This window comes from Ichthyophthirius multifiliis, assembly GCF_000220395.1.
Source record: "Ichthyophthirius multifiliis unplaced genomic scaffold scaff_1120509251351, whole genome shotgun sequence".
Taxonomy (NCBI): Eukaryota; Ciliophora; class Oligohymenophorea; order Hymenostomatida; genus Ichthyophthirius; species Ichthyophthirius multifiliis.
Window position 1 is genome coordinate 51,413 of NW_004085958.1, and position 69,777 is coordinate 121,189.

Here is a 69,777-nt window from a genome sequence, read left to right on the forward strand (position 1 = left end):
AAATGCTATAAATAATACGATTTAGATCTGTATATTTTCACAAAAAAAGAAAAATATTTTTTTTGAGAAAAACTATTTATAAAAACTTGAAAAGACTTTAAATTATATAAACTTTTTTTAATATAAAAATAGTAAAATTATCCTCAATTCTTAGTTTTTGGAAAATACTAAAAATATGTTTACCTTACTTAATACGTTTTTTGAAAAAAGCCCTCAAATAAATAATTTATATATACTTTTCTTATCTGTTATTGAAAATTTAATTTAAAAAAATTAATTAGCTTGTTTATAAATTTTATAAAGAATTAACTTTTAATAAAATCTTATATAGTTGTATAATAATAAGGACTTGTAAGCTGCTTTTTCTTTATTTTTTCTAATTAAAAATACTAATCTATAAAATAGTATTTTATATTAATCGTAAAATTATATAGAAGCATATTAATATTTTGAAAAGAACTCATCTTAAATTGAAATTATAAATCAAAATAATTTTATAATTAAAATTTCATTTCAAAAATTACCATATTTTGACTATATTTTTGAAAAGAAATTATATGCAATTTAAAAAGCTATTTTATCTTAAAAAGATATGAAATAAACACATTAAAAAATCTTAAAAATATCTAAAAATATTCAAAAACTTTATTTTTTTTAATAATTTTCAATTCTAAAACTTTAATAATTATAACTATTTAATTTATTCACTATATTTAATAAATATAAGTCTATTATAGCTTAATCTAACTTTTATTTGGCATTAATTTAGGTCATTTATTTATTAAATTTTAACTAAGAATTCTTTAATAATAATGCTTTAAATGATTAAGTTTAAATTACTTTATTATCTATTTAATTTTTTTTTACAATAATTTTATAAGCTTTACACTTATTTTTTGTAGAAGATATTATTTTATTAATTTTTTGTTTAAATAAATTTTAATTTTATTGAATTATGTTAGTATTCTTGGTTCTATTTTTTATAACTAATTTTTTATAAGCCTATAATTATGTCAAGTATTATTTGTTTTTGAAAGAAATTTTCTAATTTTGGAAGTCTTATGGAAATCTAAATATGATATATTTTAAATTTTATTGCTTTAGTTAGTTCTTATATGTTTCTTTTCTTTTGCAAATTTATTTTTAAATATATCATTTGAAAATTCTTGTTAAAATGAAACTTTCTTATTTTGCTTTTTATAAGTTTTATAATCTTTTTTATATTAATAAAATCTTTTTTAATGTATTATATATAATATAATATATTTAATAACTTATCAAGTGTTTTTGTTTTTTAAAAAAAAAAAGTTGATAATAAAGAATAATCCTAGATATTTATAAATATTACCTTTTATTTTTTCGTAATTTAGATTATATAGACATGGAGTTTTATATGTAAAATAAATATAAATAATATATTTATATTAATAAATAATAATAATATTAAGCTTTGTTTATAGAATAATTCAAAGAATTAAAAAAATAAAAATAAAAAGTTAATTATTATCTATAAAACTAATGCTTTATTTGTGGTATTACCAAAAATGAGCATAATCAAATTAATAATTATGATTTCGAATACCATATAAATGTAAAATTTAATTTCATATATATATTAAAAAAATATTATTTTAAAAAATAGAATCTACATAATTTAATAAATTATATTTAATACATTTAATATTTGCAAAATATTCCAGTTTAAAATTTAGCTAAAAATGATTTTGAAGTTTAAAATTGCATAAAATCTAAAAATACAAATTGGTTTCCAATTCACAAAAAATTATGAAAAATAAATTATATATTTTTTTTATTATTTCATATTTATTAAAAAAAAAAAAATCAAATTCAAAATTAGTTTAATTTTTCAATTTTATCATCTATATCTTACTAAAGATAGGATTTTGCATTTTCATAGGCTAAAAATCCGATTGCATTTGCATAAAAAGCTCTTGTTAAACAAGCACTAAATCCTCTCCAAAATCCAAAGAATCCTTCATTTTACCAAATTTATTTACCAACTCTTGAAAATCCTCCATCTAGTTCTTATATTTTCCCAGTTTCACATTATAAGGTTGTTTTTATAATATCTTATGGATAAGAAGCAACCCATCCCATAATCCCGCCAAATCCTCCCCCTATAAATGTTTACAAATGTGTAATATCTTTTCCTTCATTAATATATTTAATACAAATGCCTTTAAAGAATTCATAACTTGCAAATTAAGCACCATAACAAGGTATTTCTCTAAACTAAGTAGCAACTGTGCCTCTATAAATACCTTTTATTCCTTCTTTTTTATATATTTTATAAAACAATTCGAAGGGTCCTTTATGAATTTTCTAAATTTAATAAAAATAAAATAAATTAAAATAACATTAATAATTTAATTTAAATATATTTTTATAAAAAAAAATAATAAGATAAAAGGAGATTAGGGAATTTATGCGTTTATTTAAATATATAGATTTTTTAAAAAAATCGCATTACTATTTTAAACAAATAATAAATAAATATATTATATAACCTCATTTTTCTACATTTGTAAACGACATTTAGCCAATTCAATCGGACCAATTAAAATACAATTTGCAAACCCTGTGAAAAATCCAGCAAATAAGCCATTAAGAAAAGTAAATTTATCTTCATTTTCTACATGCATTAATTTCTTATATAATTCATAAGAACCAAAAACAAAAGCATTTACTAAAGGAACAGTAACTAAAGGTGACTCCATCCCTTTGTAATATGAAAATAATCCTTCTTATTTATACATACTGATAATACATTTTGAAAATGTTTAATTTTTTTCCATTTATAAACGCACTTTTATAGTATCAAAAGGATGTCCACTTAGACAAATTGCTAATCCTGCAACTGAACCTGCTGTTAAGTCTTTTATTATGGACATTACATGTGAATTCATTTGAAGTGAATCGTTTTGGAGGGAATTCTTTTGAAGTAAATCATTTTAAAATTAATCTTTTTAAAGCTAATCCATTTATTTTTTAATAATATATATAGAATATATTTATTTTTTTTAATATAGAAAATTTAATAATTGGCTTTAATTATAAAATTTTCCAATAATGATTATAATAATTGAGATATTTAATAAAAATTAATCATTGAAAATACAGAATTTTTATTTTAAAACAAAAAATTTTTAATATTTAAAAATAAATATTTTTAATAAATACTGACTATACTAAAACATTTTTTTTTTAATCTGTTTATTGTTTATTTTTGTTAGAAATTCATATTATGAAGTTGAATTTAGTTAATTATAAAATTATTTGTATTTAGAAAAAAAGAAAAGAAAAAAATATTAAATTTAAAATCAATTATAAAATTACATTTATAGATATTAGATTAATGTTTTGAAATTTTTAATAAAAAAATAAATTTTCTAATTTAAATTATATTTGATATTATTTTTATTAAAAAAAAAAAGACAAAACAAAAAGTTAATTTTTTTTTTTTTATTTTATAAAAAACAAAAATATTTTTTTAAATATCTATAACTAAATTTATTTCAACATTTTTTATTATAAATATACATAAAATATAAGAAATAAAAAATATTAATATATATATTTTATATATATTAATAAATTAATAACCTTAAACTAAAAAGTAAATAGTTTTTTAAATTAGTCATATTTCAAAAAATCTGCTTTGATTAAAACTATTTTCACTTTCATCTATAATATCTTAAAATGTACTTATTACAGATTCTCGTAATTAATTAATATTTCTTGGTTCAGTTTCATTAGAGTCGAATCTATTGTTTCTATAGGCTTAAACTATCGTCTATATTGCTCTTCTTTAAACTATATTTTATAGACCTCTCATACTTTCACTTAATTCATTATTTTCACTTCCGATACTATTGTTAGGACTTTAAATATTAGTTTAAATCTAAGATTCATTACCTTCTGGAAAATAAAATATTTCTTTATCAACTGCAAGTTAGTAAAGCTCATTTAAAATTTTAGTAAAGTCTTATAAATATTTATTATTTGAAACATATTTTAATTATTTCCTAATGTCAAGCAATAATATTTTATCTGGTCTGTTTTGTAATAGTATTATATCCAAAACCCTTATTAAATATTATTTCAAGGTTTATCTAATTTACAAAAAGTTAATTCTTTATTAATATATCTCCAATATATTTTTTTGTCTATCTTTTTAATTTAGCTTTTTTTCACTAAATTGTTTTTTTTTATCTTCTAATTATTATTTATCTAACGTTTTGTATCCCATTTTTTTTTTTTAATTTTTGTGAAAAGATAATAAAAAAAAATTATATAATAATATAAATAAAAAGTTGTGATAAAATAAATAATATACTATTAAATTCTAACTTAATGAAATTAATTTTTTTTTTTTTTTTTTTTGTAGTTTATTTATATTTCTTTATTTAAAGAATTAATTATAAAAATTAAAATTATTATATATAAATTAATAGAAATTAAAATAGTAAATTAATCACATAATCAAGCAAGAAGTTAATTCTATAGATTAAAATTAATTAATTTATTAATATATTATCTAGTTTATTCATAAACTATAAAAGTAATAGCATTTGCAGGTAATATTCTTAACATATCGACTTTTAAGCCTATATAAAATCCTTTCATTCCTTCATTTTAATATATTTTAGAAATAATATTATTAACTTTTAATCTGTTTGCAGTAAATTCTTTATAACTATCCCTATTATCCTACATTCTGGTTCTAATTACAATATGTGGATAAGTGATGCAACAAGCAATAGCTAATATATATATATATATATATATATATATATATATATATATATATGTATATATATATATATATATATAATTCTTTTATATATTAAAAAATATATTTACTTTTTGAACTAACAGAAGCTAAAAAAATATCAAAAAAATTCAACTATTAACAATTTTTTTATGTTTAAATTAACTATTTTATATATTCATATATAGGAAAGTAAACTGCAACGTGTGATAATCCAATTATGGAAGCTCCCAATCCTTTATATAATGCAAAAATACCTTCCTTTATTGATTATTTTAAACTTAAAAACAAAAATAATTAATAATACTTCATTTTTTATTTTAATTAGTGTATTTAATACTCCTTTATTATAATGATTTTGGTTTTAATGCATATATTGTACTTAAATTCTTGTTTTTACTACCTTTTTTATTTTTTTAATAAAAATATAGTTTTTTTAAATTTATATACCCATAACGGATTAGTAATTATATCGCATATCAATCCAGAAATAATTGAAGATACGAGATGTTATAAAGCTAAATTTTAATTGCCATAAATTTAATTAATCTATGATTTTAAATAATTATAGCTTGTAAAAAATAAAGAATGAAATAGTGGAACACTAACAATGGTGGCATTATAACCTATTTTAAAAAAAATTTTATTTATTTTTTTCTATTAAATTAATTATAAAGACCTTTAAAAAATCCTTTTAGTCCTTCTAATTTTTTTATTTTTTTAAATGCATCAATAAACCCTGTATACTTTATTTTTGAATTTTCTGAATTCTTTTTTTTTTATTTAAAAAATTATTATTATTTTATAAAATACCATCATGTTTAGTCTAGTCCTTATAATGTCTAAAGGAGCACATGCTGTTACTGATATAACACCACCGGTTAATCCTGAAAAAAAATCAATTATTATTTATTAAAATTCAATATTTTAATTATAATTCATTTTTGTTTCGTCTCTTTTGATAGTTTTTTTTATTTTTTATTAAAAAATTAATATTTTTATTGATTGAACGTTTATTTTAATTTATATAGCATCAAAAAATAAGTTAATATAATAAAGTATGGGATATATTTTAATAAACAACACTTTTTTGAAAAATTAACATTTAGTCTATTATTAAAATATATGAAATTTTAAAATTATATTTATATATATAATAATTTTAGTTTATATTTTGAATATAATTATAAATACTTTTTATTTATAAATATTTTTCATTAATCATCTTATGAATAATATTAAAATAAATCGCCTAAAGTTATAAGATTTTATATTTATTTTGTTTATTAATTTATAGAAATTAATCTATTTCCATAGGCTAAAAATAAATTTTCTACAATTCTTCTTACACAATCGTTTAAATTAAAAAATTCACTAACATTTAAGCTAGTCAATTTAATTTTTTCTTTTTCTTCTTTTAAAAATTAAAGGAATTAATAAATTGGTTTTCCAAGCTAAAATATAAATAATTATAATAATATTAAAATTTAAATATATTAATTATAATATGAATCTTCGAATAGATTTTTAAATATATATTAATAGTTATTATATATTATTTTTAAATATTTTTAGAAATTTTTTAATTTTGATTATTATAATTAAAACAAAATAAATTATATTTTAAAATTAATGATAAAAATTTAAAATTACACATGAAATCTATTCGAAGATTCATTAATTATATATAATATTTATTTTTAATTTATATAAATAATATATTAATTAATAATTATAAAATAAATAAATTACAATTTAAAAATTTTATGTTTTCCAAATAAAAATTATATCTCTTCTATGAATAAGCCCTATATAAGTTTTATTATTATCTACAATAGGTACAGATGATATTTTCCATTTATTCATCATTAAATCAAAACAATTATAAACTATATCATTTGAATTACATGTCAGAATATTTTATTAAATTTTAATTTAACTTAAAACGAATGAAATCGGAATATCATATTAATTGCTATCTAAACTATCTGTATTGAAATCCTGAGTTAAGTTACGTATTAAATACAATAAAATATCTTTATAGGTTAAAATTCCAATAACTAATTAACTTTCATCATCAATAACTATTATTCTATGAATTTTATTATTATTCATTTTATTACATGCAGTTTATAATTTCTCATTTATACTTACTACAATTAAATTCTTACTCTCAAACAACTAGATTTAATAAATATATATTTTATAAATAATTTATGAGGATAATTAAATACATATTAATTTAAAATCCTAAACCATCCTCTAACTGTTAAATTCTGCAAATCTTTCAAAAAATGTTTTTTTTATTATGCCTCAAATACATAATTTTCAGCACAAAATAGTTATTCATTAGTTTACTATTATTAAGAATTTATAAGCATATTCGCATCCATATTTTGTTACACTATAAATTAATCTTGTATTTACTAGTCATGAATTGAATTGCTTTTATTTTTGATTGGTAAAATATCATTCTCATCAATAATCTCTTAAAATAAAAAAGTAAATTAAAATTTAAATTAAAATAAATATACATTCTTCATCTTGGAAAATCTAAAATTCTTAAATTTTATTTAGTCCTTCGATTTTTGTTTGACTTTCGCTTACTATTATATAAATTTATATCAACAAAAATAATAAAAAATTTAAAATATATGTATTATAAATATTAAAATTATATATTATATATATATTTGAATAAAACTCTATCTAAATATATTTTTAGTTTAAAAGAATATTATATAATAATAATAATTTTCATTATTTAATATTCTTTAAAATTTTGATTAAATTTATCTTAATTTAATATTTTTAATATAAGAAATTTTATTAACATGGTATTTGATCTAAAGCAGCATTTTTATAGCTTTTTAGTATAATATTTACAATATCTGAGTATGTAATAATTCCATCAAATTATGCAGTGTCTTAATTCCATATTATGGCTTCCCCAAAATCATTTTTAATAATTAAATTTAAAGCTTCTGCACAAGAAAATTTTTTATCAATTACAACTACCTATTTTAATTTTTTTAATTTACGCATATTGTCTTAACTAAATTTTAATATAATTATTTAATGCAAATTTTATTTTATTTTTCTAATAATCAATTTTTTTTTAAATACTTATGAGTTTTTAGGCAGACAATCATATACTTTATTTTCAAATAAAAATGCATGAATCGAACTTTTATAATTTTCCTTTTGTATTTAAAATAAATCTTTTTATACATTTTATTATCATTTATATATAAAAAAATAATGTTTTTATTAATAAAGTTCATTATACATTATATATTTCTTCTCTGCTTTAAATTCTACGAAAATTCTTTTATTCCATATAAATTATAAAAAATAAATTAATATTTAAAAAAAAAAAAAATATAAAGGAAAAAAAAAAGTAAATTTAATGTCTTATAATAATATGTCAAAATTTAAATTAATTGATATATATAATATATATTATTATTTTTTAGATAAAATCTTATCTTTTAATATTGTTTAAACATATATATATATATATATATATATATATAAAAAATATTAACTTTACTTAAAATATTAATAAAAGACTTAGCTAAAAACTATATTAATCCTTATATATTCATTATTAAATTTTAGTGTAAAATTTTCTCATATATAGTTTAAAAAATAAATATATATATATTTTATTTTATTTTAATCTCTAATGATTTTATATTTTTTTAGGTTTATTTATTATAAAAAAATCTTTTTTATATAAATTTTTAAGACATTAAATATTATAATATAATTTATTAATAAACTAAATATTTTTTATTTTTCTAATCTTTAATTTCAGCATTTACAATATCTTAAATCATCTTCCTTTTCGTTATTATTTTTATTATTCTTTATTAATTTTAAATTTTCATCATTTATTTCATTTTAATAACTAACAAAATTTTTTTTCCCAATTTTTATTCCAATACTCTTATAGAAAATAAAAATTATATTTATAATATAAATAAATAAAACTTAGTTTGAAAAATCAAATGTTTCAATTTTTTCCAATATTTCTTATCCTATATATATAAATATTTCATTAATATTTTAACCATTTTTAGCCGAGCACTCCATATAATTACAATTTTATTATTAAGCGAATTCTTAAGCTTAATTAAAACTCACTTCTCTCCTATATAATTATTATAATATAAATTTAAAAATTTATAGTTATTTTAGTGTAATGTTTACTAGTTTTATCCTATATCAATTTTATTTCCTACTATAGTCAATATTGTATTTTATTGAGCTTATTCTTTTATATCTTTCAGCCATCTTCCTAAATTATCAAATGAAGATTTTTTATTTACATCAAAAACTAAAATAACTCCTATTGAACTTATTTTTGTTTAAATATATTTTTAATGTGATTTAAAAAAATAATATATATATATATAAAATATATGTATTAATTAAAACCCCTTATAATATGATTTAGTAATTGATCTAAACGATTCTTGTCCAGCCTTATTTTTATTCAAATAATAATATTATTATTTAAATGTTTAAAAGTACAAATTATAAATTTTTACTGTGTCCCAAATTTAGAATCTTATAGTTTACTTATTAATTTCTAGTGTTTTAGAACCAAATTCGACACCTATAGTTGCATCATGGTCAGAAACATATCTTTCTTCAGAAAATTTAAGTAAAATACATGATTTACCAACTCCTTTCAGAAAATATTTTATTTTTTATTATGACAATATATAATATATATTTTAAAGAAACATTAATAATATAATTTTTTGAATTAATTAAAAATAACCTGTATCTCCTACTAAAATAAACTTAAACAAATAATGATATGAATTCATATTACTGTAATTAATTATTTAATTTTATAATATTTTGGTTTTTTTTTTTAAATTAAAATAAATATTTATATTTTCTGGTGTTTTTTAATTTTTTACTGAATTTTTTTTGAAAAAAAATTCATAAAAACAAAAATAAAAGGCAGTTCTTCATTTTTTATAGTCAAGTTTTAAAGAAAAATAAAACAAAAAAAAGGAGAAGAGAGTATTAATATGAAATTATTTATTTATTTAAATATATAATAATAATAGTATTTGTTTTAATTTTTTTTATTAATAAAAGATATTAAAAATATGGAGTTGATAATAAAAAAATTAAAAAGATTATAAAAAATATTTTAATTTAAAAAAAAAAGAAGATATAGATTTTATTTAAAAATCTTTTATTTTTAGAAAGGATAATGTATTTCATATTTAAATATATACAATTCAATTTATTTAAAATTAAGAATTTAATATATAAAATTTAAATAAGATTTCAACAATTTTATTAAATTTAGAATAAAAAGGATTAATTTATAGATATAAATTATAAATAAATATATTCGATTCTAATTTAGCTTATTAGAATCATTAGGATATAAAATAGTTTCTTATGTAAATTAAGAATATTATTTATATATAATATAAAACAATTTTCCTTAAATTATTTTAAGTAGCAAATAAAGATTAAATTAAAGAAAACAAATATTTCAAATCAAACTTTTAAATTAATTAAAGATGAAAACTTGATTTCAGGTATTATTGAATATCACTTGTTCATATTTTTTTGTTATTTATTCTTTTTAAAAAACTCTATCAAAAAATAAAATGCTATTATCGATTTTTTTTCGACTTTTTATTTTGTTGATTGAACTTTAAAACTTAAAAATATATAAAAAATATATGTAAAAATATTATTTTTATTTAAAATTAAATATGAATTCGTTAAAATTATAAACACTTTTATTTATATAATTTTTTTTAGTTATTAAGTAAATAGATTGAATAATTATTATCATTTATTTTCCATTTATAATTCTTGAATGGTGAAAAGAGAAAAATTGAATATCTTATACTAATAAAACAATTCAAGGAGTTAATTTACTTATATATTTTATTAAATTATAGATAAGTCTATTTTTGACAAAAATATATTGCTAATAAAGTATTTAATAATATAGTAATTTAGAGGAAACAATTGATATAACTTCATTTAAACTATTAAATTAAAAAAATTATTAAGTATAATGATATATATTTTATTTAATATTATTAATTATAATTTTTTTTAAATAAATATAAAAATAAGCAAGTTATAGTTATTTTTTTATTAATATATAAAAAATAGAGACAGTCATAAATCAGTTTTCGATTTTACAATAATATAAGTTTTTTAAAAAGTATGTTTAATCCCTTTTTGAAATTTTATAGCTATATTATGATAAATTTTAAAAAGAATAAAATAAAAAAATTATTATTAGTATATATTAAAATAATAATTAATGTTTATATTAAATTGGTTTAAAAAATAACAAGATTGAAAATAACTTTTAGTAATATATACAAAAGAACTAAAATCATGTACATCCATATATAAATACAAAAAAATCTATTAATCATAATAAATAATTTACTAGTTAAAGTAAATTATAAAATAAAAAATTAGAACCAATTACCATTATAAAATAAAGAAAATTATTATTTTAACGAAAAAAGAATGCTTAAAAAGATAAATTTGTTGTAAAAATCATATTAAAAATTTTGTTTTAATCGCATTAACAAAAACTTTTAATTTAATTAGCAAAATATTTTAATTTTTAAATTTTAAATATAGTTTTTGAAAATCATTTAAAATTTTAAATTTCAACTAAATTCCGCAAAATTTTATTAAATTTCTTTCTCTTTCTAATATATAAAAAAAAATACATAAAAAACAATTACGTATAAGCAAAATATTTCTAAAAAATATAAAAAATTATTATTATTAAATATCCGATAAAAAAAGTAATTTAGATAATTATAAATATACTATGAATAACTTATAATTATTAAAAAAATATTGCTCCTATTATTAATTGCAAATAAATAATTAAAATATAAATAATATATTTCGGTATTTATAAAAGAGAAATTAAAAATAAATATATTTTATAAGATTGTAAAAATATAATAATATTATTTATAATATATATTTTAAAGTAGTTATTAAAAAGTTATATTTAAATTTATTTTACTTTAAAAATAATATATATTATTAAACTTTCTTATAAAATAATATTTAATATATCCTTAGATTTTAAAATATATAATTTTATTATCGTATATATCATAATTTACTATTATAAGAGTGTATTTTTTTTAACTTAAAAAGTTAAATTATAATGACAATATTAAAAATTATTTGAATTTGTAAATAAAAGTTTTTGAATTAAATCACCATATATAATATTTAACATTTGATAAATGTAAATTATCTTAATTTTAACAAAAAGATTATAAATTCTAAATTTAATATATTGATTTTATTTATTTAAATTTATTAAATACTTTCATTTATATTATTAATATTATTTTTTCTGTAATTGTTTTGTTATTATTTAAATATAAATTCTACTTGAGCTTAAATATTTTTTTACTTTAAAAATACTAATTGCAAATTAAGTTTAAAAAATCCATATAATATTTGATTTTAGTTAAAATTTCATTTAATTAAATCAATAAATTTGATATAATTCAACTATATATTTATTTTTGTTAATTATTTGTTAATAATAAGTAAAAAGAAAAAGAAAAAAATGTAAAATATTAACTTAAAAGCAATAAAAAATGAAATTATAAATATAAAATAATATCTTTCTGAATCAAAATAAAAATGGGTTAATCCTTAATCTGAATATTTATATAATCAAAATGATTATATGGAAGATATATATCCATAAATTAATGAAATAGGTGATTAAGAAATAAATTTTATAATTAATTAAATAAAAAATGATATATTTATTAAAAAAGCAAGAGAAAAGCGTTCAATCTCTTATGAAAACCCTCCTAAAAATAAAAAATGCAAAGAAATTTAATACATAATAAATCATAAAAATAAAAATATTTCTTAATTTCCTTAATATATGTAAAATATAAGCGAAAAGTGGTTATAAATATTAGACTTTTCTAATAATAAATTTAGAGAAATTCCTTAAGAAATAACTAAATTCACTTGCTTGAAAAAATTGAATTTCGATAATAATTTTATAAAGGAATTACCTGAGTTTATTTTTACAGATTTATCTTTAATTTAATTCAGTATATAAAATAATTTAATAACTGAGATACCTTGTTAAATTTAAAAATGGTATTTTTTATAATATTTAGATATTTCTTAAAATAAAATAATTTAAATAGATCAATAAATAGGGAAATTAGTAAACTTAAATTAACTTTTTTTACAAAACAATGAATTTTGTTATTTACCATCATCCCTCCATTAATTAATTTTAGGAGGAAATTTGAAAGAATTAAAATTGGAATGGTTTAAATACACTTTTCCTGCATAAAAAGAACATTAATAAAATTTTCGCGAAAAAAGCTTAATAAATAAGTTAGGAGAAATTTTATTATAAAAAAAAAAAAAAGACGAAGATTTATATTTTTTCGGAGATTTTATTGAGGATTTTTCATAAATTAAAAATAAAGTTTTATTATAGTCTAAAATATATGAAGCAGCCGAAAATGAGCATTTAGGAGTTATTTAAGGAATTTTTTTAATTTATCCTTTAATTATTAACTAACTTAATGCTTAAAAACATTCACCTTTAAGCATTTCTATTCTTCACGAAAAATATTTTGCGGCTAAAAAACTACTTTCTTTAGGAGCAAATCCTAATATAGGCTATCCGATTGAAGGTTCAGCACTCAATATGGCTTCTATTAAAGGATAAATTTATCTAGTGGAGGATTTATTGAAGGCCGGAGCTAATTAAAATGCTTTCGATGAAGAAGGAAATACTGTTTTTCATTATTTAATGAGCATTTTTGATAAAAATAGACAGGTTTCGGGAAGAATTTGTGATTTATTACTTTAGAATGGAGCTAATCCTAATAGATAGAATTTCGAAGGGTTAACTTCACTTCATTTAGCAGTAAAAATGAAACAAATAGGCGCTATTTAATATGCAATTTAATACAATAAGTAGAATTAAGGATAAATAATATTCGATTTTAATTAAAAAAGTGGAGAATGGTAAAATAGTTTACTTCATTTGGCTTGTGAAAGTAACTAAGAGGAAATTTGTATAATTTTAGTTGAATAAGGAAGAGATTTGGTAGATTTTTTCGAATAAAATTATAAAAATGAAAGACCTTATTAAAGTTGTATAAAAGGAAGTTTTTTAAGCAAATACTTATGGAAAGTAGAATAAATTATAATTTAATAAAAATTAATTAATTCATATAAAATGAATAAAAAAAAAGCCTTTTTTTAAATGCTTCGAGTTCTTCTATTTGTTAGAATGATTTTGATGAAAATAATAGTATTAAGAATATTTAATAAAGTAATATAATATGTACTTTTAGAAAAGACTAATAATTTAAAAAAAAAATGAAAAAATTCTTAATAACTCTACTTCTATTTGTAATTTAAACTCTTTTAATTAAATTGAAGATAATATTTAGTTTTTTGTGAAATTCTTTTGTAAAAATATTAGTCATTTTTAGGAAAAAATTAAAAACTTGAACTCTTTTTTAAAGCTTTCTTATTTTTCTTTCCTTGATGATTAAAAAATCGTTTTTCTTAAACAAGTTAAATAGGCTTTTCTATTTATTTTAAATAATCTTAATGTATAATAATAGCCTTTAAGTATATTTCTTTAAGATGAATCTTTAATATAAAAAGTTAAGTTTTAACAAAAGAAAAAATAAAAAAATAAAAAATATAATAATCATCCTGTTATATAAATAATAAATAAAAATATACAAAAATTAAAGGTTAATATATTTTCAAAAAATAGATTCTAAAATATAAGTTTTTAAATTAAAGAAATTATGATAAATTCAATGCAAATTCGAAATTTATGGCAAAATTAAACAGAAGAATAATATTTCTTGATAAAAACATTAAATAATTAAGAAGAAAATATTATTTTATAATATGAATGCTTTAATTAATTAAATATGTTTAAAAGTCCTTATTTTTAGAGGAATCATTTAAAATAAAATAATCGTTCAAAATCTAATTAATGAATATATTTATTTATTTATTTTCAAAAATATATATTTTTTATTATTTTTTTATGTATTTATTCATCATAAACTTCATACTTTCCAGGTCCTATATTTCTGGGTACAGAAAATTTACTTTATGTTTGTTAATATGCTATTCTTTTTACTTTATCTAGTTTACTATGACTTACATTGAATGTTTTTTATAACATATCTCCTTATATGTCATAACTTCCAGGACCATTTTCGAAATTATTTTTAACTTAAAATCTTTAAGAATTAGATTAGAATTAAGCAGTAAATTTTTTTTATTTTATTAATTAATATTATATATTCCTTAGTGAATGATTGGCTTTTTTGTAACTTAAAATTAGTTTTGCTATTTTTCTTCTTTTGTTTAATTTATGTAAATAAGTATTTATTTATTTTTTTATCTTTTTTTATTTGTCTCATTAATATTATACTAACCTGGTCCTAAATTACTTTCACACATCTTATTATCAAAAAAACGGACATTTCCAGATCCAAAGGCATTCTAGAAATGCAATTTTGATTCTTAAAGGTTTTTTTTAGATGAAAAAAGTTCCTATTCTGAGTAAAAACCAGGACCAGGCATTGAATTTTCTTTAGCTTTTAAATTGAGAGTTTGATTTGGCGATTTATCGAAAGTATAAGCTTTATTTTTATCATTGTTTTATATATCATATGTCCCAGGACCAATATTTTCGTCATTTTAATTATTTTATAAAAAAAAACGAGGTTATTAAAAATCAAAAAATTAGTGATAAAATTATTTTTTTTGTATTTTTAAAGTAGAATTTTATTCTTGATTTTAAAAATAAGTTCCTACAGGAGGGTTTTCGGCTTTTTTTAATATTATTTTTTTATTTTTGAATCTAGAAAAAAAACTGGGACATTTTCTGTCAATATTAGTTTTTTACATTATATTATAGCTTACAAGGCATTTCTAATTTCTATGGTCTTTAGGGACTATAAACTCAAATTTCTAATCTTCTTATTTTTATTCTTTTCGGCCTGTAAGATTTATAATTGCTGACTATATTCTAGGCTTTATTTAATCGACTTTTTATTGATATGATTCTGGGCCTATAGGTTTATTAATACTAAATTACATTTACTTTGAATTTATAGGATAATTTAATTAATACTAATTGTATAAAGCATTATTATTAGCTGATTTAGGCTTATTATATTAGCTTTAACTTGACTAAATTTATCTTTATATATTATATTGGCCAGGACCAGGCCTTTCTATTTCCTATAGAATATTTTTAAAACGAATATCTTTGGAAAATGTTGTTTATTGATCTTATCCTCCATTATAAAAGTTAGTTTTTTTGAGAGTATGGGAATATTATTGGCTATTTCCTAAATAATGACCGGGTCCAGGGGCAAAATTATCTGATATGAATGAATTTTAATGGTTTGCTGTAGAAAATTTCATTTATTAATAAAAGATTTTTAAATTAACTAATAAAAATATTTTTGAATATTTTATTTTTTAAATAAATAAATAATTAGTTTTGTTTTTTTTTTTTAAAAAAAAAAAAAAAAAAAACCATAATTTATAACTTATTAATCAATTAATATTTTTTTTTAATATATTAAGTTAAAAATTTTAATACTTATTATTATTTTTAAGTAATAAAATGATATTATTTATTTATTATATTCTGAATTTAATTAAAGATTTTATAATTTCTACAAAAATATTAATTAAAAAAACTTTAAATAAGTATATTTTTAAATATAAATTAAGTTTAAAACGAAGTTCATAGTTTTAATTTTTATATCTTTTCGTAAAAACTTATTATTTAATATATTTTCACAATTAATACTTATTGTATTTTTATAACAAAAAATATGTATTTTTCGAATTAAGTGAAGTGAAAAATGCTAAAATATATTTTTTACTAAATAATACACAAAATTTTAGTTATAAGAATTAAAAAGTAACTAAAATTTATTTTATATTAAAATGTTTAAAAATTTATAATTTTATTTATATAATATTATTTGAACAAAAAAATATAGATAATTGACTATCAAAAAACTTTATTTTTATATTTCATATTAAAACATATTTTTATTGTTTCTTTTATATATATATATATTTTAAATTATTATTATTATTTATTTCATATTAATTTGCAAACTGAGCTTTTTTGCTTTATATATACTTAAGGTTTTTCTTCATTTTAGAATAATGTAAATATTTTTTCTTAATCTCTAACTAATTATCCTTTATGATATAAATTTAGTTTATCCACTATTAATTACTCATGGCGTAAAGTAATTAAAATTTTTAGATTATATATCGTATCGTTTCCATCAATATCTATAGAAAATGGTTATTTATCTATATTTTCATCTTAAAAGTAATTATCAAAAACTAAATAAACTATCATCTTTTCCAATATATATTTTATATTTGTAAAAAATTAAAAATATATATTTATTTATTTAATTTCTTTTTATGTTTTATTAATTATTTTATATTATATTTAATTTTATCAATAATAATTGTTAATAGTTTTGAATAAAAAAATAAAATATTTTTTTAATTTTTATTCTTTCTTAATATTCATAATATATATAAAGAAACCCCTAATACTGCTAAATTTTGTATAAAATTTTCATATTAAATATGGAAATTTCTAAAGTCAGAATAAGGGTTATTAATAATTAAACATCCAAAAATAATAATTAAATTAATTAAATATTTTCCTAATTTAAATCCAAATAAAATCAAAATACTTCCTAAGATTTCGACTGAGGCTATAAATTTAGTTATTCCTTCAATATTTTAATTAACGAAATTTTTTGATAAGCTATACTATAATATTTCATACATTTAAGTTGGTAAAATTATATTACTCAAATATGAGTTAAAAGCCTTAAAACTATTAGATTTGCTTAAATGTGTTAAAAATAAATTGTATTTAGATGCAAATTATTATTTATGTGATTCAGGAGATAGTATTGTATGAAGTCCTAAAATAAAAAATACTAAAGCAAATATAAATCTGGAAAAGTATATATATTTATTCTTATTTTTTTTTTTAAATTATTTTTTTATTATATTTTTAAATAGTTTTTTTAAAAAATAAATAAAAAATAAATCTAAAACAATTATTTATAAATTATTAATAAATAAAATCAATTTTTTATTTTGACTTTTTATTTTATAATTATTGTCTGATTTATTGTTTATAAGCCAATAAAAAGCTATAAATTATACTTTAAAAATTATTCTATTTTTTTATATTTATTTAATCAAAGTCTTAATAAGTACTTTTTAATAAATTTTTATTTCAAAATATATTATTTATATTTTTTACAAATTTTTTGTTTTAGAAATTCAATTTTTCTTATTTCTTAATTTTATTAATTTAATGTCTAAAATTATTAAAATGTGCTTCGAGAATTTTTTATAAATATTAGAAAATAATTATTTTATAGATTTTTACTAAGCTTAAAAATTTGAAAATTAATAATGTTATTGAATATTTTACATATCCATGTTTTATAATTAATAAATTTTACAACTTTATATATATTTAAAAGGTGCTTTGAAAAAACTAGAAACATTTAAATTAGAATTACTTAATAATTACAGATTTAATACTAAAAGGGTTTTATATATTTAGAGTATTCTATATATGTAACTAGAGTCCAAAAAATATATATAGTTTTTGATAGTTTAAGGGTTGTGAATAACAAAAATACTTTAGATTTTACGCATATATTTATATCAGATATTTGTATATGAAATAAATATATTTACTTTATTTGAAATATCTAAATTATTTATATTTGTTTAATAATTTTATCTAAATATATAATTTTTTTTTTTTATGATTCAATATATAACAATATAAAAAAAATAAAAAATTAGCAAATAAATAATTATTTTGTATTAAAAAATTTTTAATTTTATGATTTGTAAGTTAAAAAAGTTTTTGATTTTAAATTTAAAAGACAATAGGCAGTAAAAATAAAAAATTTATTGGTTTTATTAGTATTTTTATAAAAATATTAGTTTATTTAATTTATGAATAAAGTAGCTTTAATAAATTTAAAATATATATTTACTATATTTTTAATTAATATAAAAAAAAATTGAAAATATTTAATAAAATATATTTTTATATTATAAATTTTACTTATTTAATAAATAATATAAATATTAATATTTTTTCAAAAGATTTTAATTAAAATAAATTTAATTTTAAATTCAAGATAACTAATATTATTATACAAAAAAAAGAAAAAATATAATAAATAAAAATAAAAAATACATAATATTTTATAATAGTAAAAAAAAAAATATATATATGATAAAATTGATGACATATAAAATATATATTAAAATAAATTATGTTTACATATATATAAAAAAATAAAAATGAAATTTAATTATATATACATATGTTTATAAATAAATATATAAATATATATATATTAATATATATATATATATATAATAATAATAATATATTATATTCATAAATATTAAACTATATAATTAAATTTAAGTGAATTAATTAAATAATTTATAGATATCATAATATTATATTTTTTATTTTAAATAAGATGTTATAATTTTTTTTTACATATATGTATATTAATAAATGCAATAATTTTTTTATCTTTAGTTTCTAAATATATTATTATGTATTTATATCAATTCTCTTATTATTTAAAAAGTCTATAGTTCATTTTTTAAGCATATTTTTGAATTAATTTTTTCCGAATTTATAAGTTAAAACTCCAATCCCAATATAAAGAGACAATTCTGCTATCGATTTAATCTATTTTATTTACTTATATTTTAGACTTTCCCCGTCTATAAAAAAAACATCATTAAAACAATGTTTTCCATAAATTCCAGAAATTTCTTCATAAATTTCTTTGTCAGTAAAGCCTTTTCTCAACATTGTGTTCACGACCTATCTTTATTCTGTAGCTATAGGAGATTAAACATATTAAATTGAATTGGTCATTCCTTCACAATCAAGACATCTAATATTATTTTAAATTTATAGTTAACGTCTTCCTAAATTACTTGCTTCTTACTATAAATCATTTTTACTCATTTCTCTAATAATATATTTATTTATTTTTATATAAAATATTTTAAATATAATGTAATATTTTGTTTATCTTTTTAATTTGATAATAGTTAAAATGAATATTTTTTTATATAATAAATTAAATTATTAAATAAGATAATAAAAAAGTTTAAAAAATTTGTTTTTTTAATAGAAACAAAGTATTCCATATATATTTTAACACAATAATAATAATTAATATTTTATAAGATAAATAATCATAATTAAGGTATTAACTTTAATTAATTAATTATTGAATATTTTATTAACATTTTAAGCTTAGTCTATTTATTTTATATGAAAATAGTAATTATTAATTCTTATGTTTATTTATTATTAATTTACTAAAATTATTTTTATTTAAACTTAAATTAAATATATTTATTATTATATTTTAGGTTAAAATTTAATTACCAAATACAATAATTAAATTGGTTAAATATAAAAAATGAATAACAATCCGTTCGATGATGTTCAAGATCTTTTATAAGATTAAGATAAATAGATTTAAACATGTTCAGATATATAATAATTTTATATTTAAGAAAGTAATACAGAATATGGATAAATAACAAATAAATTAAATCCTGAAAATACTAAAGTTTTAAATATAGAAGATGAACTTTTAGAATTATTTACAGGAAAAAAAGAAGATTAAGACTAATAATGTTAAAGTATAATTATACAATAGAATTTAGATCAAGTAATTATGGGTTTATAAGAAAATACTGATTTAAAATTTTAAAATAGAGAAAGTTAAGAAATAATGCTATTTTCTTAAAAATGTTAATCTAAAATAAATAATAATATTAACATTGAATAAATAATTGAAGATGAAAAGAAGATTATAAAATTTAATAAAAGAGATTATTAATAAAATGATAAAGAAAAAGATGATTTTATTTAATTTTTATATGAAAAAGTTGAGTTTTTAAATAAGGAATACTTGAAAGAGTTTTTATTTGGAGAACAGAAAATTAATAAAAATAAAACATTTTTTAATTTTTTAAAGTTTTTTTCTTATGAAAATTTGGAATTGGAAGAGGCTTTTTCACTTTTTTATTCGAAATTTTATTTTCTTTTTTTTCCTGATTATAATAGTTTGTTTTTATAATTTTTTTCTGATTTTTATTTTAGTCAAAATTAATAACTTGCTTCTCAATTTTAAAATAAAATTAAAATTCTTTTCGAATAAAAAATTTAGTAAAAATAATGCTTTTAAAAAACTTTTATTTAAAATATATATTCATTATACTAAATAGCTGATTAAGAATAAAATTAAATTTAATAAAATGTCTTTTAATTTAAAAAAAGCTCGAATAATAAACACATAATTATATATTTAGTTGATAATAATAATAAAATTCTTTGGAAAAAAGCACATTAGGGGAGTTCGATATAATAAAATATATTAGAAGTGAAAAATATAAGTGATATATAGATAGATTTAAAAAATTTTCTGCATTTTACTTTTATATATAAGCAATCTTTTAATGGAAAGAATTAACTTTGTATAATAGCCGAAAACGAAAAAGAAAGAAATCAGTTTCTATAATAAATATATGTAAAAATAAAAGAAAACGTTAATGATTTACAAAGGAACTATATATAAGAAAATAATTTCTCTAATTCTTTAGTTTTTTAAGACATATAATATTGGGATTTTTAAAAATAAAAACCGCTTTTTTTAAAAGAGTATCTCAGTTTAAATAAAAATATAACATTAGAATATAAAAAAAGTTTAGATTCTTAATTTAAATTAATAAATTTTATTAAGAAAGGTCTTCCTTTTTGTTATAGAAAGAAATTTTATTAAATTTTAATAAAAAATAAGCTTACTATTAATGAAAATGAGTACTAAAAAATGGTTCAAAAATAAAGTTCTTAATCTTTTTTAGAAAACTCTTAATATTTTTAGGAAAGCTAATAGTTTTTTTTGTAAAATATTTAAAAAGACTTTAATGTTTTAGTATAAGTTTTTCCTTAATTTAATGAAGAAAAAAGAAAATAATAAATAATTAATATGCTTTTAATTTATTTTTAATTTTATAAAAATGGATAAGAGTATATAGAGGGAAGTGTATTTATTGCAGCTTTTTTTTGGATTGTTTTTGGTTAAAATTAATTTGAATATTTTAAATTTTTTGCGAATATTATTAATAAATTTTCATGGGATAGATAAGGAGAAAAATTAAATTAGATTTTTCTTTATTTTTTGGAAAAATAAAACAAATTTATTTTCTAAAAATTTAAAACTATAGGATTGTCTCCTTAGTTTTATTTAAAAAAATAATTATCAAGTTTATTTTCTTATATTTTTCCTTAGGAAAACATAATTTTCTAAATTTTAGATAATTTAATTTTGGAAGGAAAGAGATTTTTTATTAGAAATTCTCTTGCTTTAATTTAATTAAATTAAATATAATTAAAGTTCACTAATTTAGAATAAAGTCTTCTACTTTTAACATAAAAAGAATAATAAATTACAAATGCTTAATTTCTTTTTGATAATATTGAAAATATTTTTATCGAATTAAGTTATAATAATTTTATAAATAAAAAAAGAAGGCTTATTTCGAATAAATTTTATTATCATAAAATTGAATAAAACTATGGAATTATTTTTAATAAGATTTATTACTTTAATAAAAAAAATTATACTGAACTATAAAATGTATTTACTATTGCCAATTTAAAATAGAGAAAAAAAAAAGTAATTAGTTAAAGATATTGTTAAAAAATATATTTTAATTGATATAAAATTAATTATTTATATTTTTACACTATTCTTTATTATATTACTAATTTTGTTTATAATATATTTTCAAATTTCGCGTATTTTATTATCGAGAATAAATGTTTTTATATTCTATTTATAATTTTTAAAATAAATAATATAAAATTAATTAATATTATTTTTTATTTTATTTTGACTTTATTTTTAAATCGATAAATATCTATATAATTTATCTTTATAAAAAACTTTATATTATTTATTTATAATAATAAATTAAATAATAAAAATGAAATTAGGATGATACATTTTAATCAGTTTTAATAGTAAAATTTTTTGATAAAAAATATTTGTTTTATAAATTTAATGAAATATTATATCAATTAAAATTAATTTTAATATAAATATATTTTTGGAATTAATTTAATGATTATATAAATTAATTAATATACAAATTAAAAAAAAAAATGAAGTAATTAGTAAAGGAACTAACTTAAGTATTTAAAAAAAATAAAAAATATATATAATATAAATAAAATAGACTAGTAGCATAAAATTAAACAAAATAAAAATAATTTTAGAATCATTATCGAATTTCGAGAAAACAGACTTATATAATAATGTTTAAATTTTAGACTCAGAACAACAAATCTCAAATTTAAACTCTTCTTGTAAATTCAATAATATTTCATATATAACTCCTCATGGTGATATTTAAGGATATTTAATAGTAACGGATAAAATAATAACTTTTAATCCAGAAAGCTATGAAGAAACTCAATAAATAATATAAAAGAATAGTTAAAGCCAAAAAAGTTTACAACATGGAGATTTTACAGTCAGTATTGAAATTTTCGATATTTATTCTTTGAATTCATATGTAAAGGAATATGATAAAAATTAAGATTTTTATAATTGTTATATTGATATTTATTTAGAAACTACAAATGGTATGAAAAGACCATTAGAAGATTAATAAAAAAACAAATATATTTTAAAAATAAGCTTTAAAACTTCAAATCATTATAATTAAGTAACCGCTAAGAAAATTATTTAAGAATAAGAGCATTCATATTAAAACTTTGAAAATTTGGAAACATAAGAAAATTAAGATGAAGACTAATTTGACCTTAAGGTAAAACAACTATATTAGAATATTTACTTTTTTAGTTTTTATTTATTAATATTTTATATATTATTATTTTTTATAATAAACATATAATTTATTTTTAAAAAATAAAGTTACTATGTATAAAAAGCAATTCATAGAAACTATAAAATTAAGAATCATATTCGAATATCGGATTCACCTATATTAACTTTTTAGAATTAAAATTGAAATATTTAATAAATTTAATGGGTTATGATGATAATATACATAAATAAAGTGGTACATTTACTATATTTTATGAGAAAGTATATTTTAAAAGTGTATAATAAAAAAACTTTAGCCAAATATATTAAAATAAGGCAAATGATATTATTTTACAAAATTAATCAAAAATAATAACAAATGAAATGTAATAAAATTACATAAATTAAATTAATCAAAACTTGCCATAATATTTGATTAATCATAGTTGGAAATTATGTTATTTACCTCATATACATGGATATTCTTTTAATGAATTTTTATTTAAATCTTTGGAGTGTTTAGGACCTAATGTAATATTAATTTAAGATTCTCATAAAAATATTTTTGGAGCATTTGCATCTTAGGGATGGAAAAAATAAATGAATTTTTATGGAGATGGAGAAAGTTTTCTATTTAAATTTGATTATATTGATTAAATTTAGGATATGAAAATTTAAGTTTTCAAATGGACAGGATTAAATAATGATATTTAATATTGTGGAAATGAAGGCATTGGGTTAGGAATGGGAGATAATTATGGGCTTTTTATTAATAACGATTTTTATAAAGGAATTTCTTCTAAAAGCTATACATTTGGAAATAATATAGGATTACATTAAAATACTGAATAAAACTTTTAAACTAAATCTGAAAAGATTATATTATATTTTTTTTTTTTAATAAATTATAATTTATATATATATATATATTATAGTGGTTTTAGTAGTGCGAAAAAATTTAAACTTTAAGAATTTTTCATTGATGTTATTGAAATCTGGAGTCTATGCGAATATGATTAAAACATAAATAATATATCTTCTTAGATAAAAAATTTTTCAACCTGAAAATTAATTAAAAAAATAATATTTTAATATATATTAAATCGGAAATATAATAATAATTTATTTATATTCATTATATAAACCATTTTTTTTTATTTATATAAATTTAAATAAATACAAATTTTATTTATTTCTTTTTATTCTATTAAAAAATCATCAAAATTACATATAACTACAAAATTATGAAAATAGAAATACTTATATATTTATAAATATAATATACTTTCATTCAATAACTTATCCATCTCTAAATTATCCTTCGAAACTACTTCCATCTGGTTTTCTGAAATCCTTTTAAAAAATTAATATAAAGGAAAAAATAAAATAAATACTCCAAATCCATTCATTTTATCATATTTCCATTCTCCATTATATTATTCACCATTATTCCAAAAGTATATACCTTTACCATGTCTAACATTATTAAGCCAATAACCTTCATATCTTTCTCCATTAGCAAAATTATATTCTCCTCTACCATTTTTCTCTCCTTCTTTCCATTCACCATAATAAACATCTCCAGTTGTGACATAAAGTCTTCCTAAACCATGTCTTTTGTCATTTTACCATTCACCTTCATATCTATCTCCGTTGACATAGAAATAAATACCTTTTCCGCTTTTTTCTCCTTCTCTAAATTCTCCTTCATATCTATCTCCATTTACATGAATAAATATTCCAATTCCATTCTTATAATCATTAGCCCATTAGCCTTAATATTGACTTCCATTGCTAAAATAATAAGTTCCTGTTCCATGTTTTTCACCTTCTAGCCATTCTCCTTCATATTTATCTTTATTGGTGTAATACATAACTCCTTGTCCATTTGCTCTATCTCTTTACCATATGCCTTCATACCTTGCTCCTGAAGAATAAAATAGGGTTCCTCTTCCACTTTTGAAACCATTTTCCCACCTATATTTGTTTATTTTACTTTTTTTTTATTTGTTTACATTCCATCATATTTATCACCAAATGCAAAATAGTATATACCATGTCCGTTTCTTTCCCCGTTTTTCCATTCCCCTTCATATTTTTCTCCTGTCGTATTATAAATATAGACACCATTTCCTTCCTTTTAATCGTTTTTCCATTATCCTTCAAATATGTTTCCATTTATATAACAATATCTAAGTTTTTTTTATATTATTTAACAAAAAACAAAAATTATTTTTTACTTTCCAAATCCATGTTTACGTCCGTTTTATAATTAACCTTCATATCTTTCTCCCAAAGAAAAAATATATTTTCCTTCGCCATCAAAAACATCTTCTTACCAATCTCCAAGGTATTTATCACCATTTGGATATCTTTATATATTTTTTTATATAAATTTCAATATAAACTTTTTTACGTGTATATTCCTTTTCCATGTTTCATACCATTTATCATTTAACCCTAATAAACAGAACCATCAGGAGATGTTATAGGCGTGTAATTATGATTTTTAATGAATTTATCGATAAAATCTTACACTATTAAATCTTTTTATTATATCATTTAATCTCTCTCTTTTTCGGGCTAAAAAGCACGACGATTCGGCGATTATTAAGGATAGGCTACGGATTTATGATGGAAAAAACTACTTCCTAATATATTTGTATTTGCTAATAAATTGCTATTTCTTATAAATTATGAATTATTTTGGTTATTACTTGAAACAAATTAACTATTATTTAGCATTTTTTTAGTTTATTTGTATTCTTTTTTTTAATTTTTTAGGAAAAATAAAAATTAATGAAAAAATATAATAAGAGATTATAATATTTATATTATAAAATAAAATATTAACACTTATTTTATTATTTAATTTTATTTATAAAATTTTAAAATTAAAAAAATAAATAATTTTCTTTATTTTTAATTAATAATAAAAAGTATAAAATATATAATAATTTAATTTATTCATAATAATTTTTTTTTATTTTTGATATTTTTTTAATTATTAAATGTTTATTCATTATTTTATTAATCTTAATTTAAATTTAATATATATGAAAAATAATAGATATAATTTTCTATTTTTTAATAAAAATTAATTTATTTTAAAATATATTAAAACATATATAAAATAACTTGTATTAAATTATTTATACATATATATTAATATAGATATGATATTTATAATCATGCGAATTTAGCTATTTTTTATTTATAAGTTTCTAAAAAGTTTAATTTATAATTTTCATTTATTTATTTATTTTGATAAGAAAGGTCTGATTATAAATTTTCTTAATTATTTTATACTGTGTTATCTAAATTATATCCTTTAAAAAGATCTATAAAAAATAAAAAAAATATTTTATTTATAAAAAACAAATATAATAAAACAAGAAGAAATAAATGCTAAAATATATAACTTTAAACTTCTTATTTTTTCAAAAGAATCGCATTTTATTAAATTAATTATTATTCTTATAATTCATCTTCATAAGATATAATTTATTTAATATCAAAGTTATCTTAAAATTTCTATATATAAAATACTAAATAAATAATTATAATTTTCTAATTTTTTACAGGCTAAAAAGGAGATATTAGTTATTTCAAATATACTTTTTTCCAAGGATAATTTTTAAGCCAAGGATGATTTTTAACTTCATCTGGTCCATTAATTCCTAATCTTAAAGCAGGTTTTCTTTCAATTAACTTAAAAGTAAAATAAAAAATATTAATAATATTATATTAATATTTAAAGAAACCTTATTTATGAAATCAGCTGCATCTATAGACCATCCTTAAGGCACTTCATATTCTTTAATTCTAACTTTTTTTGCTAAAATATGGTCTTTTATCTCCTATCTTGTCCTTCCAACGTAAGGTCTCTTTTTTTTATTTTTTTAAATATTTTTATATACTTATAAAAATATTTTTATAAAATTTAATCTTTATAAAAAAATACTCTTTTTTATATTTACTCTTCCTAACATAAACTCAAATGCAATAATACCCAAAGCAAAATAGTCTACTGCAAAAGTATGAGGATGCCTGCACATTACTTCTGGTGCTATTTATTTTAATAAAAAAGAAAATAAAAAAAAACAAAAACTTTAATAAAATACCCATATATCCAGGCGTCCCTGATGTGTCTTTTTAATTATCAGGATGCCATACTCTAGCAACTCCAAAGTCTGTTATTTTCACATAACCTTAACTGTCTAGAACTAGATTTTCTGGTTTTATATCCCTGTGTATGATATTATTTTTATGCAAATATTCCAATCCGAAAAAAATATTTGTAATAAAAAATTCTTTTTTTTATTTAATATTTTCCTTATTTTTTATTATTATTATTATTACTTGTTTATTCTTCTGTAAATTTTCTTTATCTGCCTATATGATAACGAAGATCTCCACCTTCCATAAAATCCATTATTAAATAAAGATTATCTCTGTCTTAGAATGAATAATGCACATTAACAATAAAACTTTATTTTTTTAATTTATACTCTATATAAGTTTTTATTTTATTTACGGGTGTTTTAATTTACATAGCAATTCTCTTTCATTTAGAACTGAATTTACAGATTTTTTACTTATTATTCTTTTTTATTGATTAAACAATTAAATAATAATAAACATTTTACAAAGACTTAGACATTTCTTTCATTGCATATACTTTTCTGGTTTTCCTTTATTCTACTTTCCATACTTTTCCAAATCCACCCTTTCCTATTATAAATTAAACTGAAAAATGTGATTTTTAAATATGAAAAGGTTCTATATATAATTGAGAAAAGTTTTCATTAATAATTTAACTATCCTTATAATTTGTGCTATTATCAATATTTTATTTTCTTTGTTCTTAAATGCTTTTGAATTATTCATTTTTTGAAATTCCTATTTTTACAAGATTTTGAAGATTATAAAAAGATTTTTTTTATTTATTTTTAAAATTAGTTTTTTTATTTTTTGTTTTTTAATAAACTCTTTATTTTTTACTTTTTTACTAATTTTATTCACTTTATTGATATCTTAATAATAAAGGATATTTCGAAAATTACAAATGTGATTATAAATTGCTTAATTAATTTTTTTATTAATTTATTATAGGTGATTAGCTTTTTTCATTATTAAATTAAATATATTAATCTTATATTTGGTTTTACGATTAATATATAGATGATTAAAAACTATTATTTTAAATTTTAATAGAATTTGTTTATTAATTTATCAATTTTTAACTTTTTTAAGTTAAATCACTAAAAGATGATTTTTTTGAATTTATTGAAGAATTACTAAATTATTATAATTACTTTATGTTCTTTAAATTTTGTACATCTAAATGGATTTATTATAAATTTTATTTGATTTATTTTGCTAATTCGGATTCTTCTATATTGTTTGTTTGCTTATTGCTAATATTATTTTACATTTATTTATTTTACAAAATAGTTAAATGTTATTTAGTTTTACTTGTTTTATTAATTTATGAAATTAAAAAATAATAATAATACACATTGTTAGTTATTACCTTAATTAAATATTAATTGCATAAATATAATAAAAAAATAACTAATTTAAATATTTTATTACATATTAAAAAAAAATTAATAAAAGTAAATAAATAAAATTATATATTTAAAATAAATAAAAAAATATGGAAACTTTCAAATCAAAATAAATTAAGTTAAATGAATTCGAAATAATGCAAACATTAGGAACAGGTATTAGATATAAAATAGATTATTTTTTAATTAATTATAATATTAAAAATAACAAAAAATAATAAAAAAGGATCTTTTGGAAGAGTAAGACTTGCTAAACAAAAATCAAATGGAGATTATGTAGCTCTTAAAATGCTTAAAAAAGCAGAAATATTGCGTTTGAAGTAAGTGGATCATATAATATCAGAAAATACAATATTATCAAATATAAATCATCCATTTTTAGTGAGATTACTTATTTCTTGTTTCTATTTTTTTAATTAAACTAAAAAAAAAGATAAAGATGTTAGGGTTTAGTTAAGATGATAGATTTTTATATTTTGTATTAGAATATATATAAGGAGGGGAGCTATTTACTTATTTAAGAAACAAAGAAAAATTTGAAAATAATGAAGCATAATTTTATGGGGCATAAGTGTAACTTTAAATTATAATATCAATATATTTAATTATAAAATAATTTAAGAGTTTGCATGTTTGAATATTTACATGGAAAAAATATTGTTTATAGAGATTTAAAGCCAGAAAATATATTAATAGGAGCAGACGGATATTTAAAATTAACAGATTTTGGGTTCGCTAAATATTGTGATTCTAGAACTTATACACTTTGTGGAACTCCTGAATATCTAGCTCCTGAAATACTTCTGAACAAAGGACATGGAAAACCAGTTGATTGGTGGTGTTTAGGGATACTTATATATGAAATGATTGCAGGTAATTTATTAAAAGATAGATAACATTATTTTAAAATATATAAATATAAAATATAAATAAATTATATATAATATATATATATATATTATATATATATATAATTATTTATTTTAAAGGAATTGATCCGTTTAATGACGAGGACCCTATGTCTATATATTAAAAAATTTTAAAAGGTAAAGTTAAATTCCCAAGAAATTTTGACAAGTATTTTACTATCAAATTTATTTTTTTCAAAATTAATTAATAAAAAGAAATGCTAAAAGTCTTGTTAAACATTTACTGGTTGCGGATTTAACTAAAAGATATGGAAACTTAAAAGGAGGTTATTTTTTATTTTATATTATATAATTTTTAGTATAAAGAAAATAATATTTATAATATAAGGTGTCAATGATATTAAAACACATAGATGGTTTGGTGATATGGATTGGGATGCTTTATTATAAAAAAAAATGCCGGCAATTTATAAACCACCTATTAAAGGTAAAAATGATACTTCGAATTATGGAAGCTACCCAGATTCAACTGAATTGCCAAAAGCTATTAAAAGTTCTGATGATCCTTTTATAAATTGGTGAATTAAAAATAATTATTATGTTTTTGTTATTCTCTATGAATAAATAAACTTATTAAAAGTTTTTTCTTTTTCAATATTAATTTTTTTTAATTACTAATTATATATATATATATATAATATTTTTTTTGTATATAGAATAAAATAAAAATGATTTATTTTTATAAATTTTACATTTCAAAACTCTTCATTTATAATTTTTCCGTCTTTCCAAATTCCTTTTCCAGTTCTTCCATCTTATAAAATAACTAATCCTTGTCCATTTTATTTATTGTCTTTCCATTCTCCTTTATAAATTTTTCCGTCAGGATAAACCATTTCTCCATATCCACATTTAACTCCGTTTTTAAAATTCCCTATTATATTAAAAAAAGAAATCAAATAAATAATGCAAAAAAAAGCAATAAATACCTGTATATATCTTTCCATTAGTATTTTAAAATTTACCAAATCCTTACATTTTATAATTAACCCATTATCCTTCATATTTACTTCCGTTTTTAAAAAAATGTACCCCTTCTCCTTATACAACTCCATCTTGGAATTCACCTTCATAATAAGACCCATCTTCTTTCCATATAAGTTTACCTTTTCCATGTTTTTTCCCATAACAAAACTGACCTTCATAAATAAAATCGTAATTTTCTTCTTTTCCGTATCCATGTTATTTATCTTCTAGCCATTCTCCTTCATATTTTTATCCGTCTTAATGAATGAAAATCCCAAATCCTTAAGCTCTGTCTTTTAGCCATTATCCTTAATAAAAATCTCCATCGCAATGAATCAATCTTCCATTTCCATTAGCCATATCATCTTCCCATTCTCCTTAATATATTGATCCATCTACCCAAAATTATAATCCACGGCCTTATCTTTTCCCGTTTAACCATTATCCTTTATATACTGCATCTGTTTTAAAAAATTTATAAGGAGGGAGCTTAATTAAATATCTATGGTCATTATTTACAGCATATTTGTATGGATTTTTTTTCATTATATCAACTATTTAAGGCTTTAATTATATTTAATTACTACTACATCTTATTGCAATAGAAGGATGCGGTTAATTTTGTATAATTTTTTATTTTAGTGCTTTTATGGCTCTACGTGCAAATTATCCTCTGACAAAATTCTATATTTTTAATATTTTTTGGTATATTTCAGGAGATTTATAATCAATTTTTTATGAACTTATTTATATTTGTGATATTATTGATGTATTTTCACATGGTTAGGGTTCTGATGTACAGCTTCCCATTTATTTATTTTTAACGGAAATATTTTTATTTTTTATATTAAAGTTTTTTACTGTTTGCTTTTTATTATAATATATATTTTTTTTGAGTTATTTATAATTCAAGTAAAATTATTGAAGTTTTAATTTTTGTTTTATAATTTTCTAAATTATTTTAACTATTAAACAAGTCTATTGAGATATAGAATAGATAATATGAATATTTTTTGTTAGATGTATACATCAAACTATATTTCTTTTAGCGACATTAATATTTTTAATTAATTAATTTAATAATTTGAAAAAATTAAATAGAAATTATGCCTTTATATATATAATATTTACTAAAAACAAACGAATAAATATAATTTTTTTATTCAAATCTCATCATCCCATTCATTACTTAATTCAGGTTCGAAATCTTATTATATGTCATATTAAAAGCTCTTATCACCGGGTTTCTTTTAGTTTTTTTGGAACTAAATATCCATATATTTTTTATGTTAATCTAATTCGTCTTAAGTTAATTTATTTAGATTAGCATTATTATAATCAAATTATTTAAATTTTTATTATATTTATTTTTAAGAATTGTCATCTACTTCAAAATCATCTTCGTAATTTTCAAAATCTTCTTTATAATTTGAACTTATTGATTTTTAAGGATTTTTTTCACTAAAAGATCCTATTTCGTCAAAATCATATAATTATTATTTATTGTTTTATTATTTTGTTTATTATTAAGTTTTTACTTGTTATTAATTTTAATGTTGTTTTTGACTTTAAGTTTTGTTTTCATTTTACTTTTAATTTTATTACTATTATTCTTTTTGAGAAAGATATTATTATTAATTTTTTTAATTTATGTTATTAGATGCTGTTTTTTACTTCTTTTTTTTTTTTTCATTATATAATATGTATTATTTAGATTAATTACATTATAATTTAATGAAAAACTATTTTCTTCGCTACTTTCATCTAAATCTAAATCATAAGGATTAAACTTTTTATCAGATTTTTAAGGATTTTTTTCTTGTTATTTATTACTATTCGTTGTTTATATATTATTATTAATTATTTATTAAGGTTAGGGTTTTTTATTTCCATAAATTCTTAATTTTAACTTTTCTAATAATCCTTTTTATTTTTTTGGTTATTAATTATATTATAAATTGTATTATTATTATTTTACTTTAAATTTACTATAAATTTATTTTATCAGCATAAAAATATTTATAATATTTATCTTTTAATTCATTTGACTTTTTTTTTGGGTCGGTAAACTCATTTAAATCTTTCACTTTGAATATATGATAAAAAGATTTACCGGTACTTGGAACTAAATATTCTAAAACTTAGTTTTTATAATTTTTTTTTTTTTTAAATATTATATTAATTTTACTTATTTCTTTTTCTATATATTTTAGGCCAAATCTTTTTGGAATATAATCATATGGATTGATTCTATTTTTTACTAAATTAAATTTTATTGTATTATCAATATATTATAAATTTTAAATGTTTACTCATTTTAAGTAAATTTAAATATATGAAATTTTTTTATTTTATTTTTTTAAATAAAATAAATAATAATTATAAAATCAATTATATGGTATTTTAAAAAATAGTTAAATTAATATTTTAATAAATAATTTTTATAAAATTAGTATATAATCAAACATAAATATATATAATAATTAAAAGATAAAGTTTCATTTATTGATTTCAATAAAAAGTTTATTTAAAATATTAATTATTAATAAAAAACAAATATTTTAAAACATATTTTTTTTATCTAATTCAAAAAAATCATAAGCCATAAGATTTTAACCTATCTTTAGTAATTTTAGTTTCTTGTTTAGATAAATCTTCTAAAATTAATTAAGGTTTTGTATTTTTTTATTCTTCTTATTTAATTTTTTTTTACTTTATCTCTTCTTTTTATTACTATATTTTTTTAAGTTCTTTTAAGTACTTTTTCTTATCTTTTTTTTTAAGTTCTTTTAGATTTTCTTTAAATGTAAGACCCTATTCTTAATCTTTTTTGATAATTTTCTATTTTATATATAAATAAATAATTGTATAAATATGTATATATATATATATATATATATATATTTTATTAATATATTTATATAAATAAATACCTTATTTTCTTTTGAAGAGTTTTAAATTTACTTAATAATTAATTTATTTTTAAGGTTTTTTTGCTTAACTTTTCCTTCGTCATCTCTATAAGGTGCTAATTTTTTAATTGATACATATTTATTTAATATATGATTATCTGCAAAAAGTAATTATTCATCACTTAATCCATATGATTCAGGTCTTACATCAAGATACTTTTTTTAAAAATAAAAAAAAAGTTAAAAAAAGTAAAAACAAAAAAAAAACAAAATTTTTTCTTTTTTAAACTTTACTTTAAATCTCGTCTTTATACCACCAGTAATAACATCTTCGAAATCAACACTATAATATTAATCTACAAGTTTTTGTATTTCTTCATCATTTACATATTTTTTTAATTTTGCAGGATTATTTTAAGCTAATTCTTCTAAATTTACTTTTTTAGCTTCTACATATTCATAAAGTTTTTTTTAATAAATTTAAACTTTGTCAAAACATTCATCACAAATTATTATTTCATTATTACTTTAGAGCTAGTAATAACTACAATAATCATCTAATTTAATAAAACATTAATTACAAACTTTATATTAATTTAAAATTTCTAATATTTCTCCATCAGAAGGTGGCTTTTTTATATTATATTATTATATATATGTATATATATTTATTTTTTTACTTAACAATTTTAAGGAACAGTACTTTTCTTAGTATTATGCTCGTGGAATTTTCCATCATTGCATAATTTACATAATGTAAAATCAGGGCATTATACACAATCATATTTAAATTAACCAGGTTTAATTCCTTTTTTGCAATCTTTATTTATTTTAATATAAAATAGAATAAATATATATATATATATATATATATATATATATATATATATATATATATATATATAAATTAAATTACTATCACAATACCACCATAAATATACTCCATTTTAATCTTTATCGTTTTATATCATAGCTTATATTTCACTTTTTTTTATTTTTGTTAATAAAAATAAATTATATATATTAATTTTTTTTACTTATCTTTTAAGTTTTTTTTAGACGCTAAAGGAATATTTACTTTTGGGTTTAAAAGATTCTCTTTATCCTCACCTAATTGAGTTTCTGGTTTTTCCTTTTATTTATTTTATTAAGTGTCATCATTTTCATCATTTTTTTCTTGCTATTTGTAGAACTTTTTTTCATATTCTTTAAGTTCATCTAAATTTTCATCTTCTTAATCATAATAATCTGAGCCAAGCTTTTTTTTTATTTTGAATATAAAATCTATTATTTATTTAAAAACTTGTTCCTATAATTTTTATGTAAACTTTTCTTCGTCATAATCTTCTTCAATTAATAAATTAATTCCTTCGTTTATATTTGAAGTACCGGCAGTTTATTGTATTTTTTTAATTTTTTACATAAGAGCCTATTTTGTAGCATTTTTAATTTATTTTATTTCATTTTTATAATTTTTATTTTTCTTCTTTCTTTTTTTGGTCTTTTTCTTTTCTTTTTTCTGCTCTTTTTGTATCTTTTTATCTATAAGTTCCTTCAATCTCTCTTCCATATGCTTTTTTTTTATTATAAAGTAAAAAATTACTTTATTTATATTTAAAATATTACTCACTATTTGATTTCCATTTTCTTCTTCATATCTAAAATTATATTTAGATTCAAATAAATCTGCTTTATCATCTTCTTCTTCATCCTATTCTTCAAGCTTTTAATCGACATTAATATCATCTTTATCAACCCAACTAAAAAACAAGAATATAAATAAAAAATATCTATATATTATAAATAAATACCCTTTAGTCAATATAAATTTTCTTAAAAATCTATCAGCTTCATCAAGTTTATTTTCATTTCCCCAAAACTTTTAAAGGATTTCAATTTCTTAGTCCTTTCCTTTGTTTAATTTTCTCTTTTTTTATTTTTCCAAAAACTTATTGAATTCTTTATTTTCATCTTCGACTTATTAATTAGTTTTTTTCGTTTAAATAAATAAATTGTCTTCTTCCTCGTTTTTTTTAAGTGCTGCTCTTTTAAATTCTTATTTTAATCTTTGTTATTCTTCTATTCTTGTCTCCTCCCTTTATTTATTTTATTATTCGGAATTTTCTGAATAATCTTCATCATCTATTTTTCCTAATACTTCTTCTTATATCATATCTTTATATGTATATCTTTTTTATTATTTATTCTTATTTTCTTATTCTATGTCTAAATTGCCAAAATCTTTTTCTTTAAAAAATTATTTTTCTGTTTTGTATATAGATGGGTCTTTTTCCCTTATTTTTGCTAATGTTTTTATAAACTTCACGCTTACTTTCTCATTTAATAATTCTCCTTCTGAATCATCTTCTAATTCACTACTACTATCTTCATTATATTAATCTCCTTCAATTATTTCTGTTAAATTAAATATTAATATTTAATTATTATTATTTTTTTATTTATTTACTTTTATAATTATCTCCATATTTGACTTTTGCTTAATCAATTATCTGTCTTTATTTTCTTTTCTCAAATTTATCGGCAAATTGTCTGTTTATTTTTAATTTAATCTTTTAATTATCTTATTTTTCATTTTGTTAATCTTCTTAGTCTTCGAATAAATTTAATTTGTTCATTTTTTTAATATTTAAATATATACAAAATTAAATTTGTACTTTTTTTATATACAAATTACTTATTTTTATTTTTTTAGTTTAATAATATGTTTTTTTATATTAAAATATTTTTTCTAAATTCAAAAACATAAAAAATTATAGCATAAGAATTAAATTATTTATCTATTAAAATTTTAATTTATTATATATAATAATGATTTGCTTTTTTTTATTTAACTATTAAAATCTATATAATAGGGTAAATATTTATATTTTATTTTAATTGGTTATTATATATTTTATATTTATTAGTTTATCTTATTTTTTATTTTATAAGATTTCTAATATATACTTTTATATTTATCATATATTTTATCTTTAATATTAATCACTTGTATTTTTTTTCATATAATTATTTTTTCTTGATATTTTATTATTAAAACCTAGAGATTAGATATTATTATTATTTAATTTACTTTACATATATTCAATTGAAAATTCTTTTTTATAAATCATATCTTTAAATTTTTATCCAACATTAGGATATATTTTGATTAAATATATATCAGAATCCATTAATTAAATTTCTTATATATTCCTAATTTTCATATTTTATAATATTTATAATTTTACAATATAAATAACGTTAGAAAATTATAAAATTAATTTTTTTTCAACATTCTTTATATTTTTATTCTAAATAAGAAGTAAGAATTAGCTTTTCTTTGCTAATAAAAATCTTCCAAATTTTCTAAAATCAATAAATTTGCTATTTGTAACAAAAACAAATTTTAGAAATCATCTTTCAGTTCTCATTTATAAGAATTGTGATTTTATTAAAAGTTTATATATAAGCACATATGTTTCAATTATTTATATATATTATCAAATCTTTATTAAATTCTTATTCTTATTCTTATTCTTATTCTTATTCTTATTCTTATTCTTATTCTTATTCTTATTCTTATTCTTATTTTATATAATTTGAACTCGTATAATAAACATATACTTGAAGTATATAGGGAAAATAATTGTTTTTGTTTTAAAATAAACGTAATTATTATTTAAAGCTTAAGCAACGCATATTTTAAAAATAAAATTCATTTCTAATGACCATAAATTTAATTTCTCCTTAATAAAAAACTACAGTTTCTGTTATATAAATCATTAAAGCTTATTATTCATTGCTTATTCCATATAATTTAATACAAATAAATATATAGTATATATCAAATTTAAAATTAGATTTCTAGATTTCGTTTATTATATTATTTAAGGCTAATTTCTAGAATATTTTCATATGATATAGACAATTTTTTAAAAAATGCAAATACAATTTATATTAAAAATTTATAGATGTTATTCTTTAGTATTAGTTATACTTTCAAATTATATGTCATTAGATTTTATTAAAATTCGGGTTTATAATTAATAATTAGTAATTAAGATATATAATTTTGTTGTTATTAAAAAATAAAAATTAATTAATATTTTAATATAATATTATTATAGTAATAAATATAAATATTTATATATAATTAATAATTTTTTATATAGTTATTATATGTAAAATTAATTATATAAAAAATATTAATTTTTAGAAACATATATTATATTTATTAATATATATATATATATATAATATATATATATATATATATATATTTAATTTAATTAAAATTATTAATTTAATTTTTAACTTTCAATATATTTTTTTTACAAAACAAATATTACTCACTCCTAAAACTTATAAAATTAATGGTTTTTCAATTAATTTTTTATTAATTTCAAACATTTATTAAAATCCGCATTTTTTATATAAATTCTAAGCTCGAGTATTTGTATTTAGAAAAGTTAAATAAATATATTATTTATTAAGTTCTTACGCATATTATTAAAAATGTTTAACTAATTTATAGCCTAGTCCTTTATTTCTATAATTTTACTTAATACAAAACTTTTTTAATTCAATTAAATTTTCTTTTTATGTATTTAGTTATTAATCTATGTCAGGTAAATATTTATTGTTATGGTTTTAATCTGCTTCAACCATTCCTAATACTTCCTTATTTTAATTTATTACTATAAATATCTAATTATTATTCAAAAATAATTTTTCAATGTTTTAGTATAATATTTTTAATAAATATTTTTTCATTGAATATTAACATATTTACTTAAAAATATACCCAAAAAATATAATTAAGAGTAAAATTTAAGTTAATTTTATTTTTTCTAATATTATTAGTATTTATATTAATAATATTATTATTAAATAAGGAAAAAATCCGTGTTATTTTAATGGAAATTTAAAGTATTAAAAGCCTTTCAAAAGCATAGTTTAAGGGAAACTTTCTTTATATAAATTTATTACTTGTTATTTATATTATTCTTAATATTAAATAATATATATATCATTCATAATTAAATATTAAACTATAAAAATAATTAAATAAAGATATATTTAATAATATTACAGTTTTTTATATATTAATTAAATTTGAAAAATTTTTTTAAAAAAAATTTTAATTAAATTATATAAAAATAATTAAAAAAAAGAAAAAAATATGAGTAGTTACACTATAGCAGGTTCAGCCGATAAAGAAGAAACAGCAATAGTAAATTTAAACAAATAAATATATTTAAAAAACAAAAAAAGTGTGAAACAATAGCGAATACTATAAAATCTTTTTACAAAAATATTGACTTTAGAATTATCATTAAGCATCCTTCAGAATGGGATGAATATATACATGAAGTAAAACAATAATTATATATTATAATAAAAAAATAATAATTTAAAAAAAAAATAGATTTGTAGAATATATGGATTTAAATAAAACAAAAATCCAATAATATTTACCTTGGATGGAAAGCTTATTGGGGATATAGAAAAATTTAAAGAGATGACTGAAAGTAAATTCGGAATTGACACATAATATATAGTAAACCCGATCAAAACAGAAATTAATATGAAATAAGTAGAAAAAGAAATGAAAGAAAAGAAGAAGAACTTAAAAAATAAGAGAAATTTATAAGAAAAAATATAAATTAGTTTAAAATAAAAATATGAAGAAGAAATGATTTTACCTACAAAAGGAATTTTCGTTTCTGAAATAAATGAAGGCTTATAAGTAATTTTTTTTTTTTGTCTTTTTTTTTGATGAAAATATTTTTTATTTTAGTTTTGTGTTAAATATGTTGAAAAAATATGTCCTAAAGTTTATATTAGCCCTGTTGAAAACAAAGAAGTTGTTTAATAAATAATAACTCCAGGTATTATTGTTTACATAATAAAAAAGAAAATATATTATTTCATTAATTAAAATAGCCGATATAAATGTCTAATAAGTATAAGCAAACGATACTTTTCCTCCTGAAATTTTAGTTGAAGAATAACCAGTTATATTAGAAGGCTAAGATCTAACTAAAGGTTTTAAATCGCCAAAATTAGGCGAAAACTCAAACTAGAATAACGAAAGTAATGATGTTTCGAAACATACCACATTTTAATAGGCATTGAATTTGGAATAAGATAATATTATTTAAGATAATAACTAATAAATATAAAATTAATAATATTAAATTGAGGAAAACAACTAATAAGCATAAGAGAATTAAGAGTAACAATAATAAGAACAATAAGAAGAATAATAATAAGAACAATAATAATAAGAATAGCAAATAGAATAAAATAAAGAAGAATTAAAAGAACTTATAGAAAGAATAAAGATCATAGAAGGAAATAATTAAGGTCAATTAGTAAATATGAACAATTATATAATTAAATCGGTAAAAAAGAGTATATATGTTTAAATACTTATTTTTATTTAAAATAAAAACAGTTAAAAGACAATTATTATCTTTCTGTTCATCCGAATCCTCTTTTTAATGGATAATTAGTTATTTTTGAATCTTATCCTGTAGAAGGATAAAATTAAGAGGTCTTTTTAAATGATTATAGTAAGGTTTAAAGAAGTATAAGAAATAGAGAAAATGGAAAAGCTTAAAAGGAATAATATTAAAAATAACAAAAAAGGCTTGAAGAATAAAAATAGCGTTTAGAAGAATTAAAGAAAATTCAAGAAGAAAATAATAATAATGATAATGAAAATGGAAATTAATTTTAAAGTAATAACTAAGACTTTTAGGAAGAAAAAATAATTGCTGAACCTCCTTCATATAATTTTAAAAGTAGAACAAATAGAAATTGTATAGATATGTTAAAACCTTTATCTATATAAGATTGGAAAATTGTTAATAAAATAATAAATAAGGTTGACTGCTTTGTTACTTTTTAAATATTGCCTTTTGGATTTGAAAATTAGTTTGAACTTTCGAATGGAATTTTGAATGTTTTTTTAAGACATTTTATGGTTAATATTCACCAAAATTAAAGTATTTTACCTTTACTTTAGTTCTATTAAAATTAATAAAATCCTAAAAAAACTTATTTGCCTATTGAATCTATCATTATTTCAGAAAAAGATAAAGCAAAAATAATTGGAAAAAAATATTATTAAGGTATTTATTTAATTCTATTAAATTCTATTTTTATTTTATTTTATATTTTTTATTTTATTTTATTTTATTTTATATCTTTTATTATATTTTATTTTAATTAGTTCCTTCTCTTTAATTTGAGCATTTAATTTTTTATTTTAAGAAACCTGTATAAAAAGAGAAAAAATATGCTATAAATTTTAAAAAAATGATGAAACATTTAATAAAAAATGAAGAAGGTATTTAAAAATATAATAATAAATATAAAATAAAAAATAAAATTATAGAAGAAACATCTATTGGTTTCAATCTAATTATTTCAAATGAAATTATGCTTTTAGTACCTTTAAGATAACCTTATTCTTACTTTAATAGTTAACCTCTTTTTTTGAATCCTTTTTCATATTTAGGATATATGCATTTGCCTTAATTAAGTAAAATATGGCCTTCATCAGCATTTTAAGTGGAAGATTTATAAAAGCCAATGGATAGATTAATAAAAGAATCATAATATAAAAATCAAAATAATTATCAAAGTTGAGAAAAAAAATAAAAAAATATATTTAATTTTAAAAATAATAAAAACATAATAATAAATAAATAAAATTTTTAAATTGTGATAAACTGAATTTCTTTTAAGTTATATTATATAAATTAAGATTAATTTAAAAATTTTGACAGTTTAAAGTCTTATTAATTTATTTTCAATTTACCTTCATATGTCGATCTTGTTTTTTTTATCTTTTTTATTATTATTATTATTTTTCAAAATTATGTATTTTTTTTGAAACTGTATTAATTTTCTATTTTCTTTTTTTAAGAGATTTTATGAAAAACAAAAAAAGTAAACTAAATTAAATATTTATTTTTTAACAAAGAAAATAAACTAAATTTATAATTTAAAAATAAAAAAAGTTTGTGAAATAAATTTAAGTTAAATTAAAAAATAAAGTTTAAATAAATATTAATTAATTTATTTTTAATTTTTTTTTTAAAAAAAAATAAACTCATAAATAATAATTGGGATATTCAGTTTCATATACAAAAATACTATTATCATTAGAATTTTTAACACTTTTAATTTTATCATTTAGTATTTTATGTAAGTAATACTTAGTTGAAATATCATATTTAATTTCGATTTTTGATCTTAAATCAACCCAATCAGATAGATAACCAGGTGAAAATTTGAAAGGATATTTTTATTAAGTAAGTAGAGTTTTTTTGCCTATATTTTTTTTTTTATCAAAGGGTGAATTTTTTGCTTATTATTGATGACATTTGCTTTTAATTCTTAGTTATTTTTCTATATTTTTAAGGTTAGCGATTATTTATTATTCAATATTATTTTGTTTCTCTTTTATTGGGTTGGATATACTCGTATTTTACCTAATAATTTCAGATTTTATCTATGGATCATTTTATAAATTCTCATTAACGTTTACAGAATTAGTTATATTGCCAAATCTTATTAATTTTTTTTCCAAATTAGTAATCGAGGTTTGTTTTTATTAAGGCAAATTTAGAAAATCGGGTATATTATTATTTATTTCGGAAGTTTAAAATTAAGATTCTGATGTCAAGATGTTAATTTATGGAGAATTAAAAAGTGAATTTTATTTGAGTTTTTTGGAAGTAAAAAAATTTTCGGTGATTTCTTGGTTAGAAAAGCCTTATTTTTTTTTTTTCGAAATCCTTTCAATACATGTGTCCATTATATTGTTTATATTTTGGGATTTTTAAATTTTTTTCATGTTGATTATTCTACTTGTGTTTTCTTTTACAGAAGAAAATTAGGCTTTTTCAGTTAATTCACCTAATTGTATATTAGCTTATCTCATAGTGAAATATTATGTGTTATTTTTTTATTTATTTTTTTAAAAAAAGTTATTGTTATTATTATTTTTTATTGGAAAAAAGTTGTCTTTTTTTTATATTGTTGATGAAAATTCGTTGATTTTTTCACTTGCATTTAATTCTTATTTGGAGCTTTTTCGGGAATTCAATTAAAACCTTAATTCTCGAATTTTATTTAGTTTTAAGCGAAAGACTTATTTTTCTTCTTCCATTATTTTATCAGCTTTTTTTTACTTTAGTATTTCGTAAAAATGCATAAATTCTTTGATTGAACGGATTTCTAGGGAATCGTAGTATTATATAGTATTTTTCTTTTCGTTATTTTCTTATTTTTCTATTTTATTATGAATTTTCTTTAATTATTGTTAGGCGTGTTATTATTATTTTAAGTCTATTGTACGAGGATCTGCCCTTTCTATTTCTATTTCTTCTATTATTTTATTTTTTGCTCTTTTTTATTACACTATATGATCTTCTTAAATATTTATGTGGTGTTTCTTATTTATGTCAGAAAGTTAATAAGTTTGTTTTTGTTGTTTTTAGATGATGTTTTCTTAGATTTTAGCTTTTCGAAATGTTGAAAGGTCTTTTGTTTCCATTATGTATCTTTAAAATTATTCTTTTTTGTGCTTTTATTACATTTATTCTTTACTAGTTTTTTTTTTTTAATATTTTTAAGGATGTTATTTTAATAGTAAATTTTTTGTTATATTGGATTATATACTTTTTATTTTTTTTATTTTTTTAAAAGAATAATTATTTTATCAGTTTTTTAATAAATTAGAAAATATTTTCTTTTTCCCCAAAAATAAAATAAAAATAAGTATTTTTTTATTTTTTTTTTCATTAACTAAAAAAAATTTAATAATAATGTTTTCTAAATTAATATTCAAATCCTGTAAAATTCCTCATTTAAATTTCTTTAAATAATACTCATTTACTTAATTACAAAAGAACGTTAACGTAATCTCTCGTTTGAACCATCTTTCTTTAGAATTCTAACTTCATTAATAGAAGGATAAAACAATATTTTTTTTAAATGAAAAAATGACATTCAAATACTTAATGGATGTAATAAAACTCGAAGACCCATCTCTTTACGTAACATATGATTTTGAAGAGGCGAATTTAAATAAAGAGGAAATAAGTAAACAAAAAGTGCAATAATAGTAAAAATAGTAAAAATAACATACAGGAAATGTAATAAGCCTTAGTAAAAAAACAGAGGAAGAACAAGAAAAATAAAATAAATTATAATAACTAGAAAAAGAAGAGCTTCTATTGGTAGACGAACATACAAATATATTAAAATTCTTAAATAGTAAATATCCTTTATAAGTGAAGATATAAATAAATAACTGCGAACATAGAATATAATCAATAGGATATAATTAAGCAAATTAAACATTAATAAATTTATGGAACAATCCAGCGGGTATATTAGCAGAATATCAGAATTGTATTAAAAAAGGAATGCATCCATCTCATGCAGGAGTAATAACCTTTTTTGTAAGAAATTTTAGACAGGAGTTAGAAAAAGTCAAAGGGAAGAATTTATCGGAAAAAGAAATAGATGAAATGTTAATTAAAAGTTTAGCGAGTTTTAGTTTTCCAGTTTTTTAAAAATTAAATGATCTTTAATTTGAATTAAATATTTTAGAATAGGAGTTGGAAAAACTCAATTAAAAAAAATCTAATATTGATAATGGGGCAGAAAGATAAATCAAATATTATATTAAAATACTCTTTTTGATCTATCTTTTACATATTTCTAGTTTCTATTTTATGATATTTCATGTTGATTGGCTAGGGTGGGATATTATTGAACCTATTACTTATACTGTAGCTTAAATTTCGGTTCTGGTTGGAATTAGATTCTTTATGAAACATAAGGAGGTTAGATCAGTAGAAAAAATGATTTAACTTATGAGAAATAAATAAATTTATAAAAACCCGTAACTTAGAGAATAGTATTAGAATATTTGTAATTAAATATAAGATAAAATAAACAAAAGAGATTAAAATCTTTAAAAACAATAAGTTTATTGGAGCAAAAAAACTTACAATAGTTAAATTATTTTATGATTTTTTTTTATAGATTAATGAATATTTATATAACTTATTTTTTTTTTAAATAAAATTAAATATATATCGATAGGAAAAAAAAATATAACAATTTTATTAATTTAAATTTTTTATTATTTCTTAAATATATCGTGAAATCGAATTTTTTTATATATATATATTTAATTATTAAGTTATATATTTTATTAAATGCTTAATTTTTTTACATAATTTTAAATTAATAATATTTTTTATAAATATTAATATTTTATATATATTTTTAAATTAATCTTAAATATATATATAATATGAATTTTAAAATTAATATTATATATGTTTTTAAATTATTTTAATTTATTAAATAGAAATTATAAAAGTTTATATTTAAATTCAAAAAAATATTATTTTTATATTTTATTTAATGCATGCTGAATATATTTCAATAATTATAGGCTAAATATTCTAATATAAGATTTAGAGTTATTAAATTACATAAACTTAAATTAATGTTTATTTTTAATAATAAACATTTTTTAATACGATTTCTTTATTTTAATATAAAATTCAAAAATACTATTATTTATTATTAAAATAAATTAAAGATACCCTAAAAATAACATTTAAATGTTATTATATATATATTTACATATATTTATTAAATAAAATTTTTTATAAATAATTAATTAATATTTTTTTTTTTTTAATAAAAAAACAAAAAAGATTCATTGATTGAAGAAAATGTCTAATTTTGATTCAGATATTTATTTTTACATAATAAATATATTAGATTAATATATGCATTTTTTAATTTTTTTTTTATGCTATCAAGTCTTTTTATTTTTTATTAAAAAAAATAATTTTTTTTTCTGTTTTTGGGTATTTATGTTAAAAATAGTTTATTAAAAAAATATGCACTCATTTAAGTATATAAATTTTAATTATTCTAATTAAGTTATTTATATTAGCCTTAAATTTTTAAAAATATTCTGCGTATTTTTAATATTAATCTGAAAAATATTATTATAATAGTCATTATGGTAACTTTATTTAATTTATTCTTATCTCAAGTTGAAATATACGCAATAGCGCAATTTAAATCCTTAAAAATTAACAACTAAAAGTCTCTAAATTACAGCTTTGAAAGGATGAACATTATTTTGAGCAAAATATAGTTAGTTTAATCAAAGAATTATGTTTTTTATGGATGGTCACAAAAGAAAGGTATGTTTAAAAGTTAAATAATCTAATAAAGCCAAAGTATCAAAAGTTAGCATATAAGCAAATAATGCCATAAAGGCATAATTTTAAGTATAAGCTTTCGAATCATAATAACCATAAAAATATCCTTTTTGTACAAATTTTCACATCAATAAAGTGGTTACTAGTATTAAATATGCTAAATTTTTTAAGCCATTCATTAAATATTTTTTTATATTTTCGTTTCTAATATCGAAAATATTATCTGGGTAGTTTTTACAATATATGTAGCAATCAAAAATTAAATTGCTACCTAAAATGTGTATATTAAGTAGTGTTAATTATTCTTAATGCTTCTAAGCTAAGGAAAAAAAAATTTGATTATTTTGATATAGAAGAGAAGGAATAGATTAAATTAGTAATAAATGAAGTGAGAAGAAAGAAAATTAAAATATATTTTAACTTTTTGTTATGTATATTTTTTTTAGAAAATTATTTTTAAATAAAAAATATTTATAATTTATTTAATAATAATAATATAAATAAAATTATTATAATATATATTATATATTTCTATATAATATTATGTCTAAAATTACATAGTTAAATTAATAAATGTTTTTTTTAAATTAACAAAAATATATATGAATTCTTAAAAATATTCTAAAAATAATATTATAATGAATAAATAAGTTTATTTTAAAAATAATAAAATCTTTAAAAAAATATTTTTTTATTTTATTTTATTTTTTTTTTGATTTATATAATTAAATTAATTTATATTTATAAAGATGTGTGATTCATTTTTAAAAAAATGAATTAAATAAAAATTAATGTTATAATTAAAAAAAAAAAATTATAAATAAATCATATTTATTTAATAAATTATGAATATATTTTAATAATTCAAAAATAATACAATATTTATAAATCTAATATATAAATATAATAGATTAATTTTATTTTTATATCAATAAATATATATAATTTCGTTTCTATCATTAATTTATATATATAATTATAATAATTATATATTTTAAAAGAATTAAAAACAATTTTTATAATATTAATATTTAAAAAAATAAATTTATAGGTATTAATTAATGTATATATAATTAAAATTATTTTCATAATTTATATAAATATATTATTTATATGTTAGATTTTGTAATTTTTTATAAATATATATAATTATGCTACTTTATATTTTAAATAAAAAATATAATCTGAATATCATTGTGTTAATAATTTAATATATATAGATTTATATATACATGAAACAAATTATATAATAAATATTAATTTAATTTCTTAATTAATTTGAGATATGATACATATTTTATAATTAATTTTGTAATAAAAAAATATATTTATTTTATTTTTATTTTTAATTTATAAATAAAAAAATATTTTCTTTCAATTACCAAATAAAATTAAACAAAACAAAAAAATTTAAATAAATAAAATTTATAAAAATGGGTAATTAATGTTGTGCAACAAACGATAAAAATGCAATTGATTATGCTCATGCTCCTAAAACAAGCTATGAAGAGGCAAATAATATGGACGATTAATTTAAAAAGAAATGTAAAAAAAATAATATAATTAGCATATATATGTATGTTTATAAAGATAAAATAAATATAAATTTAAATATATATTTAAATAACTTATTTTTATTTAAAAATTTAACAACAAAAAATTAATATAGAAATACATGCTAAAGTATAATTAGAATAGAATGAAAACGAAGAAAATGAATAATAAGTAGATGGTAATAAATATAAATTATTATAAAAATTAAATATAATATAATATGAATAGTTACACATTTTATTTTATTTTTTTAAAAAAAGATAAAAAATTCAAAAGAGAATTAAAAACTTTAAGATTAGCCCTAGAGAAAGCTGAGACTTTCAAACAAATTGTTGAGAACGCAAAGAACTTAACTTTTAGAATATATGAACTAGAACAAATAATAAACTACTTTAGTAAAACTATGATTACTCCACCTCATATATTGAATGTGAAGTCTGATTTGATAGGACTTTATGGAGATTTGTAGAATTTTAGATCCTTCCATTCTCGTTTTACCTTAGATATGTCTTATTATGAACATTTGGATACTATTACTTAACTTTTAAAATTTATAAAGAGTTTAATTTCATCTGATTCTAAATACAATGATAAAGGAGTTATTAATTATTAATAATTAGTTTTCGATTTGAATAGTAATTAATAATTTGACTAACTTTACAACAATATAAAACCTTTAAGAAATGCTTAAAATAATATTTCTGGTACTAACTTTTCCACTTTGCCGAATTATTTGTACTGTTGTTTAAAGGAAAAGAAAGGTTTTAGTTTATGGGAATAAATTCTTCCTTATTAATTTGAAGTTTCTAACAAGGAATTCGTATAAGCTTATGTAAATTAGTCTCATAATGAATAATAAAAAATATTATATTAGAAATACTGACTTTTATGGACATCAATAATGATTAGAGAATAGATATTTATCAATTTTTGTAGTTTGTAGAAGATTTTGAAAGTTTTTTGATGAAAATGGATATATATTAAATTCAAAATTAGAAGAATTAAAATAAAAAGTTACACTAAAAAAAATTGTACCAAGATAATTAAGTGAAAGTGTATATGTATTTTAGACTGGATTAAAATACAAAGGAGCATTAGACACAAATAATTTGAGAACCGGACATGGCTAATTAATTGATGATGATTATGAATTCTAAGGCGAATTTAAGGACGATTTACCACACGGAAATGGTATTGAAACGAGAAAAAAAGTAAAATATGAAGGAGAATTTAAGGCCGGATTTTACCATGGACATGGTGTTTTGAATTTCCCTAATGGAAGAAGTTATACTGGAGGCTTCTAAAATCACTAATTTCATGGTCAAGGAACCTTAATTGGAGATGATGGAACTATATATGAAGGATAATGGATTAAGGGATAACTTTTTGATGGATTAATTAAATATCATGATGGATCTTATTATGTAGGGCAAATTAAAAATAACTTCTTTAAGGAAGGAAAAGGAATCTTTTATAACCAGGATGGGTATAAAATTTTAGAAGGGTTATGGAGTATTGATAAACCTTTAAATTGTAAATTATATAGCTTGGATGATGGAAGCTTTTTGATGTATTAGGGAGAATTTTAAAACTATAATATTACTGGAAATGGAAGCAGGTTTTATTATGATGGAAGCGTATATGAAGGGGATTTGGAAAGAGATAAGAAATAAGGAAAAGGAAATGCTAATTATAAAGATGAGTCTATGTATTAGGGAGAATGGGAAAATGACTTTTAATCTTTAGGAACTTATTACTATAATAAAAAAAATCTGAATAATTTTTATACTGGATAGTGGCTTAATGGAATTTAAAGCGGCAAAGGAAAATACGTTTACCCTTCAGGAGGTGTATATGAAGGAGAAATCCTTAATAATAAAAGACATGGAAATGGTATTTATAAATATTCGAATGGAAATATTTATGATGGATAATGGATAGAAAATAACTAATAAGGAGATGGAAAATTCATGTTTTCTTCTGAGAGTGACGGAAGCGGGGATATCTATATGGGATAATTCGATAAAGGTAAATTCTCAGGTTTCGGACATTATATTTATAGAAGATCTTAGAAATAATATATTGGTATTTTTTTTTTTTTATATAAATATATTTATATTTAAAATATTTAGGCTTATGGAAAAACGATTAGTGGGAAGGTCATGGTAAATTCTTAAATGCTGATGGGTCTATTATTAAATGTGGAGTTTGGAAATGTGATAAAATAGAAAGTTTGCTTGAAGAAAAGCAAATTTAATTCCCTGATGGTTGGTAAAAATATTAAATTTAAGATGCTTAAAGAATTTTCTAATAAGGTTAGTAAACTTAAGTAAATGGTTAAGAAATGCCTTAATAATAAAGTAAGTGATAAAATATTCTAAATATGATTATTATTTATTTTATATTTAGTTTTTATTTTTGAAAAAATAAAACCTTTTTTACATATATATATATATTTAGTATAAACTATGAAATTAATAAGTTTTTTTTAGTTTATATTTTCAAAAAAATTAAATTTTCTATATTTTTTTTATTTTATTATGTATCTTATTTAAGTTTATTTATTATTTATATAAAATTAGTATTCTATAAGAATTATTAAAAATATAATTTTTTGTATTAATTAAAGTAATTACATATAATATATATAAGTTTGTACTTATTAAAATTAAAAAATTTATTAATATTACAAATAATATATATTTGAAACTAAATTATAAATAGAAAAATTATACACTATAATATAAATATTAATTAATTAAAAACATAAAAAATAAATTATAAATATATTATATATATATAATATTAATAAATAAAAATTATAATAAAAATTATTAATCTAATTTATAATACAATTTTTATTATTTATTTTATATTAAAAATTATTATAATTGGAATTTTTTTTTTTATTTTTTATTATTTTTCTATATATTAAATTTTTATTATAAATAAAAAAAAAAATATGTTTTAATCAAAAGAAATAGTGGACAAATAATTTAATTCAAAAAGAGAAGAATTTTCAAAAAATAATAGATCTTTTACATTATAATAAGATATAAAGAATTAATTTAAATAATAATTACGTGAATAAAAAGAAAAAAAATAATTAAAGTAATAAACAACAGTTTAAGTATAAAATTAAAATAAAACAAAAATATTGTCTTAGCGTTCATTTACTGCATCATTTACTATAAATCGTAAAAATTCTCCTAATATATGCAATTTTATAGGAGTTTAATAAATGCTAGCATCAGGATTTGCAAAATTTTAATGCGGAATCAATAAAATTGATGATCCACCAAAATCAATGAATAAATTAAATGAAACTATTCTTAGATTAGATAAAGAAATAAAAAATTTAAAATTATAGCCTTAGCATAAAAGGTATAATTTTAATAAAATAAATGTTTTTATTTTTTTGTTAAAAAAAGTTAAAAATAATTAATGACTTAAAAATTTGTAGAATAAGAAAAAGAAAATAATATTTATAAAAAAGAATACGAAATTTTAATGAGAAAATATAAAAAATTAAAATCTAATTATAGTATATTAGATAGCTAAAATAAAATTTTAAAAGAAAATATTAATAACTTGGAAAATAAAAATAAAACATAAGAAGAAAATTATAAATAATTGGTTTATTAAAAACTATTTTCTTCATATTAAAAATATATATTTTTTTAAGATTTGTTAAATAAATGATAGATTAAAAGTTTTTAATTTAATAAAAATTGATGAAAATAATATAAAAATAAATTTCTAAATAATATTAAGAAAAAATTTATTCGGAAAATATATGATTTAGCTTGAATCTGCATTCACTATTATAATATTAATGGCATCAGATATTACAGATATAATTCCTTCAAAAAATAACCCAACATTTAAGTTAGGTTATAGAGTAAATAAATATATAAATATAAAAAAAAAATTATATAAACATATAAATATATATATATATAAAAATATAAATATATATATATATATATATATATTTTGAATAATATATTTATATATTTTTTTTGTTATAATTAATTTGTATTTTATTCTAAGGGATCTATTAATGAGTAATTATATTTTAAATTTGAATGTAAAAATTACGAAGAAATGAAAGAAATTTGCAAAAATTTTAAGTAAATAATATTATAAATATATTTAAATCAAATGAATTATATGTTTTAAATTTTAAATAATTTCTTATAATATTATAAATTTTATTATTTTTTTATATTTAATATTTTTAAATTGTTTAATAGAAATTTTCTTGTAGAAGCATCAAGCAAAAATTAGTAAACATAAATCTATTAAGAAAATCTAATATTTGCTATTTAAAATTTTTTTGGAAATTGAAATGAAATAATTTAATTAAAAACATATTTCAATTTATATAAGAGATATATATAATATTGCATTCATTATATATATTTACTTTTATATACATTATAAAAGCAACATGCCTAAAAGATTTTTTTATTTTTTTTCTAATATTATTTTATTACTTATATTTTTATAATTTTATGACAATTTAAAAAAAAATTATTATAATTATATAAATTTTAAAAGTATAACATTTAAAAAAATTAACATTTAAAAAATGAAGCCTGTATCATTTTTCGATGACGAAGTATAAAAACCTTTAAAAAAATATGGACTAAGCCTACAAAAGACCAAGAAAAACCAAATTAAATAAATTATTTGCTAAAAGCAATATTTTTGAAACGTACCAAAAAGAATGGAAAATTAAAACCACGTTAATATTTAATAGATGAGAATTATCTTTATTTTTCCAAGAATGATAAAACGGATAAAATTTAAGGTACCCTTTAACTTTTATGTTGTCGTTTAGATTTATATTAGAATTTGGAATCAAATCCTATTGATTCTACAGGATAGGATCCCCTTTTTGGCTTTAAATTAACGAGAAACGGTAAAGTACTAGAAATATATACAAAAGATTCATAGTTATGGAAGAAATGGAAGGATATTTTTGTATATAAAGCCATTTAATCAAGCTTTCATGAAGATTTTATTGTAACAAAAATGATAGGTAAAGGTTCTTTTGCAAAAGTCTATTTAGCAAGTAAAAAAGAAAATAATGTTCAATACGCAATAAAGGCTTTTAATAAAGAATTCATGTCAAGTTAACATAAAGGAAAAGAGTCATTAATAAACGAAATCAGTGTAATGAGAAATTTAAGTAATGAACATTTAATAAACCTTTATGAAGTATACGAAACGACGAATTCAATTTATTTTGTTGTAGATATACTTAATGGAGGTGAACTTTTAAATAGAGTTAAGGATAAAGGAAGTATTGGAGAAGATGATATTAGAGAATTAATGAAAAAATTATTATTAGCTTTATAATATTTGCATTCGAAAAATATAATGCATAGAGATCTTAAACCTGAAAATTTACTTTTAAAAAGTTAAGAAAATAATCATGATATTATTGTAGCTGATTTTGGACTAGCTACTTTTACAAACATAAAAGAGATTCTTTTTAAAAGATGTGGAACACCTGGATTTGTTGCTCCTGAAGTTTTAACATTTCAAGTATTATATTATAAGTATATATATATATATATATATATATATATATATATATATATATATATATTTTTCTTAATTTATTATATTTAATAATTATTTAATTATAAATTTATTTTATTAAATATTATGTATTTATATATAATTTAAACACATATATATGCTTATATAATATAAGGATGGAGATTAATTTTATGATGCTAAATGTGATATATTTTCAGCTGGAGTTATTTTCTATTTATTATTAATTGGAAAACAGCCATTTAGTGGTAAAGACTATAAATAAATACTTCGCGCTAATAAAGCTTGTGATATTAAATTTAATACGTAAGATTTCGAAAAAATTTCTTTAATAGCTTAAGATTTATTAATGAAAATGTTAGAACCTTCACCATTTAAAAGATTTTCTGCAACAGAATGCTTATCCCATCCTTTTTTATCTCAATAATAAAAAAATAACTAAAATTAAATTTCTACTGCTAATTTGAGAAATTATGAAGTAGATTATTTGGCAGGAGTTAGAAATAAAAATGTATAAAATTAAGATTCATAAGACTAATTGGGCTCTATGGCTTTACATTCAAATGGAATTCCAGCAATAAATGGACTCACGGATACTATAGGAAGTCTAAGTTTATGTTCTAATCCAAATCTTTAAAAAAATGAGCCTTTTACTCCTAATGCATCTTTATTTTCAAAGAATAGAGTTGATACTATTGATGGTGATTTATAAAAAAATATGAATATCGAAAGTCCAAAAAGTGTATAGAACAGATAAAATGATAGTCATAATCTACATAAATTAGCACTTAAAAATAGTTTAAAGGGAGGATTTCGTGAAGAAGTTAAGGCTGATTATGATGGAGATGAATAAGATGTATCTGAAGAAAATTCACCTCTTTCCGATTCACTTAATAAACTTAATTTTGAAAGATAAATGAAGCATTCACCATCTAAATGTGATGATAATAATAATTCTTATAATTTTTCAAAATTTAAGGATAATTGAATTTTGTTTGTTTTTTTTTTTTTATAGGTTTTTTTATTTTGTTTATTATATAATTTAAATGTTTTTATTTTATTTTAATTTTTTAAATTATGTTTAAATTTTACAAAAAAAATCATTTCTTTTATTTACATTATAAATATTAAATTTTCTACTTTGTTAAAATAATTTAATTCAATGTTTATTCATAAAGACTTTTATAAATATCTCTTTCTTTGTTAATTTATATAATTTATTATAACTTTTGCTTATATATATATCCATTATCACTTTTTTCGAAAATAAAAAAGTTTTTTTTTGTTTTATATTCCTAAATATATTTTGTAAAATCTAATTTCTGAACAACTTCTTTTAAATTTTTACTTGAAATATCTTTTTGTATTAATATATTATTATTCTCCACATCTCCGGTATCATCGATTGATGACTAATCTGAAAGTAGTTCGCTTACTTATAATTCTTTTTTTAAAAAGAATTAAAGCTTTTAGGGAAATTAGTATATTTATTAACTTTTAATTGTATTATATGCAGTATAAAAAGCAGTATTTGGCCATTGTATAGACCAAACATAAATACATTCGAGTAATAAGTTTGTGAATTTGATATTTTTTTGCATTTTTTGGATTAACAAAGGAAGTATATTTTCTATTATATTTATTATAAAGTCTTTATTTTTTAATTTTATACATAATTTGACAAAAAAAAGAGATCCAACTAATATACTTTCATCTTATTAATTTAAAAATATTTAATGTAATGTTTATATTATTTCGTTTATTTCTTTAATTTTATATAATTATATTTATCTGCGGTAATATTTGGTATTTTTTTCAAGTTCTTTTGGAGATTTATTTTTAATATTTAGTAATATATTTAATAGACTTTATTTTTTATTGATCATTTTTTGTAACTTTTTATGTAAGTTAAAAAAAATTTGAATTTATAGCAATATTATGTTTAATCATATATAATAATAATTATATTTTTCAAAACAAATATAAATAATTGTATACATATAAATATAAATTAAAATAATATTTTATTTTACAAAAATTAAACTTAATTTAACTATTATTTTTTTTTATTATTAAAAAAATTATTTCATTTTTTATTAAATAACATTAAATATGTCAATTTTTTTTTCTTGATTATTTTTTTAAAATATAATTTTAAATTTTTTAAATTTTTATTAAAATTTATTTTTGATTTAATTATATGTATTTAAATATTATTTTTTTATAAGAATTTTAATTTACTAATTTCAAATAAATATTCATTATTACATTTATTTTATTTTCTCAACTCCTTCTTTAACTAACTTTTCTAATTCATCTCTTTTTTTAATTAAATGGGCTCTGTTTTTCTATTTTTTTTTTTTTTAGTTTTTTTAATTATTAAATATATTTATTTTAACTTCATAATCTTTAATATCGGTTTCATTATTCTTAATTATCCCTTCTAGTTCAGTTTATATATCTTCTTTATTTCTTAATATAAACCTTTTTCATTTTAATTTATTCTTATATTTTTTAATTAATATTTTACGCTCTTCCTAATGGTCTGTATGCTTTTTAATTTTATTATACTGAATTTAATTCTTTAAGAGATATTTATCCTTTAGCTATATTTCTCTTTAAAAATAAAATAGAGTTGTCATATGCTTTAGCTTTTTGTGCTGCACCAATCATATCTCTTTCTTATTCTAAAACCTTTTATTGAAAAAAAGATTTTTGTAATTTTAAAATTGATTTTTTACAGCTCTTGCCATTTCTTCTCTTGAACTCATTTATTTGTTGATTTTTTTATTTTTTTAAAGATTTTTTGTTTTGTTTTATAAATATAATTTTTGTTTTGTTTTTAATTATAAATATATTTGTGTTATATTTTTATTTATTTTATTAAAGATTTTAAATATTTTAAGAATTACTCTTTTTTTGATAATTATATAATTTTTTAATTATTAAGTTTTTATAAAAAATTATTATATATTTATATATATTTCTAATATAAAAATATTATAAAAGAAAATATTAATTTAATTATATTTATTTATTTTTAAAAAATAATTAATAATTATTTTTAATATTTTTCATTTAATTTAAATGGAATTAATTTAAATAATTTATTTATTTAAAAATTATCAGAAAAATGTAAATTTATGTTTTAAAACTTTTTTACTAAATAAAAAGATTATATGCGCTATAATATATGAAATAAATAAATATATTTTATTAAAAATAAAATCATATGATAAATTATTAATTATAAAAAGTAATTAAATATAAATAAATTTTTGGAAACTTTTTAAATATATATACAGAATTTTAAATATATTATAATAAATATTATTAAATAAATTTGGTTGATGAAATAATATAAAACATTATAAAATAAAAATATAAATAACTTTTACACTATAAAATAAATTATAATTATTAATTGTATATGCATTTTTTATTATTAATTTTTTTATATATTATAGATTAATAATATTAATTAAAAAATTAGTTTAAAGTTTTAAAAATCTTTTATTACAATTAATTTAAAAAATTAAAGTTAATGAGATTATAAAAATGTATTAAATTAAATTTTAAAATCAAACTATATTTTTATTTTTAATCTAAATTATTAAGTATATTTAAATTTTATGTAAAATAAACAAATCAATAATAGAATTAAAAGTTTAAAAAACAAAAAATCTTTAATTTAATATTTGATTAATGTAAGACTAATTTTATTATAAAAAATTTTGATATTAATACATAAATTAAAATATTACCAATATAAATTTATTTATTAATAATGATAATTATATACTTTTTTAACATATTTATCTTTATTGATAAATTTAGATTTTAAAATAATAATATTTTAATTAATATAATTTTAATAATTATAAATACATATTTTTAATTAAATATAAATAATAATTTCAAGTAAAACAATAATTCATACATTAAATATATTATTATTTTATATTAATAAATTATTATTTAAATTTAATATTATTAAATCTGTGAAATATTAAAGTTTTATTTACGTGTATATAATATAAATAATTAAATAAATATATTTTTAATTAATATATTTGTAAAAAATATCTAAATAAAAAAGAAATGGGAAATTTATGTATATAAGGATCATCTAAATTGAATTCACAATTAGAATACGATAATCTCAATAATAAAAACATAATAAGATAAAAAGAATAAGGTAGTTATTATGAAGATAATAAAATTTAAAATAATTATGATTAACAACAAAATAATACTTAGAATAAAGAAGAATAATAATAATAATGTAAATAATAAAAATAAATTTATAATGATTAAATTAATAAAGAAGTATAAATAAATAACTAAGAAATTAATAATAGTTAAAAAAAATCTTCTACTTCAGTTCCTGCTTTTTAGGATAATGATATTATATAATATAATTAAAAATAAATGAATAATATAAATGAAAATAACCATCTATAAATAAATGAGGATTAGAACAATTTAGAATTTTAAAAATCTTAATAAGTTTAAGAAACTTTAAAAAACATTCAGAAAATGAGAATGTATAAATACATTAAAATATTAAATAAGAAGACCATCAATAAATATAATAATAATTAATTAATAAATCGATTGATAACTTAGAAAATGATTAGAAATCAAAATAAGATTCAAATTAAGAATATTAAGGAAAAAAAAATAAGAATTGTAATTAGAAAATAATTATAATCCAGTTGAAGAAAAAAATTAATAAAAACAAGAAAATGATTAATAAAAAAACGAAAATGTAAGTTAATAAAATAATGAAAAATTACAAGAATTAAATTAATAAAAAAATGAAGAAGAATAATAATTAAATAATTTTTAAGAAAAAGAAATTTCAAACTAAATAAATATAAATTAATAATTGAAATAATAAGAAGAAGTTTAACACGAACACGAAAAAAATAAGTGTTATAAGAAGAAGTATAATAAGAAGCTAAATAAGAAGTTGAATAAGAAGTATAATAAGAAGTAAAATAAGAAGTAAAATAAGAAGTTGAATAAGAAGTAAAATAAGAAGTTGAGTAAGAAGTTGAATAAGAAGTAAAATAAGAAGTATAATAAGAAGTTGAGTAAGAAGTTAAATAAGAAGTATAATAAGATGTTTAATAAGAAGAATAATAAAATGTATAATAAGATGTATAATAAGAAGTTGAATAAGTTGAATAACAAGTTGAATAACAAGTTGAATAGCAAGTTGAATAGCAAGTTGAATAATAAATTGAATAATAAGTTGAATAACAAGTTGAATAAGAAGTAAAATAAGAAGTATAATAAGAAGCTAAATAAGAAGTTGAATAAGAAGTATAATAAGAAGTATAATAAGAAGTAAAATAAGAAGTTGAATAAGAAGTAAAATAAGAAGTTGAGTAAGAAGTTGAGTAAGAAGTTGAATAAGTAGTTGAATAAGAAGTATAATAAGAAGTTTAATAAGAAAAATAATAAGAAGTATAATAAATATAAGAAATATAATAAATATAAAAAGTATAAGAAACATAAGAAATATAAGAAGAATAAGAAGTGCAAGAAGAATAAGAAGTGCAAGAAGAATAAGAAGAGTAACAATTATAAAAAGTGTAATAAGTATAAAAAGTGTAAGAAGTATAAGATTAAGAACAAAAAAAGAAGAAGAACATTAAAATGAAGAAACAAATTAAAATGAAGAAGAATAAAATAAATAAGATGTATAAAATTTATAAGAAATAGCAAATGCAGATTAACAAGTAATAAATGAATAATAAGATAAAAACCTTGAAGAAAATGATGATTAAAATAAAAAAGATTAATAATAAAAACAATAATATCAAAACAATTAGAAAAATAATAATGAATAAAATATAAATAAGAAAAAAAATAAAAAAAGATGATTTTTATATATATATATATACATTAAATATTTATTTAAATTGAAAATAAAAAGTATAAAAATATTTTATTTTATTTAAAAAAAAAAAATATTTATTTAATATTTAAAAAAAATGTTAATTTACATATATATTTTTTATTAAAATTTTTTGTTGATATTAATTTTATTTTTCATCTCATCATATATTAATATATTTTTAATTGCATGAAAAAATTCTAAAATTTTTCGAAATTAAATAATAATGTTTCATTGGTTTTTTTTCTCACATTTACATTATACTAATTTAAAGGTTATTATTATCTTCAAATTAACTGTACATACATTGATATGTTTTTTATATATTAATTTAATCTTTTTTATATTAGCTAAATTATTTTTTATCATTTTAATTTTATCTTAGTTAATTTATTTATTGAAAATAGTCAATATTTTTTATAGATATATGTCTTTTTTATTTTATTAATTATATAGCTTATTTGAAATCATAGAGTTTATATAAATTTAAATATCCGATAACAACATATGTAGATCTATATATTCCTTGTGTACAATGAATATATATTTCTATTTTTTAAAAATTAAATAAAAATATAATTATTTTAAATTTATTACTTAGTACATATTAATTGCATTATTTAAAAAACTAGCAGCATTTTCTAATTTTTAAGCCATATCATAAATATTCATATCGACAATTGGAAAAATGAATATGTTTCATATTATGTTCATTACAGGATTATTTTATATTTTCAAAGTTTATATGATGAGAATGCATATCTTAGTAAGTTTATAAATTCAATACAGCTTTAACACCAATTTAATATAATTATTTAATTTAAGATTTGTTTTATGGGTAAGGGCCTATTTATATTAAAATAAATATATATATATATATATATATATATATGTATATATATTTATATATTTTGCTTAATTTATTATATATTAATATTAAAATTTAATAATTAATAACCAATAAAAATATTCTCGTTAATTTAATCAAATTAAAGCAAATCATTTTCTTAAGAATCGAATATACAAAAAGCTCCTTAAAAATCAACATCATTTTTCGAAAAGTTCATTTTTCTAAAATTTCTTTCCCAATTTTTTTCCTTATTAGTAATTGAGATATATTTATATTTAATACTTTGGATACTAGATTTAACAATAAAAGATTTTTCCCAATATTTTATAGATTTTTAATTATATTAGTATTCATATTTATTCATTTTTTAAGGAGTTTACATATTTCCAAGCGATTATTAATCACCAATAAGTTAATATTTTTTATTTTTATAATTTTCACAAGAATTGCTTATGAGAAGCCTAAGAATAACTTTTTTGTGTTCCCAAACATCACCTTTATTAAAATATATTAATTTATTTTTTAATTTTATTAATTTAAAAAAAAAATAGTTTTAAATAAAATTAATTTTTTTTTTTTTTACTTAAATTCAAGTTTTGCTTATAATACTAAGTCAAATTTATAGATCTGTTTGGCCCCTATTCCCATCTTACTTATTAATCCTTATTAAAAAACTCAGCAACGTAAAATTTGTAATCAAATTTTGCTTTAGGTAAGAGTATTTCAGTTGTCCAATAATTATTCTATTTAATTATTTTAAAAATTCTAAATAAAATATGATTTATATATATTAATATTTATGCCTTGTTCCATTATAAACGTATAGATTTTAATAAATCCCATTCTCCTAACTCAAAAATATTTCCAACTATATAAACTGCAAAATTGTAGTTTGTTTTATAATGCATTTTAAATTAAACTTTGATTTCTTTTTCTTATTAATATTAAATCATTCTTTTAATTAGTATATTGCTTTATGTTGTTATTTTTTATGTTGATTTATATTATTTTTTTTATAATTGAATATATTTTTTTTAATTATAATTATGTTTATTAGGAAATCATATACATTCTGAATTATAACAATTTTTAAAATAATAAATTTTTTATTAAGTAAAAAAAAAAATGACTTATTATTATCTTTTGACGTTTTTTATAATTAAAATAACTAAAATGTTATAGCATATTATATTAATATGTAATAGTGTTTTTTTTTTTTTTAGAAATATTAAAAGATAGGTAAAAAAAAATTTAAATATTATTATTATAAATATTTCAAAAAATATTTTTAAAATATTCACAAATTAAATATTATTTACTAATTAAAAGTAAAAATTATTTATAATAAATACTAAATATAAAATAAAATCTTTTAATAATGATACGATATTAATAATTAAAGATAATATAGATTATAGACATTTGTCTATATTTTATAATAATTTTTATAATTGTTTAAATAGTATACAACTTAAAAGATAAAAAAATAAAAAAACAATTTTTTTTATAATAAAAAGTAATAAATAGCAAAAGAATTTTGATAAACATTTATATTTATCTTAATATTTTATATAAGTTATTTTTTTTCATTTTCTTTTTATTAAAAATATTGATCTAAATTAATTATAAAAATGCTAATAATTTAATAGTTTTATAAATATACCTAATTATATATATTTTTTTTTTGAAATTTTCATGTAATTTCTATTAAAAACTTAATTGACAAAAAAAAAGTCGAAAAAAAATGGATAAAAACGTTTTTATTTGTTGATTGAGTTTTTAAATAAATATTAGAGAACAAATAAAAATACATAGGATCAAGTATTATATACTAAATCTATATAAAAAGTGTAAAGTAATATAAAACAATATTATTAAATCTAATGATATGCTAAATTTATATAAAAAGTATAAAATAATAAAAATATATAAAATAATACTATGAAATATAATTAAATTAATTATAATTTTTTTATTTTAATTTAATTAAAATAAAAATATATTTTTTTATTTTTAGACTATGTAATATGACATAATTTTAATACTATTTATATATTATTTATAATATTAAATATAAAAAAGAAAACAAATTCAAATATTTTTATTAAAACTTTATTATACTTTTATATATTTTTTTATTAACATTTATTTTCATAATTTATTATTTATTGATAATTATATAAACCTTAATGTTTTAAAAATATTAACGTTTTTAAAAACAAATAAATAATTTTTATCACTGAATTAGGATATTATATAATATTAATTTAATTTTTATTTAAAATAAAAAATAAATTTAATTTTTATTTTATTTTAATCTATTAGACTTATGATATTTATAAAAGAAATATTAAGATTAAATTCTAATATAAAAAAGTGTTATAAAATTAATAAAACTTATAATCATTATTTAAAAAACTTTTTTTTTTTTTCTTAAATACTTAAATTACATTTTTTATTATAAATTATAATAATTATTAAGTACATATTATATACTTTTATTAATATCTTGTTTTTTAGGATATAAATTTTATAATAAAAAAATTTAATTATAAAATATTTAATATATTATTATAATTATAATCTTTATTAAAAAAAAAAAAAAAAATTTTAAACCAAAATTTAATATATATTATATTATTAATTAAAAAATAAAATAAAATTAATTATTTGTCGTAAAATAAAGTTTTTAATTATAATTTAAAAATAATATTTATATATAAATTAAAAAAAATATATAACATATAATATATTTTATTTATTCAAATGATTAAATAATAAAGAAATTATCAATATATTTTTGTAATCATTCCTACACCCAAAGTATTCATTTATTCCCTAATAATAACCCTACCATAAGCCCTATAATTACTATATAGTTCGGCACATAAACTTTTTTCAATGCTAATTTATATTTGTGCACAATCATGACTTCTTATACATCTATTAAATATTTAAATAAAAAAATTTAAATAAATATACTTCGGATTTTTCTTTAAAATATCTCCTGAATTCTTATCAATTAAATTATAGACTTTCTTAATAAATCCAGGACTTTTTGCAGTATTTATATAAACAATTACTTAAGCTCCTTTCAAAATTGGATAAATTAGCTCGAAAGCAACAAACTCAGCATCAATAAGATTAGTAGTTGGAATAGGATATTCAATAGAGCACAAAACATTTCCAGATCTATTTTTTAATAAAGTATATTAAAAATTTAAAAATTCATTTAATATTAATAAATAAAATATAAATGAAATAAATATAAATATGTATATATATATATATATATTTATTAATATTTATATACATATAGTTATCTATTTATTTACCTTATTTCTTACTATTATTCTTTAATTTAAATTACTAATTCTATATTATCTCCTACATAAGCATATTCAGATTTTATATTATCTTTATAAATATCTAATAAAATTTATATTAGTTTTATTTATTTTTTATATTTAAACCTTTTGCAAATACTACTAATCCTTATGGCATTATTAAAGCCTTAGATTTTTCAAATATAACACCTCCTTCTATTTTTCCAGATATAAAAAGCCCTTTATTTTTTTAGAAATAAGTATTGTAAATATTCATTCTTAAAGGAGTATTTATATTTCTATCAGGAACTTATAATTAATCTAATAAATCCATTAAACATAATCCATTATACCAAGATGCTTATTTAAGATTTGTTTTTTATACAATATTTTCGCCTTAAAATGCAGAAATGGGAACAAAAATTATGTTTTTTTTATCAAAATCAATTTTAACCAAAAAATCATTTAATAATGTACATACATAATTATAATCATTTTCATTCCAATCTGTCAAATCCATTTTATTAATAACAACTATTATTCTTACTACTCCTAGAGATCTAACTAAATAAGCATGTTCTTTAGTTTATCCACCTAAATCAAAACCACTCATAAAGCTATTTGGAAAACCATCTACTACTAGTAATGCATAATCGGCCTTATTAATAATTTTTAATAATATAATATAAATGTAAATATAAATATATATTTATAAAAATATATATATATATATATATATATATATCTTTATATATTATATATTTTTACTTGCGTAGCTCCTTAAATCATGTTTGGAACAAAATCTTTATGTCCAGGTGCATCCAAAAATGTTATTATTTTATTTTTCGTATATAAAACTTTAAAACCGATATCTATAGTTACACCTCGTTATCTTTCAGCATCAAATTCGTCATTTGCCCATGCATATTTAAATGATTCTTTACCTATATTTTTTGATTCTTTTTCATTTTTGTGAGCTTATTTTGAATCTATAAGTCCTTTAAGGTAACATAGATGACCTATTAAAGTACTTTTTCCTGAATCTACATGCCCTATTATGATAAGATTCAAATTTTATAAATCCTTTTTATATTTATTATTTTTTGTTGATTTGTTTTTTGATATATTTTTATACTTTATTTAATTCTAATTTATAGTTGATAGGATCATATGTACTATTGTATAAATTTAAATTTCTTTCTATATATATTGTTTCGCCTATTTTACAGTTTTTTTCATTTATGCTATTAGTAGATTGCTTTTATTATAAAGTTAATTATTATTATTGAATATTATTTTAATTATTTTATTTTTAATTATTATTAGTTTCGTTATACTATTAATATTATTGTTAGATTTATTGATTTTATCCTTTTTTTACTAATATATTTCCAGTTTATTATAATTTTTTATCTTCTATTTCTTTTTTTGGTAGTTGATTTTTTTTTTATTATAATTGTTCTTTTTTTTCAACATTTCCTCTAATTAGTGTGTAGCATCATCTTCATTCCAGTCATTTTAATCGAGTACTTTTAATATTTCTTTTTTTTTAAATTTCCTATCGAACATTTGAATAAATTCCTCGATTATTTCTTCCTCCTCTTTATATATTATATATTATTTATTCTTTTAATTATTTTTGCTACCTATATTTAAATCTTCGCTTTCATTCTCGGATGCAAAATGCTCTTCAAAACCTTCTTTTGTAATTTAATTTAATTTAGTATGTCTTGACATATAGTATTAAATTTTTAATTATTTATATATATATATTTTTTTATGAATCTTTTTTATTTGTATTAATTTATTTTTATATATTTTTTTATTAACTCTCTGTCTTAATTTTACTTTTATTTCTTTTAATAATAAAAGAAAAGTATTATTAAATAAACAATTATTATTATTATTATTATTAAATACACTATAATTATTAATTATATAATTTCTTTTTGAAAATATATTATAATATTATGTATATTTAGTTAGTCTTAATGATTATTTATTTATATTAAGGCTATTTATTGAATATTATCTAAAAATAAAATAAAAAAATATATTAATTTATTGTATATTAAAGTATAATATGAAATTAAATTTATATACTTTTTTAAAAATATTTCTATCTTTAATTTTATTTATTAATTTAATAACTTATGATTCTATAATTATTGCAAAAATAAAAAAAAATACAATTTATTTAGTATTAAAATCATGTAAAAAAACTAAATAATTAATTTAAATCATAAAAAAAAAAAAGATTAAAAAAAATAAAGAATAAATTAAAAAAAAAAAAAATCTAAATAAAAAAAAAAAGAAAAAAAAAAAAAAATGACACACAGCTACGGTTATAGAAGACAAACCAGAAAAAAATTCGCAAAAGCTTTCAAGACAAAAGGACATTTAAGAATTTCCAGATATCTTACCACATACAAGATAGGAGAATATGTAGATATTCTTGTTGATGGTTCAGCCCACAAAGGTATGCCATACAAATTATATCACGGAAGAACTGGACGTGTATTTAATGTTAACCCTAGATCAGTTGGCGTTATTGTACACAGAAAATGGAACGGCAGATATATTGAAAAAAGAATTAATGTAAAAATCGAACATATTAGACCTTCTAATGTTAGAATTGCTTTAGCTAAAAGATATTAAGAAAATGATAAAAGAAAATAAGAAGGAAATAAATCTGGTAAGAAAATTTCTACTAAAAGATAACCTGAATAACCTCATGAAGAAGTACATGTTAAGGGAACTGTAAACTTTTAACATCCTAAAGTATTTAGAGAAGTTTTTTGAACAATTTTTTATTTTGAAGATATATTAAGAATAAAAGAAAAAAAAAAATAACAATAATTTTAGTTTTAGTTGTTTTTTTGTTTTGTTTTGTTTTGTTATATATATATATGTTTTTTATGATTTTGTTTTTTTCTGTAGTATTATTGCTTTAAAAATTATTTAAATTTCAGTTTTTTTTTTTTTTTTTAAATTATTAATTTATTATTTTCTTGTTTTATTCATTTTTTTATATTATAAAAAAATATTAAAATATGATTTTAATTTAATATATTATTAAAATTAAAAATTTTATTTTAATTATTATTTTCCTAAATATTTATAATAATAATTAAATATTTATAAAAATAATATATTTTTAATATATATATATATATATTAATTTAAATTTATATTTTTTTAAAAAACCATTTTTCTTTATTAATTTGTTTTTATAAATTTTATTTTCGTTAAAAAATATATAATATTTCCTTTTTATATATATTTAATTAATAAAAAACTGGTTTTTTTTTATAATGAGAATTAAAGAACTTATGAATAGTATTATTATAAGTAATATTATATTCTAAAAAAACTATAAATATGTTTAAAATTTAGTAAAAAATTAAAATATACTATTACAAACTGTATAATTAAGAATCAGATCAGATTAGTATAAATATATATATATAATCGATTAAAAATTTTAAAAGAAAAAAAAAAAAAAAATTGTAGATTTAAAAAAAAAAACTATATATACTAAAAAAAAGAAAATATAATTAATATATTAATATTATTCACTATTATTTTGATTTAAAAATAGAAAATCAATCGGTTCTATCACCAACGTATTTCTTAAGTACTCTTAATTGAGAATTAATAATATCCAAAACTTCTCTTACGATTTTCAATTATTCATCTCTATAATAATTTTTTTTTTTTTATATATATATAAAAAAAAATTACCTTTATTAAGATCTCAATTTGTATTATTCTTATTAATCAAAGCAATATATGTTTCTCTTGCTTAATTCTTCTTCCTTTTCAACAGCTCTTTCGTCTTAGGAGGTTTTTTCATTTTCACATTATTCAATTCTGCTTTTTAAAGTATGTATTTCGGCAGTTAGGTTATCAATGTGAAGTTATGTTTCTTATAAATGTTAAACTGCGGCTTCTCTTTCATCATGATAAACAGCAACTTAGTGATTATAATTTTATCTTTCTTATAATAGAGATTCGTCTAATTTAGATAAGAGTTCGTCACATAATTCAACAATTTTTTAAATAGCACCAGAATCAGCTTAAACAGGGGCAGAAGCTGTTATTTATGAAAGTACTTTAAAAAGTTTATTCCATGATTTCTTTTAGAAATTATTATGTCTAGCGGAATCACTGAAATGTTTAGAAAGTTATACGAAATTGATATCTTTACGTTATAAGAAAGCTGATCCTTTTTAGAATTCTCCAACTATAACATCTTTTGCTCTGAAATAAAAAAATAAAATATTTAATAATAAATTATATGAATATTTATATGTAAATTAATAGATAAATAGATAATAATAATATATAATATATATATATTATATATATATATATATATTATCTATATATATATATTTATTATTTTATTTTCATTTATATTTATAAAATTTTTTTAGACTTATATTACTATATATCTATTTTTATTTTATTTTTACCTTTATATTGTATAAGTAGCTTTTTAATGATCATCTTATACAGTAGCCCATAATTTATCCACTTCTTCCTTGAAAGCATCTAAATCTACAATACTTTTTTAATATTCAACTTTTTATGATTCATTTTCCTTTAATAAAATTTATTTCTATAATTAAACTGGTGTTTTAGCATTTATTTCAGATTATAATTCAGATGATTTTTATTTAGCTTCTGAAATTTCTTATGTTAAACGAGCTACTTCTTCTTCGCATTCAGCTCCTATTCTTTTATTTTCAGAATCGTCATCGCTTTATTCCTTGACGAGGTCATTGTCTAAGTTTTTTAATTCGAATACTAAATCATCTATATGCTCAGATGTAGTTAATGATAATTAGATCATATCAAGAAGGTTTTTACCGAATTTAGTCTTTTCAATCTTTTTTTTTATAATATATTTATTTATTTTTTTAATAATTTTTACCTATTTAAGTTAAGTATTAACTTATTCCAATTTAATAGCAGAAGTGAGTATAATAAAGAGAGCAATGAAAAAAGCTGTTTTGTTCATTATTATTTTTTTTTTTTTGATTTATTTGTTTATTTTTTTTTTGTTTCTTTTTTGAAATTTATTAATTATTATTTTTTTTGGTTTTATGAATTGAAAATAAAATAAAAAGTACTTTTATTAAAACAATATAAAAAAAATAGAATTATTTATTTATATTATTCTTTATATTTTTTTCTTGTTTTTAATAGTTTTTGTTATTTTAGTTTTTTAAAGAAAAAAAAAAAACTTTAAAAACGTACTAATTACATATATTTAAATTTAAAAACGAAATAATATCAATAAAAAACGCATAAAATAAATACTTATTTTAATTATTATTTTATTTATTTTTCTAATACAATTGATATTAATATTTTTTTTTTAACTTTAATACAAAAAAAAAAAAAAAATAATAAAAAGAAAAATAAGAAAAATAAAAATACATAAAAAAAAATAAATGAAATCATTAATATTATTATTAATTCTATCATTAGCTTTTACAAACGCAATTGTAAACTAAACACTACTAAATTCTTTAGTCTAATTACAATCTAAATCTGCTGATGCACTTGACACTGCTTCATCAGTTTTAAAAGATTTAAAATAAGCTAATGTAGATGCTTAAGAGGCTGCTGATTAATTAGATAAGGAATAATAAGCTGAATGTGCTGTAAATATTGCCGCATAAACTGAAATTGTAACTTAAAATAAATAAGTATTAGACGACGCAATTTCACATAGAAAATTCATCGAATAGGAAATTTAAGATACAAATGATTATTTAGATTTCATAAACAATAGAAGAAACACTATTAACAAAAGAAGAGAAGAACTAGAATCTTAAAGATGTGCATCAAATGCTTTCTTTGTAAAATCTTTAAAAGAACATGATGATGCTATTAAAATTATCGAATTATTAAAATAAGATTTGGCACCTTATACTTCTAATAATGGATAAGGAGAATAAGTCACTGAATTAGCTCAATTATCATCTGTAACTGATAAACTTAGATAATATTCTCATTTATTTAATGAATAAGCTATTGAAGAATTCAATTAACTTTCCAGAGGTAAAA

At 17.1% G+C, this 69,777-nt stretch overlaps 17 protein-coding genes across 17 annotated transcripts in view, besides 90 other annotated features; 7 read left to right on the plus strand and 10 right to left on the minus strand. All coding sequences in view use genetic code 6, as the record gives it.

Annotated features, from left to right (window-relative positions):
- Positions 1-1,809: 1,809 nt before the first annotated feature.
- Positions 1,810-5,734, minus strand: IMG5_187160 (mitochondrial carrier protein, putative; the record flags this gene model as incomplete). The annotated part of the gene is made up of 9 exons (XM_004027168.1): positions 1,810-2,343; positions 2,529-2,954; positions 4,500-4,521; positions 4,736-4,784; positions 4,885-5,053; positions 5,100-5,195; positions 5,243-5,418; positions 5,472-5,562; positions 5,606-5,734. 9 exons carry the CDS (start codon positions 5,732-5,734, stop codon positions 1,849-1,851), a joined length of 1,653 nt encoding a protein of 550 aa, XP_004027217.1. The 3' UTR covers positions 1,810-1,848.
- Positions 3,142-3,196: a microsatellite.
- Positions 4,788-4,854: a microsatellite.
- Positions 5,735-6,006: 272 nt separating the features above from the next.
- Positions 6,007-9,633, minus strand: IMG5_187170 (rab2 gtpase, putative; the record flags this gene model as incomplete). Its single annotated transcript, XM_004027169.1, has 9 exons — positions 6,007-6,246; positions 6,545-7,104; positions 7,627-7,810; positions 7,834-7,847; positions 8,869-8,948; positions 9,008-9,154; positions 9,236-9,282; positions 9,349-9,488; positions 9,585-9,633. The coding sequence occupies 9 exons, from the start codon at positions 9,631-9,633 to the stop codon at positions 6,007-6,009; spliced, it is 1,461 nt and encodes a 486-aa protein (XP_004027218.1).
- Positions 6,248-6,301: a microsatellite.
- Positions 6,470-6,515: a microsatellite.
- Positions 7,434-7,483: a microsatellite.
- Positions 8,300-8,328: a microsatellite.
- A 1,753-nt stretch (positions 9,634-11,386) lies between the features above and the next one.
- Positions 11,387-11,429: a microsatellite.
- A 2,097-nt stretch (positions 11,430-13,526) lies between these two features.
- Positions 13,527-14,121, plus strand: IMG5_187180 (leucine rich repeat protein; the record flags this gene model as incomplete). Its single annotated transcript, XM_004027170.1, has 2 exons — positions 13,527-13,748; positions 14,080-14,121. 2 exons carry the CDS (start codon positions 13,527-13,529, stop codon positions 14,119-14,121), a joined length of 264 nt encoding a protein of 87 aa, XP_004027219.1.
- A 3,783-nt stretch (positions 14,122-17,904) lies between these two features.
- Positions 17,905-17,951: a microsatellite.
- Positions 17,952-19,267: 1,316 nt separating this feature from the next.
- Positions 19,268-19,353: a microsatellite.
- Positions 19,284-19,374: a microsatellite.
- Positions 19,289-19,375: a microsatellite.
- Positions 19,376-19,414: 39 nt separating this feature from the next.
- Positions 19,415-19,476: a microsatellite.
- Positions 19,477-19,565: 89 nt separating this feature from the next.
- On the minus strand, positions 19,566-19,946 carry IMG5_187190 (hypothetical protein; the record flags this gene model as incomplete). Its single annotated transcript, XM_004027171.1, has 1 exon — positions 19,566-19,946. One exon carries the CDS (start codon positions 19,944-19,946, stop codon positions 19,566-19,568), a length of 381 nt encoding a protein of 126 aa, XP_004027220.1.
- Positions 19,947-23,866: 3,920 nt separating this feature from the next.
- Positions 23,867-23,905: a microsatellite.
- Positions 23,906-25,007: 1,102 nt separating this feature from the next.
- IMG5_187200 (morn domain repeat protein) lies at positions 25,008-26,611 on the minus strand (the record flags this gene model as incomplete). The annotated part of the gene is made up of 6 exons (XM_004027172.1): positions 25,008-25,063; positions 25,115-25,182; positions 25,224-25,806; positions 25,845-26,021; positions 26,070-26,201; positions 26,246-26,611. Coding segments are annotated over 5 exons (1,323 nt in total), but the record flags the coding sequence as incomplete, so codon positions are not given.
- A 407-nt stretch (positions 26,612-27,018) lies between these two features.
- IMG5_187210 (protein kinase domain protein) lies at positions 27,019-29,266 on the minus strand (the record flags this gene model as incomplete). Its single annotated transcript, XM_004027173.1, has 7 exons — positions 27,019-27,540; positions 27,594-27,716; positions 27,810-27,898; positions 27,954-28,142; positions 28,192-28,319; positions 28,367-28,435; positions 28,479-29,266. 7 exons carry the CDS (start codon positions 29,264-29,266, stop codon positions 27,019-27,021), a joined length of 1,908 nt encoding a protein of 635 aa, XP_004027222.1.
- Positions 27,454-27,488: a microsatellite.
- A 196-nt stretch (positions 29,267-29,462) lies between the features above and the next one.
- Positions 29,463-30,916, plus strand: IMG5_187220 (protein kinase domain protein). Its single transcript, XM_004027174.1, has 6 exons — positions 29,463-29,558; positions 29,629-29,783; positions 29,836-30,275; positions 30,392-30,479; positions 30,527-30,597; positions 30,660-30,916. The coding sequence occupies exons 3-6, from the start codon at positions 29,861-29,863 to the stop codon at positions 30,851-30,853; spliced, it is 768 nt and encodes a 255-aa protein (XP_004027223.1). The 5' UTR covers positions 29,463-29,558; positions 29,629-29,783; positions 29,836-29,860; the 3' UTR covers positions 30,854-30,916.
- Positions 30,307-30,373: a microsatellite.
- Positions 30,311-30,375: a microsatellite.
- Positions 30,312-30,374: a microsatellite.
- Positions 30,319-30,369: a microsatellite.
- Positions 30,338-30,380: a microsatellite.
- A 110-nt stretch (positions 30,917-31,026) lies between the features above and the next one.
- IMG5_187230 (IQ calmodulin-binding motif family protein, putative) lies at positions 31,027-31,843 on the minus strand (the record flags this gene model as incomplete). Its single annotated transcript, XM_004027175.1, has 2 exons — positions 31,027-31,205; positions 31,261-31,843. The coding sequence occupies 2 exons, from the start codon at positions 31,841-31,843 to the stop codon at positions 31,027-31,029; spliced, it is 762 nt and encodes a 253-aa protein (XP_004027224.1).
- Positions 31,844-32,685: 842 nt separating this feature from the next.
- Positions 32,686-32,728: a microsatellite.
- A 1,141-nt stretch (positions 32,729-33,869) lies between these two features.
- Positions 33,870-36,845, minus strand: IMG5_187240 (zz domain protein; the record flags this gene model as incomplete). Its single annotated transcript, XM_004027176.1, has 9 exons — positions 33,870-34,138; positions 34,231-34,425; positions 34,504-34,839; positions 34,890-35,029; positions 35,126-35,193; positions 35,247-35,467; positions 35,631-35,638; positions 35,836-36,624; positions 36,677-36,845. 9 exons carry the CDS (start codon positions 36,843-36,845, stop codon positions 33,893-33,895), a joined length of 2,172 nt encoding a protein of 723 aa, XP_004027225.1. The 3' UTR covers positions 33,870-33,892.
- Positions 34,165-34,221: a microsatellite.
- Positions 34,180-34,236: a microsatellite.
- Positions 34,846-34,878: a microsatellite.
- Positions 35,060-35,114: a microsatellite.
- Positions 35,227-35,267: a microsatellite.
- Positions 35,682-35,728: a microsatellite.
- Positions 35,688-35,739: a microsatellite.
- Positions 35,697-35,739: a microsatellite.
- Positions 35,699-35,749: a microsatellite.
- A 68-nt stretch (positions 36,846-36,913) lies between the features above and the next one.
- Positions 36,914-36,958: a microsatellite.
- Positions 36,924-36,970: a microsatellite.
- Positions 36,971-37,088: 118 nt separating this feature from the next.
- Positions 37,089-37,157: a microsatellite.
- Positions 37,089-37,158: a microsatellite.
- A 566-nt stretch (positions 37,159-37,724) lies between these two features.
- Positions 37,725-37,803: a microsatellite.
- Positions 37,804-38,316: 513 nt separating this feature from the next.
- Positions 38,317-38,368: a microsatellite.
- Positions 38,369-38,429: 61 nt separating this feature from the next.
- Positions 38,430-38,489: a microsatellite.
- Positions 38,490-39,607: 1,118 nt separating this feature from the next.
- Positions 39,608-39,641: a microsatellite.
- Positions 39,642-40,449: 808 nt separating this feature from the next.
- Positions 40,450-40,496: a microsatellite.
- Positions 40,465-40,502: a microsatellite.
- An 874-nt stretch (positions 40,503-41,376) lies between these two features.
- Positions 41,377-41,444: a microsatellite.
- Positions 41,382-41,431: a microsatellite.
- Positions 41,445-45,413: 3,969 nt separating the features above from the next.
- Positions 45,414-45,538: a microsatellite.
- Positions 45,539-47,920: 2,382 nt separating this feature from the next.
- IMG5_187250 (MORN repeat protein) lies at positions 47,921-50,428 on the plus strand (the record flags this gene model as incomplete). The annotated part of the gene is made up of 5 exons (XM_004027177.1): positions 47,921-48,032; positions 48,157-48,219; positions 48,302-48,873; positions 49,112-49,527; positions 49,603-50,428. 5 exons carry the CDS (start codon positions 47,921-47,923, stop codon positions 50,426-50,428), a joined length of 1,989 nt encoding a protein of 662 aa, XP_004027226.1.
- Positions 48,084-48,113: a microsatellite.
- A 1,351-nt stretch (positions 50,429-51,779) lies between the features above and the next one.
- Positions 51,780-51,824: a microsatellite.
- A 119-nt stretch (positions 51,825-51,943) lies between these two features.
- Positions 51,944-52,035: a microsatellite.
- Positions 51,947-52,035: a microsatellite.
- Positions 51,983-52,036: a microsatellite.
- A 560-nt stretch (positions 52,037-52,596) lies between these two features.
- Positions 52,597-52,635: a microsatellite.
- A 69-nt stretch (positions 52,636-52,704) lies between these two features.
- Positions 52,705-54,600, plus strand: IMG5_187260 (protein kinase domain protein; the record flags this gene model as incomplete). Its single annotated transcript, XM_004027178.1, has 2 exons — positions 52,705-53,597; positions 53,770-54,600. Exons 1-2 carry the CDS (start codon positions 53,082-53,084, stop codon positions 54,598-54,600), a joined length of 1,347 nt encoding a protein of 448 aa, XP_004027227.1. The 5' UTR covers positions 52,705-53,081.
- Positions 53,596-53,658: a microsatellite.
- Positions 53,613-53,661: a microsatellite.
- Positions 53,669-53,731: a microsatellite.
- Positions 54,601-54,605: 5 nt separating the features above from the next.
- Positions 54,606-54,646: a microsatellite.
- Positions 54,606-54,650: a microsatellite.
- Positions 54,651-54,653: 3 nt separating this feature from the next.
- Positions 54,654-54,702: a microsatellite.
- A 960-nt stretch (positions 54,703-55,662) lies between these two features.
- Positions 55,663-55,721: a microsatellite.
- Positions 55,722-55,870: 149 nt separating this feature from the next.
- IMG5_187270 (hypothetical protein) lies at positions 55,871-56,383 on the minus strand (the record flags this gene model as incomplete). Its single annotated transcript, XM_004027179.1, has 4 exons — positions 55,871-55,960; positions 56,012-56,096; positions 56,143-56,306; positions 56,354-56,383. The coding sequence occupies 4 exons, from the start codon at positions 56,381-56,383 to the stop codon at positions 55,871-55,873; spliced, it is 369 nt and encodes a 122-aa protein (XP_004027228.1).
- Positions 56,384-56,415: 32 nt separating this feature from the next.
- Positions 56,416-56,464: a microsatellite.
- Positions 56,429-56,491: a microsatellite.
- Positions 56,492-56,535: 44 nt separating this feature from the next.
- Positions 56,536-56,568: a microsatellite.
- A 354-nt stretch (positions 56,569-56,922) lies between these two features.
- Positions 56,923-56,955: a microsatellite.
- A 522-nt stretch (positions 56,956-57,477) lies between these two features.
- Positions 57,478-57,530: a microsatellite.
- A 26-nt stretch (positions 57,531-57,556) lies between these two features.
- Positions 57,557-57,602: a microsatellite.
- Positions 57,603-58,333: 731 nt separating this feature from the next.
- Positions 58,334-58,382: a microsatellite.
- Positions 58,343-58,384: a microsatellite.
- Positions 58,385-58,388: 4 nt separating this feature from the next.
- Positions 58,389-58,455: a microsatellite.
- A 96-nt stretch (positions 58,456-58,551) lies between these two features.
- Positions 58,552-59,096: a microsatellite.
- On the plus strand, positions 58,741-59,549 carry IMG5_187280 (hypothetical protein; the record flags this gene model as incomplete). The annotated part of the gene is made up of 2 exons (XM_004027180.1): positions 58,741-59,008; positions 59,242-59,549. 2 exons carry the CDS (start codon positions 58,741-58,743, stop codon positions 59,547-59,549), a joined length of 576 nt encoding a protein of 191 aa, XP_004027229.1.
- Positions 59,069-59,159: a microsatellite.
- Positions 59,080-59,196: a microsatellite.
- Positions 59,081-59,248: a microsatellite.
- Positions 59,259-59,308: a microsatellite.
- Positions 59,267-59,314: a microsatellite.
- Positions 59,405-59,434: a microsatellite.
- A 13-nt stretch (positions 59,550-59,562) lies between the features above and the next one.
- Positions 59,563-59,618: a microsatellite.
- Positions 59,587-59,633: a microsatellite.
- A 751-nt stretch (positions 59,634-60,384) lies between these two features.
- Positions 60,385-60,430: a microsatellite.
- Positions 60,431-61,629: 1,199 nt separating this feature from the next.
- Positions 61,630-61,686: a microsatellite.
- A 583-nt stretch (positions 61,687-62,269) lies between these two features.
- Positions 62,270-62,309: a microsatellite.
- An 850-nt stretch (positions 62,310-63,159) lies between these two features.
- IMG5_187290 (hypothetical protein) lies at positions 63,160-65,433 on the minus strand (the record flags this gene model as incomplete). Its single annotated transcript, XM_004027181.1, has 5 exons — positions 63,160-63,562; positions 63,706-63,799; positions 63,844-64,354; positions 64,465-65,297; positions 65,343-65,433. 5 exons carry the CDS (start codon positions 65,431-65,433, stop codon positions 63,160-63,162), a joined length of 1,932 nt encoding a protein of 643 aa, XP_004027230.1.
- Positions 63,605-63,644: a microsatellite.
- Positions 64,374-64,428: a microsatellite.
- Positions 64,392-64,458: a microsatellite.
- A 140-nt stretch (positions 65,434-65,573) lies between the features above and the next one.
- Positions 65,574-65,634: a microsatellite.
- Positions 65,635-65,939: 305 nt separating this feature from the next.
- Positions 65,940-66,026: a microsatellite.
- Positions 65,941-66,025: a microsatellite.
- On the plus strand, positions 66,023-66,647 carry IMG5_187300 (hypothetical protein). The gene has a single exon (XM_004027182.1). It carries the CDS (start codon positions 66,025-66,027, stop codon positions 66,496-66,498), a length of 474 nt encoding a protein of 157 aa, XP_004027231.1. The 5' UTR covers positions 66,023-66,024; the 3' UTR covers positions 66,499-66,647.
- A 97-nt stretch (positions 66,648-66,744) lies between these two features.
- Positions 66,745-66,798: a microsatellite.
- Positions 66,799-66,807: 9 nt separating this feature from the next.
- Positions 66,808-66,847: a microsatellite.
- Positions 66,848-67,184: 337 nt separating this feature from the next.
- On the minus strand, positions 67,185-68,783 carry IMG5_187310 (secretory granule protein t2-a, putative; the record flags this gene model as incomplete). Its single annotated transcript, XM_004027183.1, has 4 exons — positions 67,185-67,395; positions 67,441-67,959; positions 68,175-68,590; positions 68,636-68,783. Coding segments are annotated over 4 exons (1,176 nt in total), but the record flags the coding sequence as incomplete, so codon positions are not given.
- Positions 68,017-68,089: a microsatellite.
- Positions 68,040-68,092: a microsatellite.
- Positions 68,040-68,094: a microsatellite.
- Positions 68,040-68,095: a microsatellite.
- Positions 68,047-68,123: a microsatellite.
- Positions 68,784-69,090: 307 nt separating the features above from the next.
- Positions 69,091-69,777, plus strand: part of IMG5_187320 (hypothetical protein) — a 1,489-nt gene continuing 802 nt past the window's right edge. The window contains exon 1 of the mRNA XM_004027184.1: positions 69,091-69,771. Coding sequence (XP_004027233.1) covers positions 69,159-69,771 — 613 coding nt within the window. The 5' untranslated portion in view covers positions 69,091-69,158. The remainder of the gene's footprint in view (positions 69,772-69,777) is intronic.
- Positions 69,102-69,155: a microsatellite.